At 40.7% G+C, this 72,089-nt stretch overlaps 1 protein-coding gene across 1 annotated transcript; it reads right to left on the reverse strand.

The window, feature by feature from the left end:
• Positions 1-18,950: 18,950 nt before the first annotated feature.
• Positions 18,951-24,087, reverse strand: LOC139071799 (uncharacterized). The gene is made up of 2 exons (XM_070554920.1): positions 22,130-24,087; positions 18,951-22,022 (listed from the first exon to the last, which is right to left on the reverse strand). Exon 2 carries the CDS (start codon positions 22,012-22,014, stop codon positions 20,221-20,223), a length of 1,794 nt encoding a protein of 597 aa, XP_070411021.1. The 5' UTR covers positions 22,015-22,022; positions 22,130-24,087; the 3' UTR covers positions 18,951-20,220.
• Between the last annotated feature and the right edge of the window lie 48,002 nt (positions 24,088-72,089).

Raw genomic sequence — 72,089 nt, forward strand, 5'->3', positions numbered from 1 at the left:
AATCAATTTAAATGGAGCTCACCTGGACTGGCCAATCAGATTCCAAGGGTGGCATGTGCTACCCTAGGCCATTCCCTGGACACACAGTGTCAAAAATCTGTGCAAATTCTAGGATACAGTTAACTTTATAAAAAGGTCCAAAAATATACTTTCCATGTTTTTGTGACTCCTTCTTTCTTATTTAATTTCTGTAATGTGGTAACAATCACTTGACCACCCTGAAAGGTTTCTGCAAGAATTATATTTACGTAACTAAGCAAATAAAAGAAGTGAGTAACATATTGTAACAATGTCAGGGGGGCCCTCCTGAAAGCTTTCCCTGTCATCTAGCTGGCCAATAGTACTTTAAGAGGTGGCAGCTCACACTGTGAGACAGGAAGTCAAGACTCCTCAAAAATACAAGAGCACCAGATTACAGGAATTCCTTTTAAATATGTTTAAGTTAGAGAAAAATTGAACATGGTAAAAAGTAGTTTGTTTTTAGCCATGAAGAAAATAAATCATCAGTTCATGAAGCAGCTTTTAGCTGACGGAAGCTCAGTTATTTTTAAAATCAGTTACTCTGTTCTGTTGATGATAATTGTTAAGGAATGTGTCCACTGCAGTTATTATAGTAATTACATTTACTCTGTCTGACTAAATGAAAGAATGTTTAGTGTTTTACAAACAGGCTGAAATGTGTTTTGAATAATCTTCATATTGGTTTTCATTATTATATCAAACTGATTAAGTCATGAACTCATAATGAATGCTTTCAGTAATTTACCACTATGAGTAAAGCATGTTGATCCAACCAACCTGCTGTTGGGAAACAAAGATGGCTTCCAGCCCTGTAATAATACTTTCCAGCTTTGTGAGCTTTTACATGTGCTAATTGATTATTGAATTCAGGTCTTGCATTCCTCTCTGTTCTATTTTTGACATAAACTGGGGAGCTTCTTGAGATCTCAAGTATTTTTCACAATTAGTTTGAAGTTCGTTCCAAGCTGCTAGCTGCTTGTGAAGCAGCACTCAGTAAGTGGAAATATGAGAAATGTGAGTTTTTTTATGTGCTAAAATGGAAATGCACCTCTGACTGTTGTATGCATGTACTCCATAACTGTGCAGTTATGGAGTACAGTTTATCCACAAGTTTGTAAAAAAATAATTAAAGTCACGTTGTACAAAAACATCAGTTTGATTGGTTAAAAAAAACTGGATTAGTAAAGTTTCATTAGTCAAAACTTTAGTTGGAACCACTAAAGTTCTAAGCACCCAACAGTGTTGAACCCAAGGAGGAATCTCTGACTGCCAAAGTGAAGCCAACACAGAAGTGACAAAAATCCAGTTTCCCCCCTCATCCGCTAGGGGCTGACTCCAGAAAGGAGCCCATTCCCACTGGCTCCATGTCAAAAATGCCAACTTCACAGCAGAAGTGAACATATTTACAGCCTGGTTCAAGCAAACACTTTAGGTTTGATAGGTCATATTTACAATTATGACAACTCTGAGGGGATGCATTTTTGTATCAATCCATCCATGTTCTATACCTGCTTGTCCTTGTAGGGCCAGGGGGGCTGGTGCTCAACTCCATTAGTCTTAAGGCAAACATGCAGGGTAACTCATCCGTTTAGATGTAAATTAAGCTTGAAATTATGACTGACAGGTAGCAGATGAGCTACCAGCTCTAGACTAGTGGCTTGCTAGAAGGCCTCTGCCTCACGTTAACCCTCTCAGGCTCAAAATAAGTTTTGATAAAAGGAAGAACAACTAAGTCCTTCAGGGGTACTTCTGAGTTAAAAAATGCTCATGAAATACGTATGTTGAGTAACCAGGTAGGTAGGTTTTAACATTGCAAATCTGCAACGCCTGCCTCCAGAGGGTTAAAAGTGTTGCAGCCTAGAAGGCAGGGTGTAGCAGAGTCGCCCAACCTGCCCCATCCTCACAGCCCTGCTCTCAGCACCCTTTGTGTATTTTCCAGAAGTGACGAGATGCTTGACAAGGCCAAGGTGGTGGTGGTCCGGAATGCTCACTGGCCTTCAGCTCAGCTCTTCAGAAACCTATGGGTGATGGAGCAGAGGGTTTGTCCATTACTTATACAGTCCATGATTAAATATGTCATATTCACTGTTACTGGCAGTGATATAATCAATTTATTTATTTATTTTTTAGAATTGTATCATGCAGATTTTTGCTTCCCTATTTTAAATCATATTCAGATGCCCATTAACCCAATTTTTTGTCTGATGGCTGCTAGGGAAAGTCTTTGTAACTCTAAACAGGACAAAGCACATAGTGAAACTGGATGAATGATCCTTATTTGTCAGTATACCAGTTAGCAATAAAACCAACAATTTGATGTACAATTTTATCACTTTGCCTTTCTATTAATGGTTTGGTGATGGGTTTTTTGTAAAATTGAGGGGAAAAAAGAAAATTGTACTTTTAAAAAAATTTAAATATTTTACCATTGTGTAAAAGCATTGAAAAAGAATAAATGGTGACCCCAAAACAGATTTTGATGAACAAATACAGTTGTAAGCATCCAGAAGAACGGAGTGTTTACCTTGAAATCTTTTCTTTGTTTGATTGCTGTAACTGAAATGCAATTATTGGGGAAAAATTTTCTCCTGCAAATCAAAGGAACACAACCATGTTATTCTCTTTACTTTTAGAAAGATATATTATGATTAACATCTATAAAACCCCATGCACTAAAGCAAATCAAAACCTTTTATAATGTTGAATTTCCTCCTTTTATCTCCAGTATGTTTGCTTTACGGGACACAAAAGATGTTCCTGGCTGCTTCTCTGTTCTTTGGGCCATACCAGTAAAAATGGAGGATGGTCGACATTTTTATAGCTAATGCTCACGACTTTCTCATGGCTGCCAGTCATGCACTTTTTCCTTCTTTTCCCTTTTCCTTGTTTGTCTGTTTGTGAAAGTGTATTTGAGAAAACAGTTACTTATACATTAGTAGAATTATGATTTTACCCACAACCTATGTTAAATGTTACTTGTAGCCTTGACACTCGGTGGAAACAAGTTGTTTAAGTTGTTTAAGTTGTTTAAGTGCTTAGCAGATGCTTTTACCCAAAGCGACTTACAATTCTTTTTATAACCTATAGGGCATGTTGTGAACAAGAACTAAGGCAGTTCTATATAGGACATTGTTCTTTGCTTGTTGTTAGACCAATTAGCTGGAAATTTTTTGAGTTTTAAAGTCATGCATCTGGTTTTGACAGAGAAATCACAACGACTCACAACTCACCTCAACAGTAAACTGAACTGGTCCCACAACACAGATGCTCCGCATAAGAACAGCCAAAGTGGTCTTCACCCCCTGAGGAGACTGAGGTCCTTCAAAGTTAATTCCCAGCTGCTAAAATTCTTCTATCACTTTGTTGTTGGCTTTGTTATGCACTCTGCTGTGGTCTGTTGGGGTGCAGGCAGCTCTGACCGAGACAGAAAGAGACAAAAAAGCTAGTTAAGAAAGCTAGCTTGGTTCTGGGCTGCCAACTAGATTCAGTTGAGGAGCTGTGTCAAAGGAGGATGCTGGGGAAGATGAGCTCCATCTTGGAAAACTCATCCCACCTACTGCATTCCACTGTGGAGACCATGGACAGCTCCTTCACTGTTGAAGTGTTCAAGGTTGAGTGAAGGCTGGCACGTTTGGCTGCCGCTGCTCACCGGTAAACTTTGATTTTCTATGTTGGACTGGCACAATCAGATTGTTGACTGGACTGTGGATATCAATATCAATCCTAACCTCCATTATGTGGACCAACGCTATTCACGTGTGGGCTACACTCGTGAATTCTATCATTCATCTTCCACTGGACCTGCTGCTGGTCTCCTCCAGTACACTGCCGCTAAGCTCCTCAGGATTTGCCACAGCCCTGGATCTCCACCGGCTTCACTGCACCTCGACCCGGACACCTCTCATCTTCTCCGTTGGAGATACGTCCACCGCGGCTCACGCAGGAACTTCCACTACCACAACTCCACTTCAATCAATTCCTTCTGGTTCACCACTCGCAGTCATCCTTGCAGAAATTCATACCGCCGGACAGCTGCTCACTTCTCGTTAGCCAGCCTTGCCAGGACAGCTAACGCTCATGGATGTGACAGCACTACCGTCAACTTCGGCCTTCTCAACATCTGCTCTCTCACTGGAAAAGGTCATGTCATTCACAATCTCATCAAGGACCATGGAATCGACTTCATGTGCCTCAGCGAAACTTGGCAACAGCCAGCTGATTTCTCCCAACTCAATGACGCAACTCCTCCCGGGTTTGTTTACTTCACCAAACCACGTGGTTCTCGTGGAGGAGGTCTCGTGATAATCTATCGCGAGAATTGGAAAGTTTTGCCAGTGTCTGTCTATGATTTTAATTCCTTTGAGTATTTGGTTTTTAAACTTAATGGACCTACCTCTACTATCATTGGATTAGTCTACTGCCCCCTAAACCTCACAAAGACTTTTTGTCAGAAGTCTCAGTACTGTTCACTCATTTATCTATACTCTCATCTAATGTAATAGTGCTTGGAGATTTTAACATACACATAGACAACAGCGATCTTCTCTTCACCAAAGACTTCTCATCCTGCCTGGAACGCCTTGGATTTAATCATCACATCAACTTTCCAATTCACTCCAAAGGGCACGGCCTGGATCTGCTGTGCTGCTCTGGTCTCACCCCTCTTAATTGTGCAGCTGATGATCTCCACATCACTGATCATTATTTTATTTCTTTCAATATATGTAACCTAGCTTTCTTTTACCAAACCAACCAGGCTCATCTCTTTTAGGAATATAAAGGACATCAATATTGACACCTTATCTTCCTGTATTGATAATATTCAGCTACTAGACAATCTCTCCTCTCCCGATGACCTGGCTGCTCTCTACAATGATCAGTTAGCTCACACTTTAAACTCCCTTGCTCCAATTAAAACTTGTTATGTTTAATTCTGTCAGTCTGCTCCCTGGTACTCCCCTCAACTCCGGACGCTGAAAACTAAATTCAGGCAGCTTGCGCGCCTCTACAGGAAACCTGGTCTCACCATTCACAAAGAACTATATAAAAACCATATGACTCAGTATAAGGACTTAATCACACTAACCAAACTACAGTATTAATCCTGTCTAATCAACTCCAATCGAGGCAACAGTAAGTCACTATACTCCATCATCAATAAAATTCCCCGGCCATCCGACTCTCTCCCCCCACATGTGCTCTACTTCTGCTTGTAATGCCCTTCTTCTGTTCTTAATGAAAAAATAATAAACATTCACCATGCAATCAACCAAAGCATTGCCCCTACCTCCCCATATGATCCTCCCGAACCAACACAGTTATTTTCCATTTTCCAACTTCCCAGTGCTTCTGAGATATCAGATATTGTCCACAAGTCAAAGCCTTCTACCTGCCTTCCTGACCCCCTTCCCACGGCCTTGGTTAAATCCTGTCTCCCTTCCCTCTCGTCTCCGCTCTCATACATGCATCCCTTTCTTCCGGTATTGTTCCCTCTATCTTCAAAACTGCTGCAGTTACTCCAATACTTAAAAAACCTGGTTCAGATCCTAACATTTTTACTAATCTCCACCCCATCTCCAACCTACCCTTTGGCTCCAAAATCTTGGAAAAAATAGGCACCACCCAGCTCCACATCCATCTGACCCTAAACTCCTTCTATGAACCCTTCCAGTCTGGTTTCCATCCATTTCACAGCACAGAAACAGCTCTCCTCAAAATAACAAACGATCTCCTCATTGCTGCTGATGCTGATCTACTATCCATCCTGGTCCTCCTTGATCTGAGTGCGGCCTTTGATACAATATCTCATTCCATTCTCCTCCATAGGTTATCCTCCATTGGCATTGCTAACATCCCTCTTCTGTGGTTCCAGTCCTAGTAAGTAAGTAAGTAAGTAAGTAAGTAAGTAAGTAAGTAAGTAAATTCCATTTATATAGCACTTATCACAGACATAGAATCACAAAGTGCTTCACATACAGTAGATCAAAACAAAATAAAACAAAGTCATAAAATCATAAATAGATTCACATCAAAAAATCAAAATGCTCTCAAAACAGAATCAGATTAACGTCATAAAAAATAAACAGATGAAAGATTAAAAATTGGAGTTAAAAATAAGAAATATTACTTACTTATACACTTACTTATATACTTGCTTATAATGTTACCTACTTATCAGGTCACACACAGTTCATCACTCTCAAATCCTCCCGCTCACAGACCCCTCCTGTCTATTCTGGTGTGCCCCTGGGCTCTGTCCTGGGGCCCCTTCATTCCATTATATTCATCCTTCCCCTTGGCAATGTTTTCCCCAGATTCAATATTCATTTTCACTGCTTTGTGGATGACACCCAGCTCTATCTGTCCAATAAGCCAAATTCTGCACTTCCTCCCTCCTGCCTCATCACCTGCCTTCAAGAAATAAAATCCTGGTTCAGTTCTAACTTCCTAAAATTAAATACAGACAAAACAGAACTTCTTTGGTTGGTACCAAGAACACCCTCTCAAACTTTGACAGTTTCTCTCTCATCATTGATGATACCTCAGTTTCCCCCTCTGCCCAGGTCAAGACTCTGGGTGTCATCCTTGACAGTACACTATCTTTCCAATCTCATATCAATAGCATCACACGGTCAGCTTATTTCCATCTTTGCAACATTAATCGTCTTCGCCCCTCCCTTACCGTCCACTCTGCTTCTGTCCTCGTCCATAGTCTGGTTACATCACGTATCGATTACTGCAACTCTCTTCTCTCAGACATCCCTCAGAAAACCCTTCGTGAGCTCCAGTTGGTTCAGAATGCAGCAGCATGTATCATCACTAAAACTCCCATCTCTCATCACATCACCCCCATTCTCAAACAGCTTCATTGGCTTCCAGTGCACACCAGGATTAACTACAAGATTCTCCTTCTAACCTTCAAGGCCATCCATAACCTCGCCCCTCACTACCTCACAGATCTCGTTCACATCGCTACCTCGTCCCGTTACCTCAGGTCCTCCTCCTCCATTCATCTTGGGGAGTAGAGCCTTCAGCTGCACCGCTCCCAAACTCTGGAACTCCCTTCCCCCTCACATCAAGAACATGATCTCAGAATTCAAAAAACAACTCAAAACTCACCTCTTCATAACCACATATCAACTTTGAATTTTAGAGTGCCTTGTTTGTTATCTTTGTTTTGCTTATGTTTTACTTATGTCTACTTTTGTTTTATTGAATGATTTGTGTTTTTATTCTGTACAGTGTCCTTAAGTGACCAGAAAGGCGCTTTTAAAATAAAATGTATTATTATTATTACTGTTAGATTGAGACATCCCAGTTGTAAAACGGAGCGCTACAATAGGTCATTCGTCCCCTCTGCAGTAAGAGTGTATAACTCCTCAGTTTATCTGGTACTGGCATTACCCCAGTACACAATAACATCAATGCAATATTCAGTATGTGTTCAATACTTGTGCAATACCGAGTGTACATAGTATGTCTGTCTCCTTTACAGTATGCTGCATAGTTCTGGAAACCCAAGTTTCCTTTTTATTTGTTGTTTTTAGTGGTTGAAGGTTACAAATATAGCTTATTGCCTGTGTGTTTCAATAAAATCTATTCTGTTCGAACTGAAAATATTTTATTGATGTTTATAGTTGCGTAGGAGAATAATGTAAGGTGACGGTGACAGAGAAGTTATGTGCCCATCCCAGTCTCACTCTGTTCATTGCAATCGGTGTGTCCTTGAGCAAGACACTTTATCCCCCTTTTTATCAGTGGTGGTCATAGAGACCGAGGTGCCAGTGCTTGGCAGCTTTGCTTCTGTCAGTGCGCCCCAGGGCAGCTGTGGCTACATTGTAGCTCATCACCATCAGTGTGTGGATGTGTGGGTGGTTGAATTATTGTTTGTTATAAAACACTATAGAGGGATGTAAAACCCCAGAAAGCACTATATAAACACAGGTCATTTATTAATTTTACTATTTAAAGCTAACAAGAAGAAGCGTGACCCCGTTTATTATTTTTTTGTCTCTATTTGAAATTGTGAATCAAAACTTTTTTTCCATTGAACTAATTTTAAACTTAAATTCAGTAGGTCAGTTTCTTTGAGTTGCTTATAGCATCATCAACAACTGATTTACAACAATAGTTATCCTTTTGTAGTGTCTTCCTTTTCCTAATCGGTGTGAAGACTTTGGTGAACCTGTGGTCTATTATCTTGATTCAGGGTAAATCATAAATGAACTGCACTTGTACAGTGTCAGTCTTAGTGATAGGTCTCTAAAGAGCTTGACACTACAATCATTTTAGACACTGGTGGTGATGAGCTACATTGTAGTCACAGCTGCCCTGGGGCACTCTGACAAAGGCGAGGCTGCTGTATACACAAAAACTATTAGAAAATGGTGCAAAAAATCCTTTATTTCAGCAATTCTACTTAATAGGTGAAACTAATGTAGATGTTTCAAGCCTTTATGTGTTATAATTGTGATGATTATGGCTTACAGCTGATGTAAACCACTGATTCAAAATCTCTGACATTTTTAATATTGTGAAAAGGTTCAATATTCTAAAAATATGGTAAATTGACTGCATTTGATATAGTGCCTTCTAGAGTCTTAGAACCCCCCAAAGCACTTTACAACACAATCAGTCATTCACCCACTCACACATTGGTGGTGTGTGCTTAGTGTCACACTCAAATCACCTAATGAATCCTAAACACCTGCAAAGGATTCCTGAGCCTTCAGATAGTCTCTCAGTCTATCAATCAATCAAAGCTTTATTTATAAAGTGCCTTCTGCGACCCTGTCGGGAAGTCCAAGGCTCTGAACATGGTACATGAGAAAAACAGGTAAAAGCATTAAAGTAGAAAACAAATGGGTAAAACAAGAGATAAAGAGACCAATGAAAGCAGGGAATTAAAGTCAACATAAATGAAGGCCTAACTCATACACATTCATGGAATGTCAAGCAGAGGAGGCGGGTTTTAGGCAACTCTTAAAGGCTGGCAGAGATGGGGATAGCCTGACTGAGGGTGGCAACTGGTTCCAGAGTGACGGGGCTAGGACTGAGAAAGCCCGGTCCCCACGAGTACGACACCTAGAACGAGGGACAACGAGCAGGCCTTGGTCAGAGGAGCACAGAGCACGTGATGGGGAATGTCTGTTCAGCAGCGTGGCCAGATAGGGGGGAGCACCACCCTGGAAGAAATTGTGAACAAACACGAGGAGTTTAAAGTGTTAACGACAACAGACTGGAAGTCAGTGCAGGGAGGCCAGAACTGGACTGATGTGGTCCCGTTTCCTGGTCCCGGTCAGAAACCTGGCTGCACTGTTCTGCACAACCTGTAGGCGGCGCAGTGATGACTGACACAACCCTGCATATAGAGTTGCAGTAATCAAGCCTGGAAATTACAAAAGCATGGAGTACCCGCTCCAGGTGGGCTCTCGACAGCATAGGCTTGATTTTTGCAAGGCGTCTCAGATGAAAGAAACTGGACCGGATCACAGAGTTGATGTGAGCATCAAATTTAAGTCCAGCATCAATTTTCACCCCCAAACTGGTGACAACTGGTTTGAGTAGGGAGAAAGAGGGCCAAGATCAACATAACGACCCTCAGCCCTGCTGTTGGGGTGAAAAATGATGAGCTCGGTCTTTCCCTCATTCAGATGCAGATAGTTGGCCATTAGCCAAGACTTCACCTCATTAAGATGGGACACAAAGGACTGGATAAAGAGACCTTTCTCTTGACACAATGGAGAGTAAATCTGGCAATCGTCAGCATAGAGATGGGACGCTAGGCCATGTTTACGAAAGATTGACCCCAGAGGAAGCAAATAAATGGCAAACAAAAGAGGACCAAGGATCGAACCCTGCGGGACCCTCCAGTGGAGCCCCTCTCAAGAAGAAAAAACATCACCTAGTTTAACACAGAATGTCCTGTTGTGGAGATACGATCTAAACCAATCAAGAGCAGACCCTTTGATCCCAACCCATCGTTCCAAGCGATCAAGCAGAATCATGTGGTTAACCGTGTCGAAAGCTGCCATCAGATCCAACAACAGAAGCACCACAGATGTACCCTGATCTAGTGACAGCTAATAGATATCATTCAAGACCCTCAGTAGAGCTGACTCTGTGCTATGGCCAGACCTGAACCCTGATTGGAAAACCTCAAACAGATCAGAGTCAGCTAAATGTGAGACCAGCTGCTGATAAACAACTTTCTCAAGCAGTTTCGATGTAAAAGGCAGGGTAGAGATAGGCCTGTAATTTTCGATCACAGACATCAGCACCATGTTGAAGATATCTATGTCTGAAATAAGTGAACTTTTGCACTATATTCTAATTTTCCCAGTTTCACCTGGCTGGCCTGCTAACCCTCTGGGATCCCACCAGAGGAGCTTTTGCGAATTGTTCAGGGAAGGACAGCCAAGGCTTTTGTGCTGGGGTTACCGACAGTGTGATCTGATATGCACTTGTCCTCCTACAGTGAGTCCGGTCAGCTGCATCTTCCCCCAGCAGAACTTCATTCATACCAGATATTGTGCTTAGAGCTCGGGCTCCTGCACTTACCAGTTGGGGTCAGAGTTCAGTTATCATTAAAATACACAATGGAACCAGTGATGATGCTCCGCTTCTTTCAAAGTTAAACCAATTTTTGCTGCTACTGAATCAAACTTCTCATGATGAGTTTCTTGTGAAGCAAAAGCCCATCAACAAAATGTTTTACACTTGCAAAAGAAAAAAAAATGGCAGTCTGACTTTGTTTTTTTATTATCATGATTTTCAGCAACATCAAATGTTTACTATGTGTTATTGTCAGAGATGTTGAATTACCCATTTTTAGTCACTTTTTACTTGAAGGCTAAACTGCAAAGATACTTTTTAACAAATGTTTTACTCTATACTGAATCCACATAATTTAAATTCCTCCGTCCATTATCTTGGGATTAACTATGGCTGGAGTGAGGTGAAAACACCAGGATAGCTCAGATATCCTGGAAATTCTGCAGCATTGTGGAGTGAAATTAGATAATAATGCCATACATGAGTTTAGGGATGTTTCGTGGATGTTAAAAATAACCCGCCTTGTTCATTTCACCTTTATTAAGGATCAACAACTTTCCTGTGAGATTCCTACAGATCTCCAGGCTTTCCATCTAGTCTCTAAAGCTGTTTTCATTCCATCCGATTAAAGGAAACCTATTTTTTTCCTCTTGTTTCTGAACTCTTATTGAATTTATTGACCAAGGTGGATGACTAAGAGTGAGTTTTGACTTTTTACTCTGCTCCATCTTCACAACAATGGCTCTCGTTTCTGATGGCACATCAATATAACCATCAATTTCCACGTTATCACTCATGAACAAGTTCCTGAGACACTTAAGCCACCTTGTAACCAGGGTTTCACTGTATAACAGCTGAAACTATACAATTTGCTGCAGTTGTTTCACATCAAGTAAATAATAGTTCAGGTTTACAACTTTGGAAAAAGAAACAATGGTGGTAAAATTTTAGCTGGGTGCTGTTTTATAAAATACATTTCTTGAATGATTGCATTATTGAATATTCACTTTTACTTTTAAACAAAATGACACAAGAACAATCTCTGACACATTTTCTTCCCTAAATTTAGATTTAAATAAAGCAAACATATTTCATAATTATTTCCGCTCATAAATGGATGTAAACCTCATTCAATCCTTTATTAGCATATTTTAGTCCCTCAGAAGTGGAAAAAAACCACATCCATCCTATTGTGCAATTTATGTATCTTGCATAATAATGTTCTTTCCCTACATACATGTTTTTACTTTAATTTACTTTCAATCTCAATATATGTGAAATTTCAGTAAAAAGTATTTTTCTCTTCTTATAAACCAGTTTCAGCATATTTTAAGCATTTTAAAATGGAACAAATGCCCTCAGATCAGAAATAAAGTGACCTTCGCTCAATGCATTGTCAAAATTAGATATCTGAGGTTGTATAATAGCATTAACATGAATATTATGATTGTTTGGCCGCCTTTGTAAGTGTATTTACTTTGGCCATTTGAGTAAAAATGGAGGTAGTCTCAGCTCGCAGGAGAATAAAAGAAGGGCATATGACGCTAGAACGAGCAGTTAGTGATAACTTTCTCCCAGCCATGTGAGCTCAATCCCTCCTGTTAAATCTGAACTGCAGTGGGCCACAATATCAAAAATAAATCAGATAAGATGAGCTTAAAATAAAAAAAAATATACAAGAGATAAACACATCAATAAAATACAGCCATAATTGCATGATGTGAAGTATTCCCAAACCATCAATGTAAAAAGCACACCAGTGAAAGAGTGACAGAGAGTGGAAATGAAAAATAAATTACATTTGGTGAAGGCACTCACAACTGGAGACATCTGAACGTGTTTGGATGCAGAATGCTGATCAGAGTTCAGCATGAGACTGAGCCAAAGTAGGACAGCTGTGGAAGAGCCATTGATTGTGCCGAACACATCAGATTTATTTTGGAGTCTTTCTGTAGCTGGTCTCCCTGGAGAGCTGTGAGGCAAAAATCCAGCTGCAGACTGGAGAGGGGAGGCCCAAATGGTTTCTGTCCTTGACCTGAAAATATCTGAAGACACCATATGTCTGTCAGATTTAGAGCATTTGTCTCCCATCTGCTTGGAGATTGCAATTCATTATATAAACTAACCTGATTTATAAAATAAAAAATTCCCACCCTCCGCAGGTGGTCTCTTCCTTCCAAGCTCTGGTCCTCTTCCAGAGGCCTGGGAGCTTGAGGGTGCTGTGCAGTATTTTAGCTGTTCCTAGAACTGCTCTTTTCTGGACTGAGATGTCTGATGTTTTTCCTGGGATCTGCTTTAGCCACTCCTCAGTCTGAGGGTTACTGCCCCGAGTACCCAGATGACCATGGGCACCACCGATGTCTTCACTCTCCAGGCTTTCTCAAGTTCTTCTTTGAGGCCCTAGTACTTCTCTAGTTTTTGAATGAATGAATGAATGATCAATTTATTCAGTCATCTTAAGATAATGTGTACAATAACATGTCATACAAATAGATACAAATACCATTTCTCACTAACACATGCATTCATTTGTACATGGTGTCTATTTGGTATCTCATGACTGAATAGGTTTAGGCAGAAGCAATAGCTTATATAATTGCCTAACCTACTTACAAAACAATTTTTCAATTTCCCGCAATGAACCAACAACCCAAATAAAAGTAAAACACAAATCCATCCATCAACATCAAATTAATACTCTTCAAAAATATTTTTACTGATAAGTTTTTTAAGAACTGAAATATTGAAGTTGCTAATTTTAATTCTATTTTAGCCTCATTCCAAAATTTTACTCCCATTACAGAGATACATCTCCTTTTCATGCCCTTTTTGGCTTTTTGTACCTCTTAAATCATATTTACTTTCCCTCTTTGCAAAAAACATTAGTATATTTTCTGGCAGAGCCATTAATTTTACTCTAAACATAAATTGCATTATTTTATAATAGTATAGATCTTCTAATTTCATAATCTGTGATTTTGAAAACAACGGGTCAGTATGAGCATAATAATTGCTCTTGTTTATAACTCGAATAGATTTCTTTTGTAAAGTTTTTGTTTCATATATATTTATGTTTTAAAAGTTGAACCCCATATTTCTATACAATATGCCATGTATGGTTGTATTAGTGAACAGTGTATTAGACGTAAGGCCTTATGGTTTAGTATGTCCTTCAGTTTATATAATAGACCCAAAGATTTGGCAATTTTTCCTTTTGTATAATTTAAATGATGCTTCCAGGATAAGTTAGAGTCAATCACAACACCAAGAAATTTTATTTCAGACACTCTTTCCATTTCAGTATCTGAAATTGTTAATTTAAAGTCCCCATTTTTTACCTTCTTATTTCCAAAGATCATAAATTTAGTTTTTTTTTATATTCAGTGATAGTTTATTTACATCAAACCAAGATTTGAGGATATTTAACTATTTTTTGGCCTTCTTTAAAAGTTATTTTACATCTTTACCTGAACAAACTAAATTTGTAAATTTTTCATCTGCAAACATTATAAATTTGAAAAAAAAATCTGTCACATTACATGTGTCATTTATATATAAAATAAATAATATAGGACCTATTACTGACCCTTATGGAACTACACAACATATTTCTCTAAATCCAGATTTTATATCTTTAATTTTTACATACTGTTGTCTGTCTGTTACGTAACTCTCTATCCAGGACTTTGCTATACCTCGTAGGCCATAATTTTCCATCTTTTTCAATAATCTCCTGTGGTCAATGGTGTCAAAAGCAGTCTTTAAATCAACAAATATGCTAATAGAGAGTTCTTCGCTCTCACTTGCTTGGGCTATTTCTTCTACCATCTGCATTATTGCATAGGTAGTGGTTCTGTTTTCTCTAAATCCATATTGACTGTCACTTAATAATTTATTTTTAGCAATATATACATCTAGCTGGTTCACAAATAATTTCTCGAGTATCTTTGAAAATTGTGGAATAATTGCTATTGGTCTATAGTTTTCCATAGAATGCTTATTTCCAGTTTTAAATATTGGGATCACTTTTGTTATCTTCATAGTTTTAGGAAAATGACCTTTATGTAGTGATAGGTTATATATGTATGTCAATGTCTCACAATAGAGAATATAACTTCTTTTATAATTCCCATATCAATTTCATTTAAATCTGTGGATGTTTTGTTTTTAAAATTTCTTACTGTATTTACAACATCAGTCTCATTTCTCTCATGCAGAAACATTGAGTTGATATTACTATTTATCAGATTATTAAATTTATCTGCATCAGGTGGGACTGCTATCTCATTTGCTAATGAGGGGCCGATGCTTACAAAAAAAATTGTTAAATTCTTCCACTATATTTATTAGATCATTTACTTTATGATTTGAACTATTTAGAAAGTAGTTTGGCCATTCCAAAGTTGTCATCCTTTTTTGAATTATATTATTTAATATTTTCCACGTCCTACGAGTATAGTTTCTGTTTTTATCTAAAATTTCATCATACTATTGTTTCTTTCTGATCCTAATAGCTGTAGATAATTTATTCTTATATTTTTTGTAATTGTCTTCATTTTCACTTGTCCTATGTTTGATGAATTTTTCAAATAATACCATTTTCTTTTTACATGCCTTTAACAGACCTTCTGTCATCCACAGCTTTTCTTTTATAATTTTTCTTTGTCTTATATTGTCTAATAGGGCAATTTTTATAATATACCTCTAAGAATATTGACAGAAAGGTATCATATGCTTGGTTTGTATCGTCTACATACACCTGATCCCAATTGTAATTCAAAAGTTCTTCTTTGAATGCCTCAATTCTTTCTGCTGTCTTCCATCTCACCAATATAGTAGAATCATCCTCCTCCATATGTAGGGGTCTAAAAATGTCCATATATGAAATTGTAAAAACAGGAAGGTGGTCACTAATATCATTTATTAGCAAACCACTCAAAGATTGACTACAAACATTTGTAAATATATTATCAATTAATGTGGCACTATCTTTAGTTATCCTGCTTGGCCTATCAATCATAGGCCAGAGACCAAAATTAAACATCATATTCAAAAAATCTAAGGTTAACTTATGTTCCTCTCATTTGATCAAGTCAATATTAAAATCACCACAAACAAATACATGTTTCTTAGCACAAATCATTTGCAATATATCAGCAGTATTTTGTATAAATGTTTCAACACAAGAACCTGGTGTTGAATACATGCAACTCAAAATATTTTTTTTCCTTTTGGTGAAACTGATTTCTATTATTATACTCTCCATAATGTCATCAATAACTGTACTATCAATTACTTTACACTCAATATGCTTCTGTACATAGAAGGCAACACCCCCACCTTTCTTATTATTCCTATTTACGTTGAACATATTATAACCCTCCAAATCAAGGCATGAATCTGTTTCTTTTGTTAGCCAAGTCTCACTAATTGCAATAATTTGAAACTTATATTTTAGTGACCTTAACAAATCTTTAATTAGACTAAAATGTGTATGGAAACTGCTGCTGTTAAAATGTATGATAGAGAGTCCTTTTATTTTAAGTTTGTTTAACTCTTCTTCATAATAATATTCTGATTTCGATTTGTTTAGATTGTAAAAATTTACCTCTGGATCAATATTATTTTCAAAACCAAATAATTTCTGGTCAGATACATTTGACCCTTTTAGGCTTAATTTAGTCTGCATTTCTTAATTTTCTGATTGTCATTTCCATGTTTAGATGTTAAACTATTGGTTTTCCAGTAAAACACGATCTTCATAACACTGAAGCACTTGAGCTACCTGATCCTCCCTTGTGGTGTCCTCCTCAGGGGCTTCATCCTCTTGTTGTTAATCTTTAGCTGTAGTTCTTAGATGACTTTGATGCCTTGTTTCCAGCCCAGTACATTGTAGATCCATGTCTTTATAGACTTCTGTTCTTTGTTTTCAGTCTTCCAGTCTTTTGATCCATGAGATTATTTTGTTGCATTGTCTCTATATTCATTTCCACACACCAGAAAATGTGTGATATCCATTTTCTGTCCAGCTCCATTTCCAAACTAGTCATTTCTTGATGATGGTAATATGGTATCCCCTTCTTCAGAACCAAAGTGTTATGAATAAAAAAAAGGGTACTAACAACGAAAATGTAACCATATGTTGTCCAGTTTTTGGCCAACAACGTTGTAATCTTTTTATGCTTTTGTTCATCTTCTTTATCTGTATTTCTCCATCTCCTGGAGGCTTTGAACCATAACCACTTTTGCTTGTTCAGGTAAGACATTTAGCTTTACAAACACTCTTCCATTTCTCACCCATGTTGCTTGAATTTTCTTTTGTTTCATTAGTATCCGGCCAGTTCTGGCTATTTCAGCATTTTTTTTTTGTCAAGTGTTCGTTTACATAAACACCAGAACCATTTAGCTTTCTAGATTGACTCAATATATCAATCTTCTGCTTTCTGTTTACAAGCTGTACCACAATTGATGACTTATTTCTGTTATCCTTTCTAGGAATAGTGTAGCAAGCAGAGATCTGCCCTTTATTTAGATTAATCTTCTTAACGCTGAAGAACTGAACAACCTGTTCCTCCAGTGTGTGTAGCTCTTTAGGTGGTGCCTCCTCACCTTCTTGATCTCCCGCTGTAGCTCTTGCATAACTGCGATGCTTTGTTACCAGCCCAGTGATGAGTATACCATTTGCTCGAGTATTTTGTTCCAAATCATCAATTCTTCGTTCCATCCTCTCAATCTTCTGATCCTTCTGTTTGATTGAGGCCTTAAGTTCCTGTAGCTCCTCCATTAGGCCCATGAGGTTAGCCTGTTGTTTAGCAACCTTGCTAATTTCTTCAGACAAAAAGTTCAGGGATTTTTTAATTTCTTCCAGCTCTTCTGCCAATTTTTTTGGCTGTAGCCATCTTTTGCCGATCTTGTTTTTCGTCTTTTTAGACAGATTTCATTTAGTTCTTGAAGGAAAATTAAAGGATTTCCTGAGACATGAAAGTCATGCAGGCACCCTCTTGTCAGCCATCTTTCTCGTGTTCCTTTTTCCTAATGTTGCCATCACTTGGTATGCATCAACCACAACCGCTGTCCTCTGTTTGTCCACCACCATCATTTTGTCAGTCTGTAAATGGAAGTCCCACAGAAGCTTGGCTCTCTTGTTCTCAACCACCTTAGAGGGTGTTTCTGCACCAATCTTCTCTCTTCCAGACAGTGAAGAACCGTGTTTTGCTTACGTCATTCCAACATGTAAAACATAGCTGCTGTTGCTAGTGTTGTGAATGACTGTATTTTGTTTACTTTCGTGCTCTTAATTGTAGCGTTATGGATTTATGCTCTTTTATGAAAGAGAAACCATGCTACGTATTAATTCGGAATATTAATTTTAATAAATCAATAACCAAATTTTATATTGTTCAGAAGACTCAAAGGTTGTTTTCATCCATAAACTGCCGATAATATCTGAGTGTCTGTGTTTCAGTTCAATGAGGAAACAAGTTTGAAGGATTAAAAGTTTTAATTCTTCAAATTAAACTAATGATTTTGAAAATTGACAAACAGGAAATAACAATCACATTGGCAACTTTGTGGGACAATCTTTTAACAGTTTATATGCTGTTCTTGCTCAAATAGACCTTCTGGTGAATTTATGAAGATTGAGAATGTTGTGACATGAATGCGTGTGTGAGTCTGATTTTGCTTCAAGAAGAAACAGGTGTCTGAGTGAAGTGATGGTTTGGATAAACTTAGGTCTTATCAGAGAACTGCATCAAACGCTAAAACCGTGCTCTGTCTCACCGAACTCTTGTGGACCCTCTTTCGGATCCGGGCCGTGGAGGATGTTGTGGTTCATCCAGATGACACCGGCGGCTGACAGGAGACATAGGTGTCGAACGGAACCGGTCCAGAGTTGCCCTCGGTACACGTGGATGGTAGAGCGTTTTATCGATGCGCTTTCTTAAGTTAATTCACTCAGAAATCAAAAGACTCGGTAATGAGTCTTCGTTAGAAGTCGCGATTCAATTATTCTGCCTGGCTTGGCAGAAACAGCGTGAAAGGGGGGAAGAACGAGCCAACAGGCTCTGCCCCCCCTTTGGTTTTCAGGTCTGTTCTCTCTCGTTGTCCAACACGAACTGAATCATAAGACTGAAAACTTACAAAAACCTTTCTCTTCTCAAAGCAAAACATGTGCGTCATCAAATGTGTCTGGAGTTTACTGTGGGCAAGATGTGTGTGGGTGTGTGTGAATGTTTGTGTGCTTGAGTGTGAAGGTCAGTACCACACATTCAACATTATCTACTTAAGTGTGGATTCATTAATCCATTATTATTACCCCAAAGCATAATAGTCATTCATTTGATTAAACACATTTATAATGAGCAAAATGATAATGGTTATTTTAACCTTAAAATCAAGAAAAAGAAGTTTAAACTTTATGTTTTGACTTGGTCTGGGTACAACTCATGTAAACACATCTTCTGGTAGACTGCAGGTGGCAGATGTTATGGTTTCCTCCCAGACTCGCTGGCGTTCAGGTCTTAATCTGTGGGTGAAAGTTCTCAGCGACCCAGCTTTGACACAGCTGAGTCCAACACCACCATTGTGACAGAAAACCCATATTTCCTCACGTTACATTCCCCCCTTTTGTGACGACATGGAGGTCAAGCAGAGGCCACCTGACGTCACAACCACAATAACGTGATGTACTCGTAAAGGTAGACATCCCAGATGAAGGCAGGAACGATGAAGCGTCACCACAGGTCTCGTGTAGAAGGGAGTCTATCCTGATCAGATGATTAAGGCCAAAACTGTTGCAATCATTGTAAAGTAATCCACTTAGGAATCTTGAAAGCAGAGCTATTTCAATAGCAGTTAATTTTCATCAGCAATAATGCAAAGGTATGCAAAGGATAAGCAGCTCGTGTGCCACACGGAGCTGGGCAGGTGATGTATTCCCCAGGCGTAGTCCAGGCGAAGTCCAGCGCAGACCTCGACCCATCTCGAACCACGACCGAAGCCCCATGCGACAGGAAACCAGTTGAAGGATGGTGAAGACGACCCCTCTGATGGGATGTAGTCCATACGAGCTCGGAGAAGGAGACAAAGTGAGACAGCCCACACGATAGATAGCATTTGATGCAAAACAAAAAACTCAATCAAAACCTATTTATGGGTGCCTCTGGGAAAATGTGGGTGCCTTTTGTGAATTATCTAAAGAAGAAATGTACTGCACCCTGTTCTACGTGTCATGTAAAAACGTGATGCAGGGAAAACACAAATAAAAGAAAGTAAATCCTAACTGATATGTGAAACTCAGCAGGCTGCATTAATTAAAGGCATATATATAAAGGAAATAATCATGAAAATGAAGGGCAAATTGGCTTGTGGCCCTTTAAGGGAAATAGTAACAAAATAAAATTAACTTTGTAATCAAATATAATCATGCTACACAAAGCACTAATAAAAAGATAGAGATGTAAATCAGCTCTAAAAATGTAAATCAGTAGGATAGTAATCCCTAAAAATGTGAGTTAGTAACAGGACCCTGGCTGGAGGCAGGTAACCTGAAAAAAAAACTCAAAGGATATCACATTTGTTAAAAATTCATCCCACAAACGAGAGAATTTGTAACGGTCCACCAGTCAGTGGAAAAGAATCCGGTCAGAATAGAGTCTTGAACCTGGTATTGCGGACCCACAGAGACACGAGTTTGGACGTATCAGTGGGAGCAGGCTCATAAGCGATTTGGTTATCAAACTGTTTGTATCTTGTGTTACGAACCCACAGGGAAACTTGTTTGAATTTACCCGAGGGTCCCGTTTGGAACTGGAGCGAAGCTGATGGTGTAGCTGTTAGATCAGAACCTGATTTTACCTGCTCAAAGTTGGGTTGCAGCTTTACAGAGGCGACTTTGTTGTGATCAGAAATAGTAGTGAACTGGAAATGCGAAACCGATGCTCGCAAAGCGGGAGGAGGCTCCCCACCCCCCTTTTTTTTCTCAAACTTATGCCGTGTCTGTGAGACAGGAGAAGCATAACAAAGAACAGTTCTTAAGCTCTTAAAAGCCCTATTACCAAAAAGATGCACATCGTCACCTGAATCGTGCTGAAAGAGTAGGTGTTCAGATGTCCAAAGACCTGGAGGTGTTGGACTTGGAGGTTCCGAAAAGGAGTGATCCAAGGATGGTTGTGTCACGGGTGTCAAAGCAAACCTAGCCATGTTTAGAATCAGATACAGACATGATGCTAGCTTTAGGAACATGGTCTGTCCTGAAAACTGAAACCAAGAATACTTTATTCCCAAGAATGATGGAGGTTCCCACACAGAATCAGAAAAACCCGGTTTAACCAGAGTATTTACAGACTGACTAGAACTCCGCCCCGTAGAAGGTGCAGCACCTAACTCCGGGTCGGAGGTCAATGTTGTCAGCTGAATTGGTGGAAGGTCAGTGTCGATTTCTGCAATGACCCGCCCGCTCGGAGGAGGCGTTCCCCCGAACCGGTTGAAGTCCGCAACGGAAAACTCAGAGCCACTCAGCACCCCCCCTTTGTCAGGAGGGGCCCCGAGCATAGCATCACTGCACGCACCTACACCTCCCGGGCCGGGTTGCCTTCCCGAGCCCGTGAGAGAGGTGTGCACAGCAACCACCGAGCCACCTTTAATATCGCCACTGACCACAGGACTGCTGGAAACCGCAGGGTTTTCTGTGTCGTCGCGGTCACCTGTAAGAGAAATCACAGGAAAGAGAGCACAGAGGCCCGAGACTAAGTCACACCCCTGTGAAAGGAGAAAAGAATTGGCCACCGTATTAGCAGAGGTCACAAACTGAAAAGTGACAAGGTCATTCACATAAAGGTCAAGATGTCCGGGCACAAACCCCTTAAATGGCATGGTAGCTCCGTCCGGAGACCACAAGTGTTTCACGGCGGCTGACGTTTCCATCACGCCCCGATAAAGAAGCTGGTTTGTGCATGAGGCGGACTGACGAGTAAAACAGACCTCTGACTGAAGCGGTGGGTCACAGCCTGAAGATTTCACACCCATGCTGGAGAGATGTTCAGCCTTTAACATGGATGACAGAGGAGAAGCATTAGGAAACAAAGGGTTAAGCACAACCTGTTTGTCAGAGAGGTTAACCATAGGCTCAAGAGATTTATTCAGCTTAAAAGCAGCAGAGAAAGTGTTGTTTATTTCAAACCTTGATGTTGATGGTGGGTTTTTGACCCCCTGGAAGAAATAAATGTAAAGAAAAAGCGTTATGACTGTAAACAGCATGTTGTTTGAATTCACGTCATGAATTGCAGACCAGAACCACCTCCGACCCAGTGCAGCTGGCACCGAACCGCAGCCACTAGTCCCCACCGTGCCCGACCGGCGGCACCCGCCTAAAACGGGCCCGTTCGGGCGGGCGGAGGGACCAGCGATGCTCGGCCGGTGAACAGTCTCCTGCGTCATGGCATGTTCTGGAAGCAGAACGTCAGAGAACCTTACACCAGGTGTAACAGTGCAAGAAAGATTTTGTCGTGTCTCGTCCATCTCCCATTAAGTTCAGAGCAACTCGCGTTTTTACCTTCTGAGCCGACGTAAAACTCCGGGCAGATTCCTTAATATGTCTCACACAAACAAGGACTGTCCGTAGCCTACTTAACTTTATGACACAGGGTAAAACAAGGAATTGTTGATAGAGAAATGAATACACACAACTTCACAAGATGGAAGAAAAAGGCATGGAACCGAGCAACGGAGGCTGTGAAAGCCGACCCGATCACCGGTCCAAAATAAAAATAATAAAAAAAATAATAAACCCTACGCTGCCGAGATGCTATCAGACGGACAAACGTATCAAAATGTAGATTCTACACACCGTAGCGATTTACAAGAACCACCGCCAATGCGGGTTTTGTGAGGACACAGACTGACTGTGTCAGAAATGGTATGACAATCTAACGGGACGCGTTCCCTTTTTGTCTAACTGTGGTGCTAGCTTAGCTCTCCGGCCAGGTCTAGCGTTCTTTGTCTGTAGCGACCAGACTTAAATTTTCCCGATTAACAAGTAGGCATCTCGCCCCGCTTGTAATACGGACTTCAAAAAACGTACGCAATCTGAATGCAGTAACGCGTGACGGCCATAACCCGGCTTACGACGTTTACCGTGCAATCAAGCAACAGTAGGTGCCTACGGGCATTCCGTTCAGATTGTTTCTATAAGTCGCTCATGCAATGGAGATATTTTCCACAATAGCTCGCCCACAGTGTCAACACACTGAGACGAAAGGTGTCCGAGAATTTAGTCTCGGTTCTGAGGTTCGGAGAATTTAGTGATAATTTTAGGAACTGAGGATAAGCTGCTCACGGTAGCTCACCCAGCAATGGTCAGAGCGGAAACGTAGCTTTCCGACCTGAGGTTAGACTAGAGACGCGGCGGCGCGTCAAAATGGACAGAATTGAGTCAAAAGCACAACTCACACGTTCGCTCCGAAGGCGAAGATGGGATAAATCAAAGTTAGGTCTGTAATTTGCGGTCAATTTGAGATCGGAGATCTTCCCGGTCAAGTTTCCACCAGGACGCCTCCCGGAAGAGTGACTTCAGCGGAACAATTTCCGGTTAAGTTCAAAATAAGACATCAAAGTGAAACACAGAGAAAAGCGTTGTTTGTAGCTTTTAGATGTAAGAAATCAGACATATCGCAGATATAGAAGACTGGATACGCTCGCCATTAAATGTAGCGTTATGGATTTATGCTCTTTTATGAAAGAGAAACCATGCTACGTATTAATTCGGAATATTAATTTTAATAAATCAATAACCAAATTTTATATTGTTCAGAAGACTCAAAGGTTGTTTTCATCCATAAACTGCCGATAATATCTGAGTGTCTGTGTTTCAGTTCAATGAGGAAACAAGTTTGAAGGATTAAAAGTTTTAATTCTTCAAATTAAACTAATGATTTTGAAAATTGACAAACAGGAAATAACAATCACATTGGCAACTTTGTGGGACAATCTTTTAACAGTTTATATGCTGTTCTTGCTCAAATAGACCTTCTGGTGAATTTATGAAGATTGAGAATGTTGTGACATGAATGCGTGTGTGAGTCTGATTTTGCTTCAAGAAGAAACAGGTGTCTGAGTGAAGTGATGGTTTGGATAAACTTAGGTCTTATCAGAGAACTGCATCAAACGCTAAAACTGTGCTCTGTCTCACCGAACTCTTGTGGACCCTCTTTCGGATCCGGGCCGTGGAGGATGTTGTGGTTCATCCAGATGACACCGGCGGCTGACAGGAGACATAGGTGTCGAACGGAACCGGTCCAGAGTTGCCCTCGGTACACGTGGATGGTAGAGCGTTTTATCGATGCGCTTTCTTAAGTTAATTCACTCAGAAATCAAAAGACTCGGTAATGAGTCTTCGTTAGAAGTCGCGATTCAGCTATTCTGCCTGGCTTGGCAGAAACAGCGTGAAAGGGGGGAAGAACGAGCCAACAGGCTCTGCCCCCCCTTTGGTTTTCAGGTCTGTTCTCTCTCATTGTCCAACACGAACTGAATCATAAGACTGAAAACTTACAAAAACCTTTCTCTTCTCAAAGCAAAACATGTGCGTCATCAAATGTGTCTGGAGTTTACTGTGGGCAAGATGTGTGTGGGTGTGTGTGAATGTTTGTGTGCTTGAGTGTGAAGGTCAGTACCACACATTCAACATTATCTACTTAAGTGTGGATTCATTAATCCATTATAATTACCCCAAAGCATAATAGTCATTCATTTGATTAAACACATTTATAATGAGCAAAATGATAATGGTTATTTTAACCTTAAAATCAAGAAAAAGAAGTTTAAACTTTATGTTTTGACTTGGTCTGGGTACAACTCATGTAAACACATCTTCTGGTAGACTGCAGGTGGCAGATGTTATGGTTTCCTCCCAGACTCGCTGGCGTTCAGGTCTTAATCTGTGGGTGAAAGTTCTCAGCGACCCAGCTTTGACACAGCTGAGTCCAACACCACCATTGTGACAGAAAACCCATATTTCCTCACGTTACATAATTATTACGGAACATTGTGTTTACAGCTGCAGCCATATGTCCGTGTCCTACACGCATTTTTAAATACTATAGGTCTGATCTAAAATAATAACCTATGTCTGTAAATCCATCTAGAACCGCACCGGCACTTCTGGACTCCAGAGTCTTGTTAGCATGACTGCAGCAACACTGCTAACTGTGTTAGCTCTGATAAGGAAAAAACAAGTCATTTGGGAAAGCTACGACACACACACACACACACACACACACACACACACACACACACACACACACACACACACACACACACACACACACACACACACACAGATATATAATCTAAATGATGATCTCCATATTTTAACAATAGATCCTCCTGGGACCGGTAGAACCTCAGTGCTATATGCTCGATCAGTGCAAACAACAAACCGAGCTAGCGAGTTACTCCAGCTCAAGATTTTTTCTGGTCAGCTATCACTTAAATATTATCCAGATTCAATATATACACACAGTGGTAAAACTGGCATCACATTATTTTATTTATCTGTAGATTACTGAATTATATTGGGACACATGATGGAGATAGGACCACCTGAGAACTCGTCAGCTCAGAGCTTCCAGCGGAGCACAGAAATTACATTTTTAACAAAAGTAAACAAATTGTACCGGTTTTGGTTCTGAAGATGAACAGAATCCTCCTCGATGTCCAAATTGGGTTGCAGGTCTTCTGAGTCAAATGAACCAAAATATGTCTGCACCTCCAGTAGCGAAATCCAGCTAGCAGGGCTCGGAGTTCGGTTGAACTTCTCCGGTAATCCAAAATCTGTTCTTGTCGCCATATCCCAGAGAAAAATCAAATCTGAGCAACTAGCAGCAGCTTCAGAAGCTATATTTGACTGATGACACATTGTTCTCTGCTATAACGCTAACACAGAAACACCGGAGTTGGAGGTTGTTTACTATAGCTGTTAAAGCAGATCTCCTTGTGAAACATCACCAGCTGCCCAGGGCTTAGACCAGAAGCTAGTTTCTGTTTTTGCCGTGCCGGTCAAAAACATAAGATCATCTTTAAATCCAGCCGTGAAAATCCAAAAACCTTCTTCATCTGAAGTTTTAATACTTCTTTATACATGACATTCAAAGGAATTTTGCCTCTGGCCAATACCTTTAAAACCTGGTAACAAGAATATTTAGAAACATTTAGGGCAACCATTAAAAACAATTCCATTAAACAATAACAAAAAAAGGAGAGTGGTGCTCGCATTTGTATATTTTGTAAACAATATTCCAACTTCCAGACCTTCACAAGTGAAGCTACTGATGCTGGTTTGGACAAAATAGTCTATGTTCCACTAAAAGACTCCTGAGTTGATATTAGAGGGCCTCACGAACAAAGACGGGAATATAAATAGCAAGAGTAGACAAACATATAATAAAGCTGTCACAGTTAATACAGCCATAATGCATTTAATCAATATCAATTTAATGCCATTAAAACAATCACTTATCACCACTCAACACACACACACGCGCGCACACACACACACACACACACACACACACACACACACACATACGCAGAACCACAAGGCTGTTTGACAACCACTGTGTTAATCAGGATGAAGAATGGCGTTATAGTCTTCAGACTGAAGGAAAATTACTAAACAAGATCTGACCTTCGTGTAGTCATTTTCTTAGCTAGACAACTTGTAATTATTGGTGGGTTTTAAAGATGGATTTCACATGTGCGGATGCAAATTTCAGTGTTAAAATGAAGAGAAATGTTTCATTATAAACCCCATTAATAATGAACCCAAAGCAAAGCACAATATATAAACATTCTTTTCTGATTTCCATAACTTCAATAAGCTCATGTTTGAATTAAGCAAAAATTAAAAGGCAAGGATATGCCCATCATGAGTTTACAATGTAGAAATATACATTGATCCCATGACAAGAGCCCTGTATTCACCTAAGGTGGAAGTTTTGGTCTCTCACAGGCTTTGTGCCGTCCATCCTTTTTCGTCCTCTTATTCGGGGTTGGATCAGGGGGGCAGTAGCCTTAGCAAGGAAGCCAAGCCTTCCCTTTACCCAGTCAACTGGGCCACCTACTCCAGGGGAATCCCAAAGCATTCCCTGGCCAGCCATGAGACAGACTCTCCAGCGTATCCTGGGTCTTTCTTTAAGTCTTCTTCCAGTTGGACGTGCCAGGAAAACCTCACCCTGGAGGCATCCTAAATAGATGCCAGAGCCACCTCAACTGGCTCCTCACAATGTGGAGGAGCAGCGGATCTACTCCGAGCCCCTCCAGGATGACTGAGCCTCTCACCCTATCTCTAAGGGAGAGCCCAGACACCCTGCAGAGAAAACTAATTTCGGCCGTTTTTATCTAGCCCAAAGCTAATGACAATAGGTGAGGGTAGGAATATAGCCTTCCAGCTCAGTTCTCTCTTCACCACGACAGATCGGTACAATGCCCGCATCACTGCAGATGCAGCACCAATCTGCCTATCAATCTCACACTCCATCATTCCCTCACTTGTGAACAAGAAACTCCTCCACTTGGGGCAGGACCTCATCCCTGACCCGAAGAAGGCATTCTACCCTTTTTCAACACAAGTCCATGGTCTCGGATTTAGAAGAGCTAATTCTCATCCCAGTTACTTTAGACTCGGCTGCGAACTGCTCCAGTGAGAGCTGGAGACCATGTTCTGATGCAGCAAACAGAACCACATCTTCTGCAAAAAGCAGAGACTCAGGGCTTGGGCCACCAAAAGAGATCTCCTGAACACCATACAAGTTATGAACAGAATTTGTGACAAAAGGGCAGCCTTGGCGGAGTCCAACTCTCACCGGAAATGAATCCGACTTACTGCCGGCAATTCAGACCAAGCTCTGGAACCAATCATACAGGGACCTAACAGCCTGTATCAAAGGACCTGGTACCCCAAACTCCCAAAGGGTCTCCTGAGGTACATGGTCAAACTCCTCCAAATCCACACACATGTTTATTGGTTGGGCGAACTCCCAAGCACCCTCCAGGACCCCCCTAAGGGTATACAGCTGGTCCAGTGTTCCAGTGCCAGGACGAAAACCACATTGTTCATCCTGAAGTCCATGGTCTCACCGAACTCCTCCCATGCCCGGGTTCTTGCCGCTGTGACCACCCAGGCTGCATTCCGTTTGGCCTGCCAACACCCATCAGCTGCCTCTGGAGTCCCAGAGGCCAAAAAACTCCAATTAGACTCTTTCTTCACCTTGAAAGCATCCCTAACCATTGGTGTCCACCTGGGATTGCCACCACGACAGGCACAGACAATCCTATGGTCGCAGCTCCGGTCGGCCACCTCGACAATGGAAGCACGGCACATGGCCCACTCGGACTCAGTGTCCCCGCATTCCCAAAACATTTTGGAAGTTCTGTCAGAGGTGGGAATTGAAACTTCTTCTGACAGGAAACTCCACCAGTTGTTCCCAGCAGACCCTCACAATACGTTCGGGCCTGGCTGGTCTGGCTGGCATCCTCCCCCACCATTGAAGCCAACTCACTACCAGGTGAGTGCGGCAGCCTCACTGCGCGTGTGGCAGCCTTTCTGCGCGCTCGGTTTCTGATTCTGCTCGCTCGGCTGTTGGGAGTTTTGGCTCTCTGACTGGAGGTGTGGAAGAATTAAAGTGCCAGAAATTGAGCACTTGAACTTTCAATTTGAGAGCAGAATTTCATATCAAGAGACCCAACTTTTTAATTTGAGAATAAGATTTTATATTATTGCTCTCAAAACTTGTAATGCTTGCACTCAAAATGTCTGCTCTCTTTCAAATTCACTCTGTTCTCCTTCAAATCTTTGTTTCTGCGCTCAGATTTAACCTTCTTACACTGTTTGTAAACAATATAACGTCAGCGAGAATGCGCGCGCAGCTTGGCAACAGAGAATGGCGTTGTTTCAGGCTTTATCAAGTTACGCTGCGGGGTTATCACTGGCAAATCTTGAATGTTATATTATTAAACTCACTTTAACGAATGGCAACAGACTCCCGGATCCCTGTGGCATTACGGAATGGGTGGAAGATGTAGGTGCGTGGCCAGATATCCAGTGGCCCGATATATATACGTTTTTAGTGGAGAGGCCCAGTAAGTACACACGTGAGAAGCTACGGGCATACAAATCGTTAGATGCATACAACTATGTTGTCTGTGGCCACGTACAGAAAGTAAAATATCACGACATAGACTCTGAGTTTTGCGTCTTGATGGCAGAAGTCCTTCCTAGTCAAAGACAAGGACAGAAGACTGCTATGTACGAGGCTTGGGTCATAGTAAACAAACCAGAGAACTACGTCTTCACAGTCAACTGTACCTGCATGGCAGGGTGAGTATAACATAGGTTTCTTTTTTTAGCGTGCTCAGAGTACAATCGTGTTAATTTTAGAGAAATACAGTTTATACTAATATGCAGTGGGAAAATACAGATGAATTAGAATGAAATGTTAATTTGAAGTATGAAATAAAGCGTATAAATTTGTTTAATTCTGTCATTTTGATGTTCTAGACTTGGGTCATGCTGCAGCCACGCAGCAGCAATTTTATTCAAAGTTGAGCTTTGTGTTAGGATGGGAAAAACAGAAAAGGCTGCAGTTACATCTCAGGCATGTGCATGGAAAGACCTGAGCAGGAAAAATGTAGAACTTCGGAATTCTGTAAAGTTTCAGTCCACTGCTTGAAGAGAAGCGATTCTGGCATCCATACACGCAACAACCCGACATTTTTATGTGCTCAGAACTTCAAAACAAATGGTTTAAAACGCTGTTTTAGTATCGAGTGTGAATGAGGAAGCCTTCACTCTCGTTGCCAGGCTGCGCGCGCAACTTTTGATGACGTAGGTAGTAAAAGAGTCTATACCCGCCCTGATCTGGATTGGGAGTTTCACCTGCACCAGCAAAATGGACCAGAACCAACAAGACGCTCAAGTAAGTTATTTTTCAAGGCTACTAGCTGCAGTTTACTCCATAAAATTGTCTTGTTATGCTACTTTTTACGACTCCTCGCATTTAATATTACAACAGGGGCACAGCTAGGTGGATTAGGTTATTCACGGTAGCTACAACTTCTGGCCGGCTTGGTGTCTTGCGCCTGTTGATGATGTCACACTAAATTGGCTGGATGTACGACTTGTGGAAGTTACGTTACCATGTTCAAAATCATTTAGGCAGTAGAAACAAGAATTCAATAATGAAACTGATGTACTCTTTCCAAAACATATGTGAAAGAATAGAATTAAAAAAGAGATGCAATGTATTTTGGCCAAGTGGTGTTGCTGTAGTATGATGACATCATCGGCAGGCATGGGATCCCGAGCAGATCCGGAAACTACAGCATCAGAAAACCACAATTAGCTTAACATTCTCTCGATGAAATTAACTGAAGGATCATGAAAGTGTGAGGAGTCACGCCGATGTCGCATGCTTTCTGCTCCACTGGTAACAACATTTACCGTGATGTTTTTAAAATTAGCGACAGTCACGGTAAAATGGTTCAAAACTACCCTGGCATGTATGTATGTACTGCCCCCTAGTGGCAGGAATCTACACATTGCCTCTTTAAAGGGGCATTATGGAAGTTTGACAGCCAAAACTTGTATAGAAATAATAAATTTCTTCTTCATTCATTCTCCTGCAATGCCCTGGTTCTGTAGAATGAGCCCTGGCATTTTTACTGTGATTGCCTGTTTTTCTGTAAAATCGCAGAAAAAGAGAGCTGCTGAGGTCGAGCAGGCTGCTTCATGCGCGTTCACGCTCAGGCATAGCCCGTAGCATTTGATATCCGTAGCTTTAGCAGCAGAGAGAGAGGTAGTAAGACTTTGCCGCTGTTCCTAATGCCTAGTGACATACCTAGATACATTTCTGAGGACCCTTAGCTACTTTCTGTAGAACTTTCTTCTAGATATTTCCTGCAAATTAGCAACAAAATAGCCATTTTCGCTCCAAACCGTTCTTTGAACATTGTTTCAGCTGTCATCAAGGATATAAATGTTACAGATACAAAAGACATCTCTGGTGCTTTAGCTCACCGGGTAAGACGTTGGACTTTTGTGCAGAAGACCCAGGTTCGAATCTGGATGCGAACATGGTTTATTTAGAGTTTCTTTTTTAAAATAATGGTATATTTTTTTACAGTAAGAATCCCAAATTTGTATTTGAGACTCGCCGAACGGCATTGAATTCACAGATAAAAAAGATGTGGGTTCAACTTTCATTTTGGAACAATTTTTCAAGCAAGGGAATGCAGGAGGACTGACCCATCGTAAACCTTTGTTGGCTGTGCTGAAGAGAAAGGTACAGAACCAAATTATTTAATTAATTAGCTGCGCGTTCTCCTGTCCTCTGCCCCCCCCCCCCCACACACACACACACACACACTCACCATCACACACAAGGGACTGTCTCAGCTGTTATTTTCGTTAAGGAGTGTGCACATACAGCATGTGCGCCTCGTGCACGAGCCTACTATTGAAGCTGCCATTACACTTTTGGCCTGAGGGGGCAATCGCGAGCATAAAAATTCAAAACTCCGAAAAGTCCCTTTTAAAAGGTGACATTTTTAAAAGCTAAGAGAGTGAAACCTGTGAAAAGCCATCCCATAAATCTTTTATCTTTTTTAAAGTAAGGTTCAGAATTGTAAAGTAATTCTGGACACGCGTTGCTTTCGTTTAATGTTAACACAGTTACCACATGCTTAAAAATGGCTGTAGGCACAGTTAAAGTACAACAATGGCCAAATGTCGATGAATGACTGAAGTGATGTTTTTTCTAGAAGAGAAGTGGCTTCTTTGCTGCCCATTGCGACACAAAGCCATACTACAAAAGTCTTCTTTCTGTCCTGCAGATGATCTCACTGCTGCTGGCATTCCTGACAAAGCTCTGTACTGATTGATCTCCTATCTGACAGTTGGTTCTTGTGCTTGGTGGACTTTGTTTGGCATCTTGAAGCTGTCTTCCTAAATACTATTGTAATAGGGGTTTGAGGATTTCATTTTCATGGCAAACAGATTTTGCAATTAACTCCAATTCATCTGATTACTCTTTGTTACTTCTGAAGGTAAAATGCCATCATTGAAAGAAGGTAAGAAATACTGTGACAATGAATGTTTTCACTGTAAAAACTTTCAGTCATGCGTTGAACATTTGTTTGAATAAGAGGACTCGGGATAGGATAAAACCTTATGCAGCAATCCAAAAGGGTTTCTGTTACTAGGAGAAAACAAAGGCTCACAGGAATGCAAGTGCAAACAAAAATTGTAAATGGAAGCAGTAATCACTGATAGAACAAAAAACTGCTATAACAATTATTTTGCCAATAATTTCACTTCTATTATGTTACCAAATAAAACTGGATGAGCAAGAAGCTGCAGCAAAGTTTGCTAACTGTTTTTTGTGTCTTATTGTTTGGAAAAAGGAAAATGTTTTCATGAAATTCTAGCTTTCAGTGAAGCAGAATCAAAGCCATAATTTAAAGGATGACATAAAGGATCGTATCAGCTGTGCTGCACCAGAATGTCCTGATAGTTCGCTTGTACTGCTAGTAGAGATGCAGCTAATGCTGCTTAGCTGCTTGGCAGCCAGGAGATTCTTTTTTTTTTTTGTTAGCCTTTGTCATCGCTAACAGTGAGGTTAAAAAGGCAAAGATTTTGCCAAAGTTAAGTTGAGTCATGACTTTTATCCTTCGCTATGTATCCACCAGTCTCCCTGCTGGAAACAATCCAACCTTGAAATTGTGTGGAAGGCACTTTGCAAATTGCATTGATCTTTGCCTGAACCTGCCTCCCACCTGCGGCCCATCCTAATGCCTGAGCCCTTCTCCAGTAGCATGCTCTAAGAAAAGAAAATGACAGCCTGAGATGGCTCATCTGAGAGGCAGAGATTTTTTGTACAACATGAGTGTAACACATGTGAATGCCTTTTTGTCCCCTGAGTTCTTGGGCATTGTTATGCATGAAGTAGTTTTGGGTTTTGCTCTACATTAAAATTATGATACTTCATTTTTAATCATGAAATATGTTTCCATTATTTCTAATGTCCTTTCCCATAAAAGATCTAAATTTAGACAAAAAATTAAATAAACCCACAAAATAAGAAAGGTGATTTTAGAAGGATTATCCTGTTCTGCAAGAGTGATACAAAAACATAAATATGAAAATGAAGAAAGATCTAGCAGAAATGCAAGACAAAATTTGTGTGTGCTAATTTTCAGTTTGAATCTTGGTACTTAAAACACATCAGGAAGAGGTTTTACACATCTTTACTGTCTAAATGTCTTGTCAGTCACAAGGTCTCTTCTTGTGTTGATTGATATGTTATTGAAACGTCCAGTAATAGTCAGTTTTAGGTACAGTTAACCATTCAACATCTGGTAAAAAAGGACACACGAGACTGCATGTGTCCCCTTTAAATCAGCCTGCCTTCATCCCACCAGCTGGAGCTCAGAGTCTCTGCAGCTCTGAACACAGATAACGAAATGTCAACAATAACATTGTCTCCTCAAGGCCCAGTCTTTCAGGATTCTTCATGCCTCCATATAAGGAACACTCGCAGCCCAGATTAGTTGCTAAATCAAAAAATTATTTCCTAAATCAGATATGAACTTCTACAACTTATAAGCTAGATATTCATTAAATAAACATTTGTTTATTGCTACTTATAATAATTATAATATAATGAAATGTTTCATTAATCTGTGCTCAATGACTGAAGTTTGAAATGAATGTTGTGTTATGATTACAGTGATTGATATATGTTTCAGCATGTTGATATGACAAGGTCATCACCATTTGCACTCACACAAGGACAAAGTAAGGTTAAGTTAAACTCATGACACATAAATAGTCGCTTACCCCAGATCAGAGCATCCGGTATCAAGGAAGGCATGTTTCTGAGTTGTCTTGTTAACATTCCTCAACTTGTCAACCTCTGGTTGGGTACACAAATCATAACATGAGAACATTGAAAACTGCATTACTCTGGTGATTTTCTTTTTTTTTTTTTTTTGTTCTAGAGAAAGCTTCAGACCAGCAACCTGAAGCAAAACCCTCTTCAACCATCAAAGCTTTTGACACGTCGTCAAAACTTTTTTGCACCTGCGAAGCTGATACCGCAACAGTTCCTGCAGAACAAGCTAATATTGTTTAGACTCCTTTAGAGTCCCAGACGCGCGGCTCCATCCATCTGTTGTGTCCCGAGACATCTCTGGACTGGAGAAGTCGGTGCTTTGGTCAATCTACTGGACCTTCGGTGCCAGAGGTCATCCGACCTCTCTGACCTATGGATCCACTAAGGGGTCTCCGAAAACGGGTGAATGGTTCTGAATCCAAACGAAGTGTGTACAATCCCCTAATAAAGAAAGAATCCTAGAATCTTCTTATTAACACTGTAAAGACCAAGCAGGGTTCATATTCTATGTTTAGATAGAGTATCACAGCCTAATGGTCATAAGTAGAGGTAATATATATTGAGCTCTTAAAGCACTCAATTTACCAAACCCTACATTTATTTACAATTCAGGCCACCCCCAGGGTTATTTTATAGGTGTAACCTTAAGATACAAGCTAAAAATGTGCTAAAGCATGGGTAGCGCCAGGTGGTAGCCTGTGGTTGCTAAAGCAGCAGCAAGATTCAGCCAAGGAATGGGGGCGACATAGAGAAAAGGTCTGTCTCCTGCTGTTTTGCTACTTGCAGGATGGGCCTCCAGCATGAGCAAGTTAACTAAAAACCAGCTGATCAGAGGTGAGATGTCAGCATATCAGTAAATGATAGAATACATTTTCTTCTCCAACTAACTTCTTGTTTGTGAAACAGGAGCACCAGAGTTTTCCCTAAAGTGATTAACTCACAAGGCACTAATTTATACTAGAGACTACTGCAGATGTGTTGAAAAAAACAAGTGAACCTTGTCTTTCAATAAATAACGTACGAAAAGGTAAAGTACTGCAACTTTTCTTGAACCTCTGACAGCAAAGAGAAAACACCATCTATAAATATAATGTCAAAATTGAATTTGACTAAATTAACATGATGTGGAAGCTGTTAAAAATCCAAAAAGTTTCCATCAAAATAATATTAAAGATAAAAAGTAAACACAAAACTGCTGATTTATTTTCTCACTCAGTGAGCAGCTGTGATCAGCAGCAACACAGAGATGGTGGTACCTGTTGGATCAGTGTCACAACCTGGTGAAACATTAAAAATGTCCAGAGAAAATATCCAGTCTGCCTAATAAGTGTTAAAATGGTCACTGTCCTAATGGGTGTGACCCCGCGAAGAATGTTGACCATTGAGCAGGGTTGATGGTTTATCCCTTGGGTCCATGTGGCAGGGGTGAGGAGTGAGCACCACCTCACCCCTGCCACCTGGACCTCAAGGGATAAACCATCAACCCTGCTCAATGGTCAACTTTCTTCATGGGGTCACCCATAAAGACAATGGGAGGGTTAAGGATTTATGATTTCTCAAACTTAATTCCTAAAGCAGTTGCTAAAATGCCCTTAAATGTTATATATTATAAACAAAATTGCCATTGATACCTTTAATTTCAATGATGACTAGTAGGAATAATACTTATAAATTATATTGTTACTATGTGAAAATAGAATGAGGTTAAAAAAGTTGTGATTATTGATTAAATGTTAAAAGGGCCTGTCACCGTTATGGTGTGGCTCATCGGTTGAAGCCACGAGGTGCTTTATTCATTAGCTGCTAGGCTACTTCCACATTTTTTTAACAACTTAGCTCAATTATTTACTTTAACAAAATGCAGCAAAAGCTTTGATTTTTTCAGAATTTTCTTAGTTTGCCAACTTGGAGATTTTTTTTACAAACTGTGAGACTCCAGTAGGGAGACAAGCTGCAGCTCCTTAATAAGGACATTTTATTGGGAAATTAACTAAATTTAACAGAGAAAATTATGTTTTTCAGGACCTGTTCAAGAAGTGGTGTAGTTATTAACTTACTCGCTGTTTCTCATCCTGCTTGCTCTGAAATCCTGGAGCATCGAAGCAGCTTGTGGACTGTACCAATTTGAGGAGTGGAGGGGGAGTCATAATCTTTCCATAAATAAAAACACGTTTTTTAATTTTTTTCGGTTGTGCTCTGCTTTAATTGGACAATACTATATCCCCGTTAAATATGATGCTTAATTTTTTTTTGGGGGGGACAACTTTATGCAAGAGGGGACATGTCCCCGCGGGATTTTCGCCTATGCCTCACGCAGAAACACCTGTGCTCTTCACTTCATGCTGATGGAGAACAACAACTCTTTACACTCACTAAGCAACTGTAGAGCAACTGCAGGGACAAAAAAAAAATCCTGGCGCTGCACCTGGTCTTAAGTAAATTCAGATTAGATAACACAATCAATAACAAAAGTCTTAAAATTCAGTCATTCTTTTCAGGACATTAGCAGTGCTCTCTAGTTTACACAAATGCCTTGTGAAATAATCTCTGTGGAAAAAAAGCTCTCACGCTCCTACTTCAGGAAATTCAAGTCAACTGGAGCAAAGGGAAGCAGGATTTCGAGTCTTCTTTCCTGATGTTTGGACATCTTGCCTCGCATTGGCCAACAGCAATGCTACTACCACTGATTGTTTGCTCTGCAACGTTGATGTTTTAGCTCCACAACAAAACACAAACCTGAAGGAGTTCTGCCATGTTGTGACATAGCTAATGCTAATGGTTAGCTTCTACTTGCTGAGACGTGCTCTGATCTCTCCTGGATGATAAATCAACAACAGCCTTCCCCGTCGAAAGTCAAGATGGGTGAGTCCATGAATGCTAATTTTCAGTGTGACATACATGTGAGTGAAATTTTCAGACCCATGAATTTTATTTTTTGGGGGGGCTAATGCAGTAAATAGGTGTAGAAGACTATTTTCATGCCCAGCCTGCATATTTAACTCAATGAAGTGAGTGACCAATAGAATAAAAAAAAGGAAGAAAAAAAACTTCTATGTGTCTATGGGCACACATTTTTTCTCAGCCGAGTGACGCTATTTGCTAGTCTGCTTCTGTCAGCACAACAGACACACCAATGAACCAATCAGAGCAAGTTTAAGGTGTTGGTTTAGTCTTTTAGTCCCCCTTGCGCTCTTTCGATTGTTCTCAAAGAAATCCAGTACACATGATCCATTAGAAATTACTCAGTCTGCTGAAATCCATTCCATGTATTCCTGGTTACTTTGCTCTGGTGCACACAGATGGTGAACACACATGGGACACACACATCGGGTTGAACGCAAAAAAAAGAAGTGAAACTTCAGTGCAGGCTTGTTGAAGCTGGAGGAGAAGTCACTATCCCACAATACGTTGTTTCCATGTCTGATCTCTCCACAGACATCAGGAGATTCCTCACAAAGAAGCATCAAGTAAAAAATGTCCCCCAGGACAGATTTGAGTAGAGTTAGCTGATTAGTCAGTGTTATTCATCTGCTAGGCTCTCTGGCTTTTTAAACATTTATTAGACAGACTGTTTATGTGTTTCTGATCAAATCTGTTGTTCTTAGCAAACATTACCGTTCCAGATAAACACAGTTAAACTAAATTGTGCAAGGAGAAACTCACTTTACCTATAAATAAACTGTTCCTAGTAAAATGTCTTATTTAAATAGATAAAATGAAAACAAAAAAAATACATCCAGCTATCAGTCATTTTATTTCAATATCTGAACTTTCGTCTAAACTACTGTTACTTTCATTTCAGATAGGCAGAACTCCAGTTTTGTGCTGCAAACCCAATACACATGAATGGGAAATGTGACATCATTTGCCCAATATCTGAAGCAAGGACGTAAATTTCACTTTAGAAGTGGGGGGGACACGGGGGGGGGGGGGGGGGGTTCTTTACAGTATGTTCTACTGGGAAACAGGCTTCAACACAAACGGTTGTTTTCCGCTTGGTCCTAGAGCTCAACCAGTGTCAATTTAATATAGCGTAATATTGTTTTTGGATGGTAAAAATTGCAGGGGTCAAAACTGGACTTTGGAAAAAGTGGGGGGGGGGGGGGCATGTCCCCCCTGTCCCCCCCCCCCAAAATTACGTCCATGATCTGAAGTGTTGTTTGTGGATGGTAAAAACGTTATTATGATATCTGGAATATAAAAATGTACTTGGAACAACAGATTCATAGCTATCTGGAATGCATATTTAATCTGCATAATAAATGTTGCTTAGGTTTTTTTAAGTCTCAAATCAGTGCAGTTGTTGGATATTCTTACAAAGTATTTCTACTACTAACAAAATACCTGTTGATATCTGTATGTTTTATTTGACTAGTAATTATACTATTTGAACTGGGTTAAATCACATAATTTCTTTGTAAAATAGGGAAGTAACAAAGACATGTGGTTGTTATTAAATGTTAAAATGGTTAATTCAATTCAAATTTAGTCCAGCACCACTATTCATATCATCAACAAGAATAAAATCAAAACACAACATTTTATTAGAAGTTTCTATTTTATGTGTTTTATTATTTTCTGCATTAAACAGCGAGAGGTTTGTAGTAAACAAATAGTTACTGAGAAATAATTGTTGAGTTAAGGTTTTACCACTGTAGGTAAAATAGATGTTTAACAACCTGTGTAAGTTCACCAGAATGCGGGAGATGTCATCTACACCATATTTATTTTTCAGTCTGGGGTCAGCTCTCCGAAACACCAGGGTAATTAACTTGTTGAATAAACATTGGGTTCATCTGTTTGAGAAATATGTTCTGAGGAGCAAACGATTACAGGAGAAAGAACAAGGCAAAGACAACGGAGAGTCAAAGACTCAATAAAACGTCACAACCTCTCCTAATTTGTTGTGTTCATCGCTATGTAGGCAGTTTGAGAAAACTTGACCAACAGCATTCAAGAAAAAACAGCACAACATAAAGATATTTTCTTTTTTTCTTAGCTCACAGTTTAACGGTTTTCTTAACAAAATATGTCAGTACCATCTGAGCAGGAAGGTTAGGCTCCTGTGGACGGGTACAGATCAGCTGGCAGTTGGATGCATCTTTGAGGGGAGTTCAAATACTTCATGTTTTTATACCTTCTACATAAATGCACAAAATTCACAGTTTTGAAATCCTACATTTGTCCAATAGCTGTATACACTATTGGGGCAGAGAGCAGAGTGCTCACGATTCTGCATCGCAGGTCTATACTGCAGATGAAGCTTTGTGAAGATAATTGGCAGGAGAGTGACTCTTTCACTCTGAGTACCTGGATCTTAATAAGTCTCCTTAGGCTGCATGAGGATCGTAATGCAGAGCCCCTTGGCAGTCATTGAGTGGTATTGACCCTCTTGGTTTCTCTGACTTGAACTAGTCATGTCTGTCCCCCTGCAGCAGCACTCAGAACTGTCACTCCTCTACCAACCCTCCTCCCTTTCTTCCTTCAGATGCACAACCCTGAATGCACAATCTCACAGTAAGCACGGGTGCCTCACACCTAGCTGCCACATAATGAACACTGCTGTGCTATCAGAGTTTTTTCCCCACAAACTATCATTTAGAATAGCACCAACACCTTTCCTTGACACCTCAAAATCTTTTTGTTGGTTTTTTTTTTTATTCTTGAAGGTGCCTAAGCTCCTGGTGGGAAGCTGATGTGTGGGATGCATCAGAGTCTAGGAGAAAAATGAAGGGGGTGGTGATGTGTTAGGGGATGGGGTGGCTAAATAAAATCAATTGCCACTGTTACCAGGTGGCAGTGGTTGATAAACAAGCAGAGCATTGTGGAAAGCTGCCAGAGGATCTGATGGTGTGAGTACAGGTGGCATTTCCACACCAACACTGTCCGCTGTCATTTACTGCATGGTGCATGTGGCTCATAACCAAAGAGAGCACACAGATGGGCCGCTGAGATGGATGCCAACATTCCTTCTAGTGCTCCTTGTAGGCTGAAGAAGCTTTGTTTCTTTCATCCAAGTTAATAAGTGATTTTGCAGCCCTCATAGTAGATGCAATCCTCACTCCCCCCTCTTCTGCACGATCTGTATTCAAGCTTCATATTAATCAGGTTTAATGCATTTCCATCCTAATGAGATGAGTTTATTGAGTCCTAAAGCAATCTTTGCACTAATAAGCTGTTTACAAGCAAATCAATTATAGAAGAAAAGGACACGCATAGTCAATGTGCAAAGACATCAAATCAAAGCAGACGATTGTGAACATTTGAATATTCACCAAGCTCAGCTATTCAAGGGCCTGCTTGTTGAAAACTCAATACCATGCAGCTCAGTGGGCATAAGGTGAAGACTTATGTAACAAAGCTTTAATTCTGGCTTGAAATGCAGTGTGAAACTATGCCTTCAAGGAGAAAGGGGCACCAAATTGAGGAGGATTTAATTAACTTCCCTTTTTCACAGCGGCTACAGATGAAGATTCTACTCTGCTGCTTACGCTGAAAGCATCCTTGCTGACAAGGCAATTAAGAGAATAAAGTTTGGCAACTCCTTAGATAAACTTCTTCCACCCATAGTGGTTAAGGACTGAACAATCCAGGAAAAAATACGTTTAGTAAGCTTATGCTGCTCCCTTTGGTGCAGCAGACCACCCACTTTCAGCCTCATTAACTTAGACTCATGCAGAATCAGCCTCACTGATCAATTGCGGCTCTGCAGACATCAACCTCTGTAGCAAGAAAAAAAAATAAAAAAACGACTCCTGACTTCTATTGACTGGATGTCACCACATCCGTGTTGAAGATTACAGATTTGATTCAGATCTGTTGCAGAATATTTCTTCTCACTGCGCATTAATCTATCCAAAGTTCAAGAGGAAGGTTTCTTGTGGAGCATCAGCTCATTGATTTTTTAAAGGCCTGTGCATTTGCATGTTTTAATGTGGAGGGCAGGAAAGGATTAGGGTGACGATGAGATAAGATGTTGCTTGCTTTGATGCATGGATACAGAAAATGAATCTAGGGATTCAGATTTGTGTGTCCCTGCAGAACAAGCTGACAGTTGGTTGAGTTCTGTAACTTTTCAGATTTTAAAAATAAATACAATTTTGGTAATTTACTACAATTTGAAGGCTTTAGAGGTTGAAATCAAAATACTACAGGATGATTTTGCTTGAGTTTCTCTACTTTCATGCTTTCAAAGTAACTAATTTTCAAAGGCTTATTGTTGAATAAAATGCTGAGGCGTTACACAGTTGAAAGGGTAATGACTATCAATAATGGAACCAGATTTTCTGTTCATTTCAAAAAATCCATTAGATTTCAATCTTTCTTTCTTTATATGGATTTGATTTAGCTTTTTAAGTTTTTATCAAATGCGGCCGAGAATGAATGGAGACCGCAGTTGTCCTCTGATTGGAAGGTGAGTGGTTTGATCACCCTACAGGCCATTCTGAAGGCCAAAGTTGCAGTCCACTGCTCCTCGTGGATGGATCAAATGCAGGGAAATCATTTTCTCAAAGAAATCAATAAAATAACACTTTGTTTACATCATTATTGAACTGATAAGTAATTTGATTCAGTTGTGTTGAAGTACAGAAACGTGTAAAAACTACCTGACAGGGTGGCCTCAGGGCCAGGAATGGTAGACACGGTTCGGATCTATTAAAGCTAAATTTGTTACACTTTTTTAATTTCACTTCTCACCTCAAAGGCTTCTTGTCTCCAACTAGTTAAAGTTTCTAAAATGTTGAAACAGGCACAGTTGGCTGTTGACTTTGCTGTCCGGAGTTTTCCCCTTCCAGCAGTTATGTATGATTTTTCAGAAATACATTAAAGTGATTGTTTTATCATGTATGTTACCATGACCTGGACGACTGAGAACCTTCACCAGCACGTCTTACCCTGTAAGCAATTAGTCTTTTGTCTTTTGCTAAGCTCTTCCCTGTCCTGTTGAACTCCATGCAATATGAACTGAGCGCCAGTCAACACAAACCAATAGCATCAGAATACCGCTTACTTACAGACGTCGATCACAGAGCATGCTCTCGCATTTAAGGACGTATCTCGGTTGATGAAGAGTTGAGTTGGTGACCTTTTCTCATGGGCAAGTAAGTCTTTAAAATTTAAATATATAAAACGTTTCATCCCTGCTCATGATTCATTATTGATTTGAAAATGATTTTCGATTTGATACAATTCACGATGCAATTTAAAAGATTCAGCACATTAAAAAGATTTTACAAGTCCACATTTGGTTTTTAAACATTTATCACAATGTTTTTCCCTCTCCTCTGTGAAGGATGTATTTGATCCTCTATTGTTTAATTTATCAATAAATTCAACATGAAAAGACAAAGAACTTCAGTGATATTTACATATTATACATATTTTTATTGCTACAATTCTCACTCTGCTCAGAAAAAGCAACCAACAGAATCAGAAAATTATTAGTGTTCATCTTATAATTATTAGGAATTATTATGAAACACTGTAAACATCTAAATATCATTTTTAAAATTGTAATGATCCATGAGGGGCTGTTGTGAGAGTTGTTGTAGCCTAATGTTACTGTTCCTGAAACACGGAAACATGGAGATACAGGGAGATGTGAGTGTACCTCAGCTGATTATTGAACTTCTCTGAGCCACTGTTAAGGGCTAAATGTCGTTCTGTCTAGAGTTTTTTAGTTCTGCACAAATGTTGCAATAATAAGGAATTATTTTAAATTACCTCACATAAAGCATCAGGAGCACTGATCTGTAGGAATGCTCTTCAAAATACGCAGCTGCAGAAATCAGAGACCGTGTCACGGAGAAGTTTATTTTATTTTGACAAGTTGAGACAGGAAGCACGTACATTGGGTAATATTGTCCCAATATGCTCCCACTGTGGCTGTGCAGCACCCAGCTTTCCCTGAAAGTGATGAGGCATTAATTGCGCCTCAAAATTGAAGACATAGCAGTAAACTAAGAAGTAATCGATGTAACCATAGTTTTTACCGACAAGAGACATTAGTCCAGAGCGGGTAAAACACGTCAAGAACTTTCAGTTATCACGTATTTATACCAGATACATACAGTGCATACCGGGGTCTTGCACCTGCCGACAGCGTCATCATACTCCGGTGATACCACTCAGCCAAAATATATTGCATCTCTTTTTTGATTATGTTCTTTCACATAGATTTTGGAAAGAGTTTAGCAGTTTTGTTATTAAAGTCATGTTTTTAATACCTAAATGTTTTCAAATGTGGTAACGGAGCTTCTGTAAGTTGTACGTCCAGCCAGTCAGCTAGTGTGACATCAACAGGCACAGGACCCCGAGCCAGTCAAAGGAAACATGGTGTCTAATATGGTGTCCCCCAAAGACGCTAGACCAGCTCAGATGCTACTACCTATGTAAGTCAAAAATAATATGTTGTTATTGAAGAATGTTAGGCCCTCAAAGACACAATTGTGACCAAAGTCCTTATTTTGGTCATCTTGAAGCAGGGTGAAAACCATGATCATCTAACACGAGTCATTTGTTGGAAATATTATCTCTTACAATACTCCTAAAAGCATTAATCTGTTCTGAATCATCATTCAGAAGTTTGTCTCATTCCATTATTATTATTAATTTTTTTTTTTTTTTTTGCCAACTGAGTTGTGGGGATATGGCATTGTTGCAACATGATTAGAAAGATGCAGTGTTGGTCCCAGATCTTAAACATAAACATAAAGCATTGATCCAGGACATGGCCAGACCAAACTATTAAAAGAATGATGTCCAGCTGAAGTTCAGTTATTAATGAGATAAATGATAGGCTGAAATGACTCTTGACCATATATTCACCTTGTATGTATTTAGCTATTTATTGCTTCTATTTGTTACTCCACATGTTTCTACTGAACTACTGAAAATCCTGAATAGAATCATTTGTGACAAACCCATGACTGAATCACCAGATGAACCAGTAGTGGCTGTGTCCTTGAACTGAGTCTTCATTTGCTGTCGTCATGTGACCTCTATGAGAATTAAACAAGCCTTGAATCTGAGCCTCATCTTAAATTGTTCTTTCTGCTCTTAGTGTGATTCTGGCCTTCGATCAAAGTGGCCCAGCCCTGCTTTCAGGCACCATCTAGTGGCTGACAAGCATATCACACAAAAAGTCTATCGCTCTGTTGTTTTAAGATGGCAAATTCACGTTTCTGTCTATGAATGTGCTTCTGGAGCCAACAAACGGAGTTAAAACACATAGCTTTACGAGTATTATTGTCATGCCATGTTGTGTTCTCATATACCGTAAATCCTCTAATACAGGCCCGGGCCTGTATTTGACTCAAGCTCATCAAGCTCCAGGCCTTTATTGGAAGGGGACCAGAATTAGAGGCAGGCCTCAATTTCTATTTGAGCAAAATGAACTAATGGTTCGCTGGAGTTTTTGACAATTAAAATTGTGCCCACATTTTCAAAGTTAAACACATTTCTTTTAACAACGGTAGTTTCTGCTTCAGCCCTCTCCCCCCTCCCCCTGCGCAGCGGCCACAAACTCACTGATGCGCCTGCAGCCTCTCGGATATCCTGCTGCTCTAAACATTAAAATAATTATTTCATTTTCTGTTCCTCACTTCTGATTACCTTCAATGGTGTCTGTTTGTTGCAACCACCAGGTACAAAAACTAACTGGTTTTTATTTGACTATTTTTCTGTCCTGCCTGTTTATTATCTTCCTGCATCTCCTCTCAATCCTAAAGAGAAACTGCTACCTGGGTTCATATATATTCACCTTATGAGTTACCTTTGAACTGCAGTTCTAAAAGATCTACCGACCGCAAAAACAGCGGGGTACGTGCCGGCCTCATCAGTTAGGTGCGTCACCGAGGACAAAACGGGTGATGCGCCCTGATCCACAGCAGCGAAAGGCATCAGGCACAAATAAAAGACAGAAAACATAAAAGGAAATGAGCCGACATGAACGATCACGTGTTAAATTAGTTTTTGAGGTGGCGACACCTGATTTGATAATATTACTGTGGCCGTGCTCAGGACGCAGATGTCTGGAGCGCGTCATCAATCAGAGCTTTGCATGTGCAAGCTGGTTAAGGTTAGGATGGGGGTGAGGGGAATGTTAAATTGCAAGAGGGCAAAGGTCACAATTTGGTTAAATGTCCGTTTTACGGCGGGTGTCAGTACCAACGCTCTGGCACAGCGCGTTGCCTCCCGACGCGCAGGAGCTTGTCACCTGCTGACAGCTGGCTGCTGTTTTTTCCGTGGACTGCATCTTGCCGGTCATTATCACGTGACAGCGACTAGTCGACGACAGGCATAAAAAGTCACTATAGTGAAGTCGACTAGTTCATACAACCCCTATTGCTCCCCAGAGTGTTCTGCAGCATAATCAGCACGTTCTCTTTGAACTTGATACCAAATTTTCGCCTCCTCTTCGTCTCCGCAAGGTTAAAGTTACCCTCGCGGTCTATCACTGGTAAATCAAAAGTGAGACGGATGACACAACCGCCCCCCTGTACTTGCTTGTTACCACATTCCACCCAGCCACAATAAAAAACCGGCCATTGTTCACCTCCGCCGACTCCGACACCGGACAAAATATGATAGCCGGCAGTTAATTAAATGCAGCCTAATATTAGAGGATTTACGGTATTAATATTTTAAAGACTTGCTTGTCCATGAAAAGTTCATCAACTCCGTATCAGCCGAGATATTGCTTAAATTTAGAGCATCTAAGCGGTAGTCTAAAGTTATTGGTTAGTTCTGGTCGGTGCTCAGTTTCCTATTGCATGGAGCTCTGCGGGGCAGGTGGCGTGCTTAGAAAATAAAAAGATCTATTGCTTACAATATATCACAGTACATGAGAAGACAATCACGTTTACGGATTTCTGAAAAAACATACATAATTTCTGAAAGTAGAAAACTCCGGAAAGCTACTTTAAGTAAAGAAGGCATGATAATTTCACATTTCTTAAATCTCCACATCATGTTTAGATTTCTTTATGTATGATCTATAAGCATCTTTAGCAAGTACCACAAGTATTTTAAAAAAAAAACAACAGAATTTTTTGAGCATTTCAGGAGAAACGCAAGCAGTCAACGGGCTTTAAAACATAGCAGATAATAATCTTAGAAAGAAGATGGAAGTGCTGACAAGTGACAAGATTCCACATTTTAGTAGTAACCAGTCTCACGCCTTTCAGGTTTCAGAGCCAAAGGCATGCGACTGCCATCATAAGTCCAGGCAAAAGCATGCATTGCTGTTTGATGCTGTAGCATTATCACGGGCACCAGGAAACTTTACAAGAACAATAATGGATCAATAGTCCTCAGGCAATTTTGCTGTACTGGCAATTCTACCAAATCCTTCCTCTAATTGCAAAAAAGACATCCTTTCTACTCAAGTGTAGCCTAAGTACCTCCAGACATGCTGAGAAGCTCAAAAGGCGAAAACTGTGATTTACTCACTAGAGGTGTTTTCAGTGGTGGCTAATTGTCTGCTTTCCCTCAGTGTTTCCCAAAAAACAACCAAAGCTGTTGAGCTGAGAGGTTGAGTCGCAATTATCCCATGTCTTGTAAACAAATTGTCCTCCAAGACCGTCTCCTGCCTGGAGCTGTGCAGCAGAGAGGAATAAATGCTTGTCTCTCATTAGATAAAACAAGCACACCTTTATGGTCACAGAAACAGCTCCATTTTAAAACTGGAAACAGAAGATGTTTAATTTGGATTTAGACTCAAAATGAACCTTTTCCAATAGCACACCACTAATGCAAAGTACAATCACAACATTAGAGTAATATCTACTACCAGTGAATAATATGTAGATCCCTGTGAGATGTTTGGGATAATGAAAGGAATAAAGCAGGGAAATATCCCAACAGCTTCTTCAATTTGAAAAGAAAGCTCTTCATTTACCATTTTAATGTATTAAATACAATAAATGATCACAACTGATTAGATGAAAATATTTAGCTGTTTCTTAGCTTCATTTCTGACACATTTTCATTAGTTCCACAGCTAATTACCTAATGAAAACATCGGGTAAAGAGAAAATGTCCATGACACATGTGATCACCAGGGGAATAAAGATGGAAAATGGGAACATTTTGCACCATTTTCCTGCTTGGGGGCATGGCCATGAGACCAAGGATCTAGCATAACAAGTCTTGTGAGCTCGCTGTGTAAAGCAACACAGGAGAGCCACCTCTTCAGGTCAAGACTTTACAGTCCTCTTTTGAAGATGACAAAGTACACATTCTGGACAGAGAAGATAGATGAGTAGAGAGAGGCATAAAGGAAGCCATCTATGTGAAATGTGAAAAACCTACTTTAATTAGGGGATGGTGGCGTGAACTCTTTTGTTCGTTCGTGTTTTTATCAGTTAAGGCGCTTATCTAATATTGAGTCGATCTTAACAAAACAGGAGTTGAAAACTGTAGCCAACGCTTTATCATCTCTAGGCCAGAGTATTGCAACACCCTCTATGCTGTTTTGAACCAGTCCTTAATGACTCGGCTCCAGCTGGTCCAAAACGCTGTTGCCAGGTTCTGTATGGAGGACATAAGTGGGAGCATGTCACTCCCATCCTGACAGCTTTAGACTGGCTACTAGTGAAGAGTTGCATCTTGTTCTAAATCCTGGTCCTTGTTTTTCAATCCCTGTCTGGATCAGCGCCACCATATTTAGCCTCCCTGCTGACCCGGTATGTCCCTGCAAGATTGCTACGTTCGGGTCAGAGTGACTATTTGGTGGTACCGCAATCAAAGCATAAGTCTAGGGGTGATCGTGCCTTTGCAGTTCTGGGTCCTCGGCTTTGGAACCAACTCCCACAAGAAATCAAGCAGTCCGCATCGCTGCCCACTTTTGAAGCAAGGCTTAAGCTGTATTTTAGATCTGTTTCTTAGTTGTTTCTTAGTTTATCTTAGGTGTGTTCTTGCTGTGTCTTTCTAAATCCATGCTTTCGTTCTTTTTTAAACACAGAAACAGTTTTGTTTACCTGTATGTAGCTACGGTTTCGCCGACAGCTGCCGGCTTCTTCAGGCTGACGCTGATGGTGGCGCGTCACTTCCTTCTCCGTTTATCTGCGGGCAGCAGAGGACGTTGTCGCCCTCTACTGCCCGCTCTCCCCTCTCCGACGATGCAGTCCCATGCGTGGTCCAGCGTGTAAACTCCGTCGTCCCTGTTCATGGTCCCACATCCACGTCTCCTTATCTCTATTGCTTCCTTGATCCATCTTTTGTATTTTTGTTGTTCGGTGTTCATGATCCTTGTGTTGTTCCAGTCCATTATATGGTTTTCTCTTATGCAGTGATCTGTCACGGTTGACTTCTTTATTGTACTTTCTGCTTCTTCTTTTGCTGCTCTTGTGTGTTTACGATTTGCCTCTTTCTCGCACTCCTTTCTGTGTTCTATTGTCCGTGTATTGAGTCGGCGTCCGGTTTCTCCTATGTATGTTTTATTGCATATTTTGCATGGGATTTCGTAGATGACTCCACATTTTTGTCCAGCTGATATTTTGTCTTTTGGGTGTACTAATCTGTTTCTAACTGTTGTGTATGGCTTTGTTGGTGTGTTTATGTTGTGTTTTTTCATTGTTGCTCTTATTTTTTCCGTTATGCCTCTGATGTATGGTAGGGTTATCACTGGTTTTGGTTCTTGTCTTTCTGGGTTTCTGGTTCTTTTTTTGGGTTGTTCTTTGCTTTCTGTTGTTGTTTGTTGTTTTCCTTTATTTATTGCCCATGTCGGGTATCTGCAGGTCTTTAAAGCATGTTGTATGTGTTTGTCCTCTTGTTTACGGTCTCTCTCTTCTGTTATTATGTTTGCTCGGTGATATAATGTTCTGATTACTGACATTTTGTGTATGGTGGGGTGTTCTGATGTCCATAATAGATATTGGTCTGTGTGTGTTGGTTTCCTGTATGTGTTTATGTTTAGGGTCCCGTCGGTCTGCCTGGTGGTTTTCATATCCATAAATGCTATGCTGCCTTCTGTTTCTAACTCATAAGTGAATTTTATGTTGCCCGTGTCGTCAATATTGTTTAAGTGTTGTGTTAGTGTTTCTGTTTGACCTTTTGGTATGATTTCCAGTATGTCGTCTACGTAGCGTTTCCATAGTTTTATTTTGCAGTTTGGGGGGGCGGTGGCTATGGCTTTTTGTTCCAGGTCTTCCATAAAAAACTCGCACAGGGTGGCTGATAACGGGTTACCCATGGCGAAGCCTTCCAGTTGTTTGTATATTGTGTTGTCGTATGTGAAGTAAGTGGAGTTAGCTACCAGTCCTATCAGTTGTGCTATGTCATCTGCTGTGAGGTTTGTCCTTTTATGTAAAGTTTTGTCTTGTCTGATTCTGTTAACTACTATGTCTATGGTTTTTTGGGTTGGTGTTTTTGTGAACAGAGATGTGACGTCATGTGAGATGAGTATGTCGTTGTCTTCTATTGTAATCTCCTTTAGTTCTTTTGCCAGTTCTATACTATTTTTGCAGTGTTGGTCTGTATTTCCTAATAACGGGCTGATGATTCTGCTGATATCTTTTGCCATGTTGTATGTTGGTGTACCTATGCTGTCAACTATTGGTCTAAGTGGGGTGTTTTGTTTATGTATTTTTGGTGTTCCATATATTCTTGGTGTTATGTTTGCTGTGGGAATCCAGTGTTTGTACATTTTTTCTGTTATTTTGCCTTTTTCGTGCAGTGGCTTCAGTAATTTTTTCATGTTTTTCTTAATGTTTTCTGTTGGATCTTTTTTAAGTATTTCATATGTATTTTTGTCTTCTAGCATCTGTTTCATCTGTTGTTTATATTTTTCTCTGTCCATAACTACTGTGGTTCTTCCTTTATCTGCCGGTAGAATAATTATCTGTTCATTTTTGGATAAAGCTGTCATGGCTGATTGTTCTTCTTTTGTAATATTGCTGTGTTGAATTTGGCTGTTTTTTAATATCCCAACTACGTTATTTCTGAGTTCTGCTTTCTTTCCCTCATCTGTGATCTGTTGACATGCTAGTTCTGTTGCTACAATAAATTCATCATATGGTATTTCTTTTGGTGTGACTGCAAAGTTTAAACCTTTCTTTAATATGCTCTCTTCTGCTTCTGTTAGTTTGTATTGTGAAATGTTACATACCCATGAGTTTGGTGTGGAGTTGCCTTGTATTTCTCCCCTCTTTTTCTTGTTTATGAGTCTGTTTAACTTCTTTATGTGTCTTTCTTTTACATTTGTGAACTCTTTTTCCTGTTTTTCCATCATGTGTCCTTTAATTAGTTCCTCCATTTGTTTATCAAGTTTGTAATTCCTTTTCAAGTCCAGGTGTCCTCTTTCCAGTTCGTCCTCCACACGCCTCTGTTTGGTTATGACGTTCCTTATCCTCTCCTTGAGCAGTGCTCTTTCTATTATATTTTGTGCTGTCTGGGTCCGGATCGATGTTTTCAGCTGTAGGCTTGTGGGTGTGATGTTTTCGTCCCGGCATCTTAAACAGAAGCGAAGGTGGTTTCTTAGACGTGCGCGTTTCTGGTGTAATCGTTCCAAACGGCGGAAGTCCTTCGTTCCTTGTTGTCCGTATTTCTCTTTGAACAAAAATACAAAAGATGGATCAAGGAAGCAATAGAGATAAGGAGACGTGGATGTGGGACCATGAACAGGGACGATGGAGTTTACACGCTGGATCACGCATGGGACTGCATCGTCGGAGAGGGGAGAGCGGGCAGTAGAGGGTGACAACGTCCTCTGCTGCCCGCAGATAAACGGAGAAGGAAGTGACGCGCCACCATCAGCGTCAGCCTGAAGAAGCCGGCAGCTGTCGGCGAAACCGTAGCTACAAACAGGTAAACAAAACTGTTTCTGTGTTTAAAAAAGAACGAAAGCATGTTTCTTAGTTGTTTTTATTCACATTTTAATGTTTTTGATCACTATTTTTATTGCTTTTAGCTCTTTTATTATTATTATTATTATTATTATTATTATTATTATTATTATTATTATAAAATGTTTGCATCTCTGTATTTTATTATAGAGCTGTTTTACTGTGCTGCTTCTTTGCACTGTGTTCAGCACCTTAGGCCCCCTTGATTGGGGGTGGGAAGGGGCTTTATAAATACATGATTGATTGATTGATTGATTGATTGATTGATTGATTGATTGATTGATTGATTGATTGATTGATTGATTGATTGATTGATTGATTGATTGATCGATTGATCGATTGATTGATTGATTGATTGATTGATTGATTGATTGGTATCAGACTTTCCTGTCAATAACCATAAATAGTTTTCTTTTACAACTTGTTTCGTATGTCAGACAGTATCAGAGGAAATCAAGATGACTGGCATAAAAAGTTTTACGTATTGAAAAATATTTTCTTTGAGCCCCTTATCAGAAAAAAATTAATTAGGTTTTGGCGTGATAACACCCATGTATTTTTTTAAAACTCGCCAAGGAGTTTCTGTTTTCTTCATAATTGAAAAAGATTTCTGTGAAACTGTTTTTGAAGGTTAATTATATGTGGTTGGATGTCAAAATATGTAATTTCTTCAACTAATTAAGAACAATTTCTATTATACAAGAAGTTTAGTAACACTTTGATGCTTTTAAATGTGGTCATTAGAAATAGTTTTTAATCAGTCTATTGATATAACATATTTTTAAGTTAGTTGCTGCCAAACCTTTAATTATTGATAAAAATTATTGGAGGTTTAATAAATCATTACTGAAGGATGAAGAGTTTGCCAAATAAAAAAATATGAGTGGGTGTCATATTTAGAGTACAATAATATATTTGAAACTTTAGCATCTTTACTTTGGGAGGCAGGAAAAGCAGTGATGAGGGGAAAAGTTATGTCTTTCTCATCACATAAAACTGAAAAGGAAAATGAAGCCTGCTAGAACCAAACCAAAGCCCCTTAGGTAAACAGTAACATCAACCCTGTGCAAAAAGCTCAACAGTTACAGACAAAATCATTGCTGCACTGAAGTTACTGCAACAAAATGTCCAAGCAGCAACAGATGATCCGAGACGATGTGACAACACAAAACAAAAAGGTCATTGCAAGTGGTTCTTTTTCACATCCAGTTACCGAAGTAAACCCAGTCATCACAGCACATCAGCCAGCCACTCACCTAACCCGATCATAGCAAGTGTGGTTCTGCTCCACACAGAACTACTGCTGTCACCCATACAAACGTACTAAGTGATTTGCCAGAAATAAGTTGAGAGCATCCAAACAATTTAGAAAATTAAAAACCGAAACCCTTAAAGCCAATCTATGCTGTTTTTTCATGTGTTTAAATCATTTTCTTTAGGCAGTATGTGCTAAAATGACCCTTTGCAAGGTTCAGACCTCCACCGTTCCATGTGGCCAGAATACCGGATTTGCTACTTCAGACTGGCGGGCCTCACTTAGAAAAACATTTTGCTAACATACCTGGCGCTGCTGTCTATTTCCAGTATATTACCTGTATGTTTTGGATCATGAACACAGCTGATTTGTTTAATTTAGTGATGAATCACTCATGTAGAAACCAATGAAAGCTGGGGAGACATTTCAGCAATTAGATGAAGATGTTAAAAAGACTAACGCACAGCAAGGGGATAGGTTTGCTTTCGGTTTGACCACAGAGAATTAATAACGGACATTAGGGGTGTGATGAAAAGCAAGCAAAACTTCCAAGTGTGCCCTTAACCTGACAAAGTCTATCACAGGGCCAGCTGCAAAATATGGTACTTATTGTTATAAAACTCCACGTTCAGTCTTCTTAATATGTTCTAAAGGCCATTAATGTTACAACTCAGCATATGGGACAAGACATAAATGGGGGCTCTTTGACATAGCTTTCTTTAACTGAAAGTAGTTGAGTTTTACAATACTGAAACAGTGTTTTGTTTTATTGCCTTTTCTTTGAAGATAATTTGGGCCAGCTACAAATATAAAGGAACAGAGGTAGAAGAATAAGTTCATACTTTTGCTATCTCTTTCAAACAAGAAAATAAAATTGCATTATTCAGCTATGCTGAATTGTGATAGTGAATGTGTTTAAAATATAAAATACATTAAAGTTTAAAAAATGTGGTAGATCATGATCATTTTGTCTCTTGTCAAGAACATCCATGATCCAAACACGTTCGATCTCTCAAGTTGTCCATGAACTTTATTTTTCTACTCATCTATTTTTTTAATCAAGTGACAGTAAAGAGTTATGTTACTTCTTTACCATTACCCACTCAATGTTGCATTTCCAGTATTCCTGAAAATGGGTCTCATTAAAAGATAAATTAGCCTTCTCCGTCTTCTATACACTCCCCCTGTTCCAGTCTTTTTTGCAGTGTGTTTTTCCCCCCGCTTCACCCACACTGAATCAGACTGTGGTAAACAAGATGACAGCTCAGTGGTTTGAAAGGAAATGGGTTCTTGGTTTCCAGCTCAAGTGATGTCAGACAAGCCCATTTGGTTACCCAGTGTGACAAGTGTGATATTACAGGCTGCTTTTTCCTTGTATTCATTGTAATTAAAGCAGGACCCGTTTCTCATTGGGAATGGCAGCTGCCTGATAAGACTATGCCAACCCACTGATCACACCAGCCAGTCAAATGTCAGCTGTGGTAGGCATGTTGAGCCTTATTGTCTGGAATAATATGAGCATTTTAAGGGGATCGATTGAGATTTGGTTTATTTTCATTTATTTAAAGGTATTGCAACTTTTTCTTAATTTTAATTCATTTTCTGGAACCAGTATGTGCAAAATGACCCTTTGTAGCAGGATTGTTCAATTCTGGCCTGGAGGGTGCACCTGATTTCAACCAGAAGATGATTAACAGAATTCTGCAGAGTCTGATGAGCTGCTGCACAGGTGATTGAACCACTAAATCAAGTGTGTTGGAGAGAGAAATCACTAAAACATGCTGGATACCGGCCCTCCAAGACTGGAATCGAATACCTTGGCTTTACAGGGTTAATGAAATATCACTCAAACCCCACTGCCCCTCTGGGGCCAGAATATCACACTTGCAACTTCAGAGTTGTCGGTCCAATCCCAGCTGCCAAGTCAATCAATGCTTACATTGCATGCAGTTACACTGCCCATGCAGAGATTACTGCAGCTCGGCAGCATGAGTAACAGAAGCAGCATCGCCAGTAGGCAAATGGACAACAACGGGAACGATACACCACATTAATCGGCTGGCTGAAACTTGTTGCTAGGGCTCCAAGTAGTTTGCGGCTGCTGCAAAGTTCAGTCAGTGTTAATATGAGTAATTAATTAAGCAAGGCAATCTTATACTACAATATACAATCTTCTATTAACACAAGAGAAAAACGACAGTGTTGTACCACTTCACATTTGTTCGTATTTATAAGAAAGTACTCAAAATATTTAACAATCAATAGATGATTGTAATTGAGTAAATGTTAGAAATGACTGATATTACTGCCAGCTTTACTGACAGCATTAGTTATGGTACATCGTACAGAGGGTTAAATTATCCTACGAACACAATAATTTTTGTACATCAGTGCAGATCCATTGTTTATACACTCCAAACAGCTAGAAGTGCTGTTTTGTAAGAAATGCTTGTTTCAGTCAGTGTTACATTCTTTAAAGATAAAACTACTTTAAAGACTATAATTTTGCACAGCGTTTGATATACACTACTGTAATATTGAAGCTGTGGGTCATCTCACATGTCAGAATGCAACTAAGTATATGATATCAAATATGAATCCATCACAGAGATTACATTTCTTTAGAATAAAAAAATCATCTGGAGAACTTTAGGTTGAAAGTTCTTTCACTGTAGATTGAACAAGGTTGCAATAATTGACAAATTATTTTCTGAGGAATTAATTTTCACTATACTGAAAACTGAGCTGTGAAGCTGTCAGTTGAAAGTCAACTGTACACGTTATATCCATCATCGTTATTTCATTCCTTGGAAAATGTGTGAAAACTGTCAAAGGAATGGTGCCAAATCAACACGTAAAGCTCAACAATTCAAAGCTTTAATTAATCCAGAGCCAACAAAAATATTCTAGATATAAAACAGAAGCTTCCTCTTGTATTGACCTGATAATATTTCTGTAACCATAGCCGTTTTCTAAAATTAGCTAGTTTGAGATTTGTGTGCCGACTTTAGGTTTCTACAACATTCCAACAGAGCATCACTCCTGCCCTTGACACACCTGGACCACTTTGCTGGCACCTGCTCAGAGTCTGACCTGGTTTCTTTGACTTGTTTTCAGACCTTCTGGCCCTTGATCGTCAGGCCTGATCTAGTTTTTGTGGGATTATTTTCCCACCCTGTGGGCATTTTTTCCATCACATTTTGACCTCTGTTCAGGGAGTTTTTTGTAACTTTTTGCATCTGACCTGTGGCCTCCTGACTCTCATCTGCTTGAGTTTTTAATCACAGCTTTTTGACATGTCAGTATTTTGTTTTCACCTATTTAAAAGTGTGGATGATGGTTTAATTAAAATAGCTGGTATTACAATTTTGCCTGAGGCAATCATTAACTTATGCTTTCAAAAACTAGCATGCTGTATTCAGCAGGATGTACAGCAAAGTCCATCAAGCAATTGGGATTTTACAGATTCAAAGCGTCAGACCTGAAATATCAGAGGTTTTGATACAACAATGTTTAGGATTGCGTTTGGAGAGTAGAAGCCGAGATTGGCACTCAAGCTTAGAGTTAACCTCGAGATGTTTTGAGACAACAAAACAACTCAAATTTTATTCAGCTTCAAAGAAATGAAGCAACTTTGTCCATCTGGAACAAAAGTCAAATCCTGAGTGAGTTTATTTTTTTTCCCTCCATCAGCTTTACAGAAGCCAATTACTTTGATTAGAGCCTACAAACAAAACACAATCAGCAAAACAAAATAGTCTGAAAGCAAAGTGATATTAGTGTTGAGAAAATTAAATATGTGCACGCACTTTTCAGTATCTTTGGATTATGGCTGAACCTAGCTATCGTGTGTGTGTGTGTGTGTGTGTGTGTGTGTGTGTGTGTGTGTGTGTGTGTGTGTGTGTGTGTGTCCATATTGAACATATCTCCTTTAGAAGAAGTATTTATCATGTTCACATGAAAATAACTGATTAACAAGACCAGATTCCAAGAAGGATCTAAAACAGCACAAACATGTACTTTTTCATTGCTGATGACTACAAACACTCACCTAAAGTATTATTAGGAACACCACACTAATACAGTGTTTGACCCCCTTTCAGAAATGCCTTAATTCTACGTGGCATCGATTCAACAAGGTGCTTCTTCTTCTTCTTTTTCTATGAATTAGGCAGGCTGGACACCTAAAAGGCGCATTGCTGCCACAACAGACACCCCATCGCCAAGTCTGCACAACCCATCACACACAACAAGCACACGAACCCCCACTCTGAACACCACCAACCACCGCCAACACCCCCTGCCCCCGGCCACATGACCAAAGCCCTGACAAGCAACTCAAGGGAGGACCCTCATAAGCACTAACTGGGAAACTAAGAAAGCCCAACTTGACACAAGCTGGGAGCTCCACTGCATCAAAACTAATTAACAATGGCGTGGACCCATAGAGACAAAGAATGGTTTAGAGGATCTTTCATGGATATACAATCAAAGAGTCGGGAATACCCGGCCCGGAGGGTTACCAGGGTCCCACCCTGGAGCCAGGCCTGGGGTTGGGACCCGTGAGCGAGTGTCTGGTGGCCGGGCTTTTGCCCATGGGGCCAGGTCGGGGCCCAGCCCGAACCGAATACATGGGCTCATCCAACTGTGGACCCACCACTTGCAAGAGGAACATGAAGGGTCCGGTGCAGTGTGGATCGGGTGGCAGACCGAGGCAGGAGCCTTGGCGGTCCGATCCCCGGCCAAGGAAACTGGTTTGTGGGACATGGAACATCACCTCGCTGGCGGGGAAGGAGCAGGAGCTTGTGGCAGAGGTTGAGCAGTATCGGCTAGATATAGTCGGACTCACCTCGACACATAGCATTGGCTCCGGAACCCATGACCTTGAGAGGGGTTGGACACTCTCCTTTGCTGGAGTTGCTCCGGGTGAGAGGCAGAGGGCTGGGGTTGGCTTTTTGTTAGGCCCAAGACTCTCTGCCTGTGTATTGGGGTTTACCCCGGGGGACGAGAGGGTAGCTTCCCTGCACCTTCGGGTTGGGGAACGGGTCCTGACTGTTGTTTGTGCTTATGGGCCAAATATCAGTTCAGAGTACCCACCCTTTTTGGAGTCCCTAGGATGAGTGCTAGATAGTGCTCCATCAGGGGACTCCATTGTCCTGCTGGGGGACTTCAATGCTCACGTGGGCAATGACAGCATGGCCTAGAGGGGTGTAATTGGGAGGAACGGCCCGCCTGATCTGAACTCGAGTGGTGTTTCATTATTGGACTTCTGTGCAAGCCGCAGTTTGGCCATAACGAACACCATGTTCGAACATAAGGATGCCCATTGGTACACTTGGTACCAGGGCAGCCTAGGTCGCAGGTCGATGATAGACTTTGTAGTCGTATCATCTGACCTGTGGCCGTATGTTTTGGACACCCGAGTGAAGAGAGGAGCAGAGCTGTCAACTGATCACCACTGGTGTCTTTCTACTGTTGCACAGTAGAGAGCATCTTGGTGTATTGTCTCTGTGCATAGTTCACTGGATCAGAGCCAGTACTGCTCTGGTTGCATGGTGGCACAGAGAAAAGAGCTCCACAGGATGATTAAGGTTGCTCAGAGGATAGTCGGCTGTCCTCTCTCTTCACTTGAAGAACTTAACTCCTACCGTCTTAGGAAAGCACAGAAAATTCTTCAAGATCCATCACACCCAGGACACATACTGTTGAAATGCCTGCCCTTGGGCAGACATCTTAAATGTTTAAAGTCTAAAACAAACTGACTTAAAAAAAGTTTCTATGCTTCAGCCATCACCATGCTCAACACTGCGAAGTGAACTGAGTGGCAACAATGCAACACATCTTAGCCCCTTGCTTATTTGTTTACACCACAGCTTTAAGCTTCATGCCAACACCGGTCGAAGAGAAATAAGCAATGTGTATGTGGTTTAAATTTCAATAGTCTTCAGGCAGCTAACTTGTTCTCTTGTTTTTTTATTTGTATTTATTTAGCCTAGCCATTATCCTATGTTTTTGTCTTAGTGTGATTGTTTTTTTCTGCACAATATCAATTGTTACGATGACAATTAAGTTTCTGATTCTGATAGTCGTCATTTCTGCCTTTTTTTCTGATTGGTTATTTTTGAGTTGGCTAGTCCCGCTCCTCATGGTGCTCTCTGCCTTTGAGTATCCAGACTCGTCCTCTGTGGAGAATAGACAGAGGGTGATTCTGGCAGGCCAGGCTAGAGGTAACTTGTCTTCCATGAACACACTGATCTGATTCTCAAAGAATTTCCTTCTGCTGTGCATTTTCAATGACATTCAGTGACTGAATCATTAGTTCAGCATGTTGCCAAGTTCTTCAGAAGACCGTCAATCACTAATTGATTCAAACTAGGACCCTCTTTTATCAAACGTTGGTAGAAACTATCTTATGTTCCATCCTACGAATTACATTTTGAATGTTTCGATTGTAACATCCAGCAATGGTCAGTTTTTAGGTACAGTTTGACCATTCAACATCTGGTCAAAACGGAGACACAAGACTGCATGTGTCCCCTTTAAATCAGCCTTCCTTCATCCCACTAGCTGGAGCTCAGAGCCTGCAGCTCTGAACACAGATAACGAAATGTCAACAATAATGTTCTCTTCTCAAGGTCCAATCTTTCAGGATTCTTCATGCCTCCAAATAAGGAACACTCACAGCCCGGATTTCCTAAATCAGATATGAACTTCTACAACTTTTAAGCTAGATAATCATTAAATAGATGTTTGTTTTTTGCTACTTATAATAATTATAATATAATGAAATGTTTCATTAATCTGTGCTCAATGATTGAAGTTTGAAATGAATGTTATGTTATGATTACAGTGATTGAAATATGTTTCAGCATGTTTATATGACAAGGTCATAACCATTTGCACTCACACAAGAACAAAGTAAGGTTAAGTTAAACTCATGACACATAAATTGTCCCTTACCCCAGATCAGAGCATCCGGTATCAAGGAAGGCATGTGAGATTCTTGGTAATATTCTTCAAACTTGTCAACCTCTGTTTGGCTACACAAATCATAACATAAGAACATTAAAACAAGATTACTCTGGTGATTCCGAAGTTCTAGAGAAAGCTTCAGACCGGCCATCTGAAGCAAACCCCTCTTTAACCATCAAAGCTTTTGACACGTTGTCAAAATCTTTTTGCACCTGTGAAGCTGATACCTCAACAGTTCTTGCAGAACAAGCTGATATTGGTTAGACTCCTCCAGAGTCCCAGACGCGCGGTTCCATCCATCTGTCATGACCCGAGACATCTCTGGACTGGAGAAGTTGGTGCTGTGGTCAATCCACTGGACCTTCGGTGCCAGAGGTCACCCGACCTCTCCGACCTTTGGATCCACTAAGAGGGTCTCCAGAACGGGTGAAGTAGACACACAGAGTCTGATGTGCTTTTTGATAATAACCAACTTCATAGCTTAGCGCAACCCAAATTCTTTTACATGACTAACTGACTAACATCGCATTCACACAAGGGTTTCATACATCACATCTAATTTCATCCATCACAGTAAATGCTTAGTTAACTTGTCATGTTTTAATTGTTGGTAAAATAAATTCTTACTTTTATAAACCTGACTCTTTTCTGAATCAAAATGAAGTGTGTACAATCCCCTGATAAAGCAAGAATCCTAGAATCTTCTGAATAAACACAGTAAAGACCAAGCAAGGTTGATATTCTACATTTAGATAGAGTATCACAGCTTATTGGTCATAAGTAGAGGTAATATATATATTGAGCTCTTAAAGCACTCAATTTACAAAACTCTACACTATGCACGGCCAAAATCCAGATTAATGAAATATGCTGTGGCCACATCTAAGGTCATGTGTTTGGGTAGTGACAGAAAGAACAAGATTGCAGACACAAGTGGTCAAAATGAGTTATCTCCGTTTTGTTATCTGGAAATGTTCTTACCTTGGCAATGCATGTGTGGTGTTACACCCCTTCCCAGGCAAGGAGATCCAGGAAGGTGAAACAGATCTACACCTAGATACAATTCTGGAAACGGCGTAGCCTCTGCTTGAAACAGGTTTATTAAACCTAAACTGCACCTCCGCAAAAGGTAGAGGGCAGACACAAATACAAAAAGGTTCCTAACTAAATATGCGGGATGTAACTAAAGGAGGTTGCTGTTAAACACAACGTAAGTGTGACAAAAAGATGTGGTTAGGAAGTAAAATTATCTAAAGACAAGTGCTTCTAAACAAGGTGAGCCCACAGGAGGTAACCTGTCACAACAAAAGCTTATAAAGCTCACAAAAGTTCATGTTCGCTCATAAAAGCTCATAAAGCTCCCAAAAACGATTTTAACGTATCCCAGTCACAAAGTCTGTCATAAACAAAGCTACCAGTAGCTGTGGAGAGTACCAGGCAGAATCTGATCCCCTCACCCAAATGGGTGACAAACACAACTCTTTGGAGGCAGCTCATCAAGAGCTGATCTGCTCCAGCTGGGTCTGGTAGCATCCATGGAGTGTCACTATCCATGGTGCTGAACATGCTGAGTAGCAGGCAGACGATCTGGAAAGCAGTGTGTGCTAGAGCGCCGCTCTCCAGGGTGCTGATCATTTGGTAATAGACAAACAAGCCTTAAGAGACCATGGGGCAGCTGGACCTTCTTTATTGTACTTTCTGAACTAAGAAAGACGATAAAGACGTCAGTCGTAACAGATCACTGGACAAAATAAAACCATACAATGGACTGGGACAACACAAGGATCATAAACACAGAACAACAGAAATACAAAAGATGGATAAAGGAAGCAATAGAGATAAGGAGATGTGGATGCGGGACCATGAACAGAGACGGGGTTTACACATTGGATCGTGCATGGGACTGCATCATCGGAGAGGGGAGAGCGGGCAGCAGAGGGCGACAACGTCATCTGCTGCCCGCAGATAAACGGAGTAGGAAGTGATGCTACCATCAGTGAGGATGTCAGCGGCTGCGAACGAAACGGTCAGCAAGCAAGGTAAAAATAAACCTTCTCTGTGTTTTAAAAAAGAACCACAAATGGAATGATGTCTTCTTTCACCGGTAACTCTGATTGGAAGGCCGACTTGAATGGCCACTACTGTGCATGTGCCTGGAGCAGAAAGCAAAAAGCAGCCGCCGAAGGTGCTGCAGCAGGCAAGATTTAAAGAGTACTCATAGAATAAAACAACTTTGACTTTTAAATTTATATTGAACTATTTTGTTTGTTGACGTCATCATGACGAATGGACTAATTGTGGCAGCACTGAACCCAATGTTGTTTTTCTAGGAAATAGGAGATTAAAGAAGGTAAACGCTTTAGAAGAAAAAAATAATCAAACAGAAGGAGATAAAGACTGGAATCACAGGTGCCCAGTTTGACATACCCACTGGGTCCTGGCCTAAATGCCATATTCAGAATGGCTGGTGTCAGCGCCGTGCTCCCATTGGACTGGTTGTTTCAAAAAAGGCCAGGAGTTGATCAAGTGAAATACCTCTGGAAAATGAAGAATGACTAAAAAAAAAAAGAACTGATTCTAGAAAGATTCTCACTTTTCTGAGTTACATTTAAATAATTCTTGTTCTTCTTTCTTGAACATTTAAAAGCCCTCACCTGATAATCAGAATGTGTTAAATTGTTCAAACTTAGGCCTTTCTTTAGAAAGATGTTGTGTATTTAGTGAACATTGAACCAACATTATGTGTGTTTCTTCCACTTTAAAAAGATGAATAAGTTTCGAAAAATACTAAACACTCATATTTCCTTTAACATTTAAATAAAAAACAAATCACCATACATGTGAACCATTTTGGTTCTATTTCAAAGGTTTCTTCCTCTAACACAACACATTACTGATTCCATGTGTTAACTCATAATTTCAAATCAAATGCAAAACAGTCTGTCACTGACTTAATTTTAGGTCATCAGCTATTTACACTAAATTGCTATAATTTCAATTTGTTTCAAGCGCACAATTTTGAGATAAAATGGATAAAAAACAGGAAATCAGCAAACACACAGAATGACATATTTGAATGACCTTACGGATATAACAGTTGTGTCAACTGTTTTTGAAGAGATGGCTTTTATCTTATCAGATGGCTCCTTCTGAGGACAATGAAGGAAAAAGGACGAAGAACAATAATGGAAAAAGATGCAATCTCCGTTTTTATTGATGACACTCTCCTCTCTGGTTCTGTCAGCGTTTTGTTGATGGTGGTCTTGTGGGATTCCAGCAGATTGCTGGAGAGGACACAGGTAATCAACATCTTCACAAAGCAAATGTTTGGGGTGAAAATCCAAGTTTGTCCTCCATAAGTGATCAAAGTAAAGTTCAATTATTAGCAAAGCCAAAAATAAAGATTTCATTAGATTTCTGCAACAGCAGAAAATTGGATGTAATTATCATGAACTAATAAATATATGGGGCGACAGTCACACAGGAGAAAGGTGCCCATCCCATAATTGGAAGGTTGCAGGTTCCAGTCCCACTCAGAGTGTTGCTGTCATTGTGTCCTTGGGCAAGACACTTAACCCCCCTTGCCTGCTGGTGGTGGTCGGAGGGACCGGTGGCACCAGTGCTCGGCAGCCTCGCCTCTGTCAGTGCGCTCCAGGGCAGCTGTGGCTACGTCGTAGCTCATCCTCACCAGCGTGGTAATGTGTGTGTGAATGGGTGAATGACCGATTGTGTTTTAAAGTGCTTTAGGGGGTTCCAGGACTCTAGAAGGTGTTATATCAAATACAGGTCTTTTTACATTTATATTGTTTATGTTTTGGATTCATTTATTTGAGATTATTGAATATGACTGTTGAAGAAAAGATTTAAATCAAACTATGTTTATTGTTGAAGAAGACATTGTTGTCACTGAACCAGCATCCCAGTACAACAAAATGTGTTTTTACAGCACAACCCATCCAAGAGCATGCACAAAACAACTCAGACCTATCAGAATCAGGCAGGCTGTTGGAGCAGCCACTCCTACAGGCAGATTAGATAGGTTGACGAGGGGTGGGAGCAAGGACAAAGCAGAGGTATAAAAAGCACCTCAGTACATGGGGAGCCTGGTGCCACTACTAGCATCGGCTCCACTCCCCTCAGCTCTGCCTGCCCCAGCCTGGCTGCCTTCGTTCCCCACTGCCATAGGAATGGAAATGTGACTGAGAACATGAGAGGTCTGTGGCCCATGATGTCATGAGTGCATCTCCGAGCAAGTGAGTGAGGCAAAAGAGCACGAAGAAGTCTGCGGTGTCTCCATTATTAAACAAAGCGTTCTGAGCACTCTTGCTTTTGGAGACTCTGATATTGCATTCTGCTTTGCTGTGTCTAACAGTGTGTGTGTGTGTGTGTGTGTGTGTGTGTGTGTGTGTGTGTGTGTGTGTGTGTGTGTGTGTGTGTGTGTGTGTGTGTGTGTGTGTGTGTGTGTGTGCCTCCTCAGAGAGTAAAGCGGCTTCAGTCAGAGCCTTGTTAACTCAGCCTTCAGAATGTTAATGAATTGCTCATGCCAGTCGGAGGCTCCCCCTAATGGTAGGTGTCAATATGATTCGGCCAATCAGCTGGCGGTGGGTGTGTCGGCCCAGTTCAACTCTAGGCAGACCGCCTCGGGAACAGGGCTGAAAAGATGTCCAGTTGCACACGGGAAAATCCAAGGCTACCTAAATGAGAACACTCCCAAACTGGTCCAGGCAGAGTGGAGCCGATGTTAATGTGTTAAGGCCATAAGTCTCCTCCCTTTCCGGTCGGCTCATGGGTCCCCAGAAGAACAGAACAATGAATGTAAGTCAAAGGGGCTCAAAGAGTTATTTTCCAGTCCGCTTTGCCATACGCACTGAATCACACATATGTCGTACTGCAATTTAAATGCAAAGTAATGATGTGTGTGCTGACCACGCCAGCCATGTATTTTGAGATTTATAAGCTTGTATAAATTTTTACTTAGCATGTGTAATGCCCAGAAATTGTCAATTTTCACCTACAGATTGACCTATATGCCACTGGTCATCTGCAGACCTAATTCTATTCTCCAAGGTGGATCTTCCTACAAGCCCAGAATGATACTGCAACCTTGCTGACATTTCAGGAGGAACACATTGTCAGCCTGCGTTCCCAAACAAAGCCTTCTTTGATAACACCGCAGGAGTGCCCACTCTCTGAATAAAGTGAACATTTTTCATGAAATGAAATTAACAAATGTTATATTGATAACAGTAATGTTTTGTTTGATCTGTGCTTGACCTTCTGAAAGTTGAAATGAAATGAATTATTACATTGAATGATATATATATATATATATATATATATATATATATATATATATATATATATATATATATATATATATATATAATCAGTAATGTTTGATATGACAAGGCGATCACCACCTGCACTCAGACGCAAGGACAAATTAAGGTTAAGATAAACTCATGACACATAGATATTTCCTTACCCCAAATCAGAGCATCCGGTATCTAAAAGAAGGCGTGATGTTCTGAGGTCTTCTTGGTAATATCCCTTAACATGGCACGTTCCGATTGGACAAGAATTCATAATATGAGAATATTAAAACAGAATCACTCAGGTGATTCTGCACGCTTTCCATCATCCAGCATTCAGTTCTAGAGAAAGAGCTACAAAACGGCCGTCCGGAGCGAAAACTCTTTAACCCTGAGCATTTTTGGCAAGCTGCCAAAACCCTGCTAAGAGCTGCCTACTGCTGACACAGCAAACTGTTCTTGCAGAACAAAGCTAATATTGTTCCGACCCCCTAAGAGTCCTTCTAAACCAGGAGTGGGGAACCCTGGTCCTCGAGAGCTGGTATCCTGCATGTCTTTGCTTCAACACTTCTGATTCGGTGGTTGATTCACCTGTTCTACAGCTCATCAAGCTCTGCAGAAGCCTGTTAATCACCTGCTGATTGAAATCAGGTGTGATGATGCAGGGTTGAAACTAAAATATGCTGGATAGCGGCCCTCGATGGACCAGGGTTCCCCATCCCTGTTCTAGACGCAAATGGTTTCGTCCATCTGTTGTGACCCAGAAAACATCTCTGGACTGGAGAGTCAGTGCTGCAGTTACTCTACAACCCTCGGTGCCAGAGGTCATCTGACCTCTCAGACCTTCTGATCCACGAAGAGTGTCTTCCAAAGGGTGAGGTAGACACAGCATGATCGCGTCTGATGCCTTTTTGATAATAATCAACTTCATAGCTTAACGCAAACCAAATTCTTTCCTTTTACACCCAGAACTCAGGTCTTCGAGATACGAAAGTTCTGATAGCATCATATTCACAAATAGGCACCATACATCACATTCCACCTACCTAGATCCATTCATCCATCCACAGTAATATTAGTTAACTTGTCATGTTTTTAATTGTTTGGGAAATAAATTCTTACTTTTCATAAACCTGACTCTCTTCTTGAATCAACACGGTGTTCTACAATCCCTGAATAAACAAAGAATCCTAGAATCTTCTGATTAAACATACAAAGAACAAGCAGGTTGATAATCTATATTTATATAGAATGTCACATCTTCCTGGTCATAAGTAAAGGTAATATATTAAGCTTTTAAAGCACTACATTTACCACTCTTACACATGACTGCAAATCAGATGTCGGCACGTCGCATATGTGATGTCACCACATAATCTCCTCTCCTCTAGCGTAGCTGCTACTTACCACATGGCCAGATTTATGCTGATTCTTTCCTCCTGAAGGAAGGCTTCGTAGCTCGCTAAACTTACGGCCATCTGCTCTCCATGTCTGGTTTGATTACATCAATTTAGTTCCACAAAAATAAACAGTAATGAACAAGAGTCTGCTTCTAGAACTGCAGAAAGAGAAAGAGCAGAAAAAATGGGACACACAACAATACATCAGGAGCAAGCTATCACTGCATCAACCTGATGATGAAATATAAAATCAACATTGTTTAACTGAACAATCACACGATAATAAATCATAGTGCATTTAGTGGCAACGACAGCCTTAAGACAAATGTTGAACATGCCCAAGCCCATACTTTTGGGAGCACCATGTGAGCACCTGTGTGTGTACATGTGCTTGTTTATGTAAGGTTTCTCTATAGGAGCGTCCAATAGAGAGTGTGAGGGACCACAGATCCGCCCCCCAAAGATGTGTAGGAGACAGGGGGAGCTCCAACTCCCAGAGATCCAGGCACTGCCCCAGAACACAGGAACCCCAAGGAGACTGCAACCAGAAAGGCCCCCGACCCCCTCGAGAGGCACAGAGGATTGCCCCGGGGGGCCACAACCAGCAGCCGGCAGAGTCCCGGGATATTATCAGCGGCAAGCCCACAGGCCCGCCTGCAGCCTCCCACCCCCTAGCTGGCCGAGCCCGGGATCCAGCGACCCGGGACCCAGGGGCGACCACCCCCGCCGGGGACCCAGCAGAGCCCAGGGATCCAGACCCCACCAGGCAGCCACTGAGATTGATCAAGCAGACGCCAAAAATCTTAAACCCCCTGACCCGGGAGCCACGAACACTCAGGCAGACCAAGGCACCACACCCCACACCAGGTGTGGCAGGGGGAGGGGAGACAGAGATCTATATCATCAAAAGAAGTCCCAGGAAAGGGGAGGAGTCAAAGGCCCCACCTGACATATACAGTCATACACAAACACAGTCACACACTCCCTCCCGAATGCTCACACATGCACATACAACCCAAGACTTACAAAAATGCATGCCGGACACCCACTAATGCTCCCCATACACACCCTATTCACTCTGGTCCCAGTATTGCTGCATATTGGGTACAGCCATCACCGGTTACCAGAGTTTGACCCTTTCTGCTGGGGTGCTGATGAGCAGGCTCCCCCGCCCAATTCTGAGCACAGCAACCCACCACCCCAGACCCCAACCAGACGGCCAGATCTCCCTCCTAGCCTCCAGCCCCAGGAAGCCAAGCAACAACAGAGTTGTGCTAAGACCCCTAATCTCCCTCCGCCTGCTCCAATATAGTGTTATGGTAACTGGTAAATGGCCTGTATTTGATATAGCATCTTCTAGAGTCCTAGAACCCCCCAAGGCGCTTTACAACACAATCAGTCATTCACCCATTCACACACACCTTCACACACTGGTGGGGATGAGCTACAATGTAGCCACAGCTGCCCTGGGGCGCACTGACAGAGGCGAGGCTGCCGAGCACTGGCACCACCAGTCCCTCCGACCACCACCAGCAGGCAACGTGGGTTAAGTGTCTTGCCCAAGGACACAACGACAGCGACAGACTGAGTGGGACTCGAACCAGCAACCTTCCGATTACGGGGCGAGCACTTAACTCCTGTGCCACCATCGCCCCACACAGTGTTGTGTGTTGATGAGGTGTATTCCATGGCTGTGGTAAGACTCGATTTACCTGTCTACATAATCTTCCAGAGGAGTTCAAAATGTTCAGCCTTCCAAGGCCAACATGGAGAAGCAGGTTCAGAAAACAGCAGTTGTTTTGGTATGGCTAGAGCTTTTTGCATCTGTTTTAAGGTCTCTCAGTGGCCTCAATGGTGACTCCAAACAGCCAAATTGGAGTCTCTTTGTACCAAGCAGAGCTGAGAACTTCTCCGAGTTGGTTTCCATTCCACGAACGAGTTCCAAAACTGCAGCAAGTTTGCTGGCCTGAGCATCCAGTTTATGATTTTGTTGGTTTGCTTATTAGTGTTACCAGCACAACATAGAGCTGGAGCAGATTGCCAATTACTCCAGACAACTTTTGCCCACTCCAAACAGCAGAAACTGGGTTATCATGAGTCCAATTATATAAATAACTTCTACATCCTCAACGGATTACGGCTTTTATCTCAAACAACAAAATAAAATAAAACATTAAATGAGTGGAGTTTTCCAGTCTGAGTTCAGGCAGAGAGAAAATAACTCATCAGTGTTGGTTAAGCTTTTCATTCATTCTCATTATTTGGACTTTATTTAGAAAATTGATTAGTTTCTATTTTGCGTCAGGAATTTGATACTATTGACATTTTCCCCTAGATATTTCAACTTTAATCTCAATACTGATAAAAAAAAAGATTTTGGCCAAAATATACCACTGTAAATAAAGAATAAAAATCACACTGTCAATTGCTTTTAGTCTGTGGAGATGTAAATATAAATTTGAGCTAAAACACAAACAGAAAATCATGGTAGACTTGTGTTGGTTGCACAAACTGCAGTTTTACTTAATGTGACAGCAGCAAAGACATCAAGGGCTTTCAGATTACTTCCCCCCTTTCAAACTGTTACTGAGGGACATTTTGCACAGAGACATCCACTTCTTCCACTTATGAAAAATAACCTATAGCTTCTTCAGATTTGGTGTGTTCAACTTACATTTTCTTTGAGTGCAATGGAAAATTGCAGCATTGTGGTGATGCATGCAAACTATGGCATCATCTCCCTATAGAATCTCCCTTCTGCGCCTTGGGCTTCCTGACAGGGTTGCGGAAGGCGCTTTATAAATAAAGCTTTGATTGATTGATTGATTGATTGATTGATTGATTGATTGATTGATTGATTGATTGATTGATAGAAAACCTTGGGTGTTCCTCAATGTCAAGGCGCCTGGCCTTGCAAGGCAATGTCTTGCGAGGCCAGGCGCCTTACTTACGAGGACACTGTCCTTCCTTGGTCAAAGAAAACGGTTAAATGGAACAGACTTGCATCACATGACTGTGGCTTCTACGGCGGTCACGTAACGTCACGTGACACGGGAGACAGTGTTATATTTTATATGTATTAGTTTCAATATAAATATATAATGAGCCTTTTACTTTTTAAATTGTGTATATATTATTAAATAAAAAATATAAGTGAGTTAATACCCGCTAGACAACGAGGCTGCAACTACTAAGCAACTAACCAACAATAGATAACTTATTTGGATCTAAAAAAAAAAACATTTTAAATTTGTTGACTTACAGTACCTTTAAACTTGAAATTTGTCCCCAAAATAGCTGCCGGCTTCTGATCCGCTGTTCTTTTGATGTTGATGTGTGTGTGTGTGTGTGTGTGTGTGTGTGTGTGTGTGTGTGTGTGTGTGTGTGTGTGTGTATGTGTGTATGTGTGTGTGTGTGTGTGTGTGTGTGTGTGTGTGTGTGTGTGTGTGTGTGTGTGTGTGTGTGTGTGTGTGTGTGTGTGCGTGTGTGCGTGTGTGTGTCTGCTCTGTCTTCTCGATCCCCAGTGAGTCGTGGAGGATGGCTGCTTACACTGAGCTAGGACCCTCTGGAGGTTTCTTCCTGTTAAAAGGGAGTTTTCCTCTCCACTGTCGCTATATGCTTGCTTAGTATGAGGATTGCTGATGCAATTTGCTGGGTTCCTTATATAGGAAGCATCTTTACTGATTGGCTTAATGAACTGACCTGAATTGGAATGTTTATTATGTGAAGTGCCTTGAGATGACTCTTGTCATGATTTGGCGCTATATAAATAAAATTGAATTGAATTGAATTGAAAATACAGCGGTGTATTCTGGGTCATTTTTACCAAGGCTAGGCTACAAGACACCTTCTGTGTGTCCTTGCTCAGCTAGCTAAATGGCTAACAAACGGAGAACACACGTCTCAGTAGAACATGAACATTGGAACCGATTGGAACACGTCTTGGCGGCTCCTGATGACGCATCTCCTAGGCAACTGGGGCGGGGCCAAGACATCAAGGTTCCTTGACATTGAGAAACACCCCTTGTGAATCTGGATTTCCTGGTAAACTATTCAGAGACTGACAACTGAGAAAGAAATAAAACAGGCGTTGGGAGACGATTCTTATTTGTGAACACTAAAGTACAACAGCAGGAAGACAATGAGCAGTGGTCTGAAAGACCAACATTTTCTCACAAAGATCCCAGGGATCTTTATATTTGCAAACGTCATGCTAGCAAAAGCCACCATGATTACTATTCCCCATCCCCACAATCAAAGAGACCCTTCAAGATAAGCTGCAGGGACTTGGTGAGGTCGACACAATTCAATGAAATCTCAGTGGCAAACATCTTGGTGCATCTCAACAGTTTAACATTAGCATGTGCATTATACAGCTCTGCTGTTGACCAGAGCACTTCAGCTTATCTATCACTGCAGGCTTGTCGGGTCTGCACCTTGCAGTGAGAGGCTGCTGTTGCTTCCTATTGAAGGCTGGAGCAGTGGGAGCTTCCAATAACCCTACAGGGCAAAAGGATGAACAGCTTCTGTTCCACTCTTAAATGGCAAACACACACACACACACACACACACACACACACACACACACACACACACACACACACACACACACATACACACACACACACTCACTCACCTTCAACTGCTGCCACGGACACACAAAGAAACACATCTCTCCTCAGCCTGAAGTGAACATTTTATAAAGTCACATCCTGGAGGAATCTCAGCTGTGAAACACTGCAGAGCTGAATGTTTGCTGGTTGTTGCGTCTAGCCTACTTGGAGCTTAATGTGTAGAGCTTTTTGTATTTCCCATGATTAAAATTGATTAGCAAGATTATTTACTTATTTTGGCAAATTTAGAACATTGCTTCTTTTAAAAAAGTGTTCATCCTTGATTTCAAAATACTAAAATAAAAAGGATTAAACTGTAAATTAAACAATCAGATAAACAAATGGCTCTATTGCTCAAAAGGATAAAAAGGAAGTGAAGCTGTCAGCTGTTTTAAATCTCAGTGTTACACCATGCATGGTAAAAAAAAAAAAAAAACAACAAAAAAAAACATGAGATGCTAGGATTATAGAGGCCAAAGCACACTCTATTTTATTTGTAGCAGATGATCGCGTTGCTGGTATATTGGGTCATGCAGCCTTGCATGAAGATGATTGGGATGGACACAGATTCACTGACATGGACAAAACATGGTATGTTTGTCTTTTTTCCTTTTACCACACAGTCTTTGAAAGCTTAAAGCAGCACACAAGACAATCTGTTTGTGCTCAAAAATCCAAAACATGTAAAACCTGTTTGTCTGTTTTATTTCCAACAGGCCCAGTGCAGCCATTCTGATATACAGTTGTTACGCACGACTGCAGGTATTTGTTGCACATATTAAACAGGGATGATGAATCAGACATAAACACCATCAAATCATTCTAATAAAAATATATGTCTTGTTTTAGATTCAGCTCTGCTGCATTTCTCCACCCCTGCTACAAACACATAATTGTGTGATCTGCTGGATGTTGTCATTTTTGAAAATGTTGAGAATTATTTGCCTCCTTACAGATTTAAACTTGTTTTGCTTATTACTCAAATTTAAATGTAGAACAGCACGTAAATACCAATATGACAAGGATAATCTGAATCAGTACAAAATGCAGTAATGCAAGTAATGCCTTCCTTCTATTATGCAATAAAATTGATCTAGTCCAGCCTGGCTCTCTGTGAAAAAGTAATGTCTTCCATTTTTAATCCCTAAATTAAGTGTATTATTTCAAAACCTGAAATCAGTTTTACTGATTGGTTACTGCTAACCTGTTAAGTTTTTAATAATCACCTCAGTTGAACCTTGTTATGAACCTGCTTGTAGGAGCACAACATTAGGAGGAGGTCTAGACACATGGTGTGTGTTAAATAGTATTTTTATTTAAAATCAGCCTCTAAAACAGGAGTGGGGAACCATGGTCCTCAAGGGCCGGTATCCTGCATGTCTTTGCTCCAACACTTCTGATTCAGTGGTTGATTCACCTGTTCTACAGCTCGTCAAGCTCTGTAGAAGCCTGTTAATCACCTGCTGATTGAAATCAGGTGTGATGATGCAGAGTTGAAACTAAAATATGCTGGATAGTGGCCCTCGATGGACCAGGGTTCCCCATCCATGCTCTAAAAGGCCTCACCAAATGCCACACAGGCAGGAGCTATCAAGGTGATCTCCCTGAAGCTGCATCAAGCAGACTTTTATGCTGCACCCACAGGTGCAGCCACTCAGTGCAATCAAGGACTGCACACAGCCAGGTCAAATGAATGGAGGGGTGTAACACACCTGCCTGACTAAGGCCTAGTCCACACGTAGCCGGTTTTTTTTTAAAAACGAATATCCGCCCCTCCAAAAACTTGCATCCACACCACCTCGTTTAAAAAAAAACTCTGTCCACACGTACCCGGATAAATACGTTGTTAAGGACATGCCAGACCTGTAGGCGGCAGTACTTCCCCCGTTCTTAACCTCGTCCTTCGTCTGTGGTCTTCCGCAAGGAGCAGTAATTCCGCTTGCAAAAACAAACACGCAAAAAGCGCTTGGACAATTGATAAAGCGGGCGCAGCTCTGAGGGCATCCATGCTGTCGGCTAGTGTAAACACAGGTCGCACACGTGATGTCAGCATTTTTTTGTCGTGGAAAGTGACGTTGCGGACCTTAAAACTCCGGTTTTGTCTGTCCACACGCAGACACCCAAAACGGAGAAAACGCAGATCTTCACTTTGGCCGGAGTTTTTAAAAT

The sequence above is a fragment of the Nothobranchius furzeri genome, chromosome 9 (assembly GCF_043380555.1).
Source record: "Nothobranchius furzeri strain GRZ-AD chromosome 9, NfurGRZ-RIMD1, whole genome shotgun sequence".
Taxonomy (NCBI): domain Eukaryota; kingdom Metazoa; phylum Chordata; class Actinopteri; order Cyprinodontiformes; family Nothobranchiidae; genus Nothobranchius; species Nothobranchius furzeri.

What these genes read in the sequence shown, in the direction of transcription:
- LOC139071799 (XM_070554920.1), bottom strand. Translation starts at nt 22,014, where the DNA reads ATGACGCAGGAGACTGTTCACCGGCCGAGCATCGCTGGTCCCTCCGCC.